Genomic DNA, 72,089 nt, shown 5'->3' on the forward strand with positions numbered 1-72,089 from the left:
CTGGTGGCGAAGAAGGTTATAAGTACTACAAAATGTTGTTTGTGTGGAAACCATGAGGAAAGTTCGGCCCATCTGTTTTTCGATTGTTCCTACTCTAAGTTAGTCTGGGAAAAGTTCAAGAAGGTGATGGGACTACCAGTCACTGTGAGAGCATCCCATGATGAATGGTACTACTTAATGCAATTAAGCAGAGCGAATACCATGGTGTCAGAAGTGATTAGAGCTTTTACATGTGCAAAGCAAAGTCACGCTATATATATGGATCGAGCGAAAATTGAGGTTGAAGAAAAATCGCTTTTAAAGCAAATGATGAGGTAAGTAAAAAGTCCTAAACAAATGATGAAGATTTACATGGGAAAAACACTGGAATCAGTCCAGGAAGATGTGGGAACTAAAGTGTTATTGGCAAAGTTGGGAATCGGGGTAAAAGTTATACATAAAGAGGAAAGGTGGGTGAAATGGGAAAAGCCGGAGGTGGATACAGTGGTCCTTAACACTGATGGGTCGGTGCAAGAGGGGGTGGCGGGCTATGGAGGAGTCTTGAGGGACAACTATGGGGAAGTGATAATGGCGTACAGTGGCAGTTCTAAGAGAGTATCGGTTATCTTTCAGGAGCTTCTCACGGTTCTAAAAGGGCTGGAAGGTGCGATACAGCTGAGCATTAAACGGCTTCAAGTGCAATCGGATTCCATGCAGGGGGTCCAGATCTTAACTAAAAAAGGAAAGCCACCGTGGTACTGTAGGAACTTGGTAGCACAAATCCAAGCTGTGAGTATGGAGTTTGATCACTTATCCTTTGTCCATGTCTTCCGGGAAGGTAACCAAGTAGCTGATTACCTAGCGAAATCGAAGAGAGAAGAGTGTAATGGTTTTTTGCTCTTTATTCCCCCTATGGATCAAAAAATGCATGTATTGACCATGAGGGATAAAGAAGAAATTTTGTACTTGAGAACCTGATATATAAAAAGTTTGAGGACTGAACCCCTAGTTATTTCAAAAAAAAAAAAAAAAAAAAAAAAACATTATGCCCCCCTCCTTCAAACAATCGGTAATTCCTTTCATTTCATATATTATACACTCGCACACACCATGTGATCTCAGAATCTGCTTAGCTTGAGTTTTCCTTGTTGCCCTAAGTAGCCAAAACGTTAAAGTTATTAGAGTTCATTATTGTTGCAATGAGTCCCATGACTCTCTTTATCCCTGACCATGCACACTTCACTACTACAAAAAATCACATTAACCACGGTTGGTCAACTGGTATATACCACCGTTTTCTTAATAACAGTGGTTTATAGTCATTTACTACGGTACAAAACACTTTTCTAGTTTTGGAACAAACAAATACCACTCATTTCGTAAAACAGTGGTATATATCGTATATAATACGACATATACCACGACACTATCAAATATAGCCTAATTTATTTTTTGGTATGCGTATACCCTATCGTTTCATTGCAAACAGTGGTTTATATTTTGGGAAAAATTACACCTACCGTGACCAAAGCAGTTCTCCAAAAAATGATCGGAGAAAAAGTCAGAATAACAAGAAAATAAAAAAGGAAAAACCCTTTTGTCTATAGCAAAACACATCTTCTCTATCTCCCACTTCTCTCTCTCTCCCCAATTTCTGCCACTAGGGTTCGTGAGCTGATGAAATCAGTCGACCAAAAATTGTAAACTTGCCACGCACTAACTCCCCACCTCTACACCAGTACAATATCAACTTCCACCCCTCTTATCGAAAAACCAAAACAAAAAATTCAATTGCTACAAGGAAGAATAAAGAGGATTGCAAACGGTGTTCCAATCTTGGTTTCAAAGAGAAAGATGGAGGATGAGAAATGGGTAAGAACTATCTAGTCGATTACCTTTGCATTTGCATCGGCCAATTGAACTAGGTCAGTTATTCTTTATCTTTATCTTCTTCAAATTGGAAGCATGGTAGTCAAAAATTTCATTTTGCTCTCTCAGCCTCTTAGGATTAGGTGATCTCTTCCCACTTTTTGGGGTGAATGAGATTTGTTCGGGTACTTATCCCTTTAGACAATCTTCACTTTTGAATCACACACCTTCATCCAAATATACCAAACACACATTGTCTGACAATTTAGAGAAAACTAAAAGAATATCAATTTAATTAATTTTATATCAATCAAGCGTTTCTATTTTTCTTCAGTTGAGGAGGAATTCTTTAAACCAAAGGGACGATAGCTTCGGGTATCTCATCAAAGTTTTGTAGTCAACATAGTATAATCCAAATTGAATAGTGTAACCTGCTTCCCATTCAGAATTGTCCAGAAGTGACCAAGCAAAGTACCCTCTCAAATCCACCCCTTCACTGTAAGAAACAATGTTAAACAAAGCTTAATTAGCAAAAGGATGAATGAATGTAGTTTTTTTAAAAATGGAGTACAGCCGTAGAGGGAGGTTTGCCAGATGACACTATCTAGTCGATTACCTTTGCATCGGCCAATTGAACTAGGTAAGTTATTCTTATCTTTATCTTCTTCAAATTGGAACCATGGCTGGTGATTTATGGTAGTTTGAAAGCTCAGACCTATGATTTTATAGATTGTGTAGAATCCTAACCAAAGCCTTCAGCTTCAATTACCAACTCTCGTCCAAATGTGGAAGGTTGATTGACATTAATTAAGAAGATCCTTTTTAGTTATCCAACAATATATGTCTTAGGGTTTAATTTTTGTTTAAAAACCTAAACTCTCATACAAAGGTTGAAAGTTAAAATTGATTGAGAGTGCATTTTGAGTATCGCAGTCTATTAAACGTCTCACATTTCTTATTAATGTAGCTATAACTATCTAATGCAAGAGAGTTACAATTTGTCTTGTACTGCATTCAACAATAAAGATCTCCGCTTGATGAATATAGCAAAACTAAGATTGTGACGGAGGTTGGCTTAGAGATGGCAGGAAGTTGGTTGTTTATGCTAAGTATGTCAATTGTGAGATTGGAGGTTGGCATACTTGTAAGTCTAGCCTACAAGAGATATTCTAGCAAACCAAAGTTTAAAGGTTGCATTACCTTCTACATTTGAGAATGCAGCAAAGTTTATAGGTTCGATCATCTTCTTTTGTTACTGGAGCATATCTCTTGTTGGTGTGTACTTATATAAGCATCATATTTGTAAATAACTAAATATTCTATCATATATCATATTTAACTGTTAAAATCAACAAGTTCAGGAGGATAAAACATTTTCTTCCCCAATCCAGTTTCATTGCATTCTAGGTTATAGGATTGGCCATCATTCTTTTGGTTTCTATGTCTCATTGTGATATTAAGTTATAGGGCTGGGATAGTATTTTTTTGTGTGTCTGTACTTTGTGTTTGTTTTATTAGTTTCTGGCTTTGGGTGGGTTTGTGATTCCTTAGCGTTTTCATTTGTTCACCATTTTTCTTTTCATTCGTAATACTGTTGCTTATCGTTTTAACTTTGCGATGTACCTTTAATTAGGTTGCTACAATGGTAATTCTAGGAAAATAGAATTTGGTTGTTATTTGTTTATTTTTTTTCTTGGTTAAATTGGGTTTTAACTGTAGAAAGATGTGTTGTAATTAATTTGCTTATGCAAACTAGGATATCTTTGTTTTGCTGAACTCTCAATGGCTATAACTTTGGTTGACGATAGAAATTGGGTTTCTTGACTTTCTTCTATTTCCACAATTCAGTTTTGTTTAATTATTTTTTTGAGAATAATCATATCCTTCTAGTGTTCTTGCAGGAAGTGATTTGCAATGTATGTATGAGGTAAAAGTCAGGTTCGTGTGGCTCGTGCCACTGCTGCAGTGGCTGCTGCACAAGCATTTCAAGCTCATAACTAAACGGCAAAAGAGGCATCCGATCTGACTTTTAACATTGCCTTTTATGTTTATTTGACTTGCTGCACTGCTTGTAATTTGTCTTGCCATGTTGGCCACGAGGTATAGTCCCTTTTCCAATTTAGTTAACTTTTTTATGAGAAAGTTTGGATTGATGAATCCATCTTTGTAGCCCCTTTTGTTTATGGATTTTTGTCTACTGTTGGAGACAGATAGAATTATTTAGGAAGTGGTTACTTTTAGTTTATGGTTTGTCTGTAGCATTTATACTAACTTACGTGCACTGGCATGTATTATTAACATTCTTGGATTGACATAATACTTCTATGTAAGTGTGTGTCTTAAGTGTTTTCTTTTGTGTGCACACAGTTAAAGCAAATGCTTTTTGATCGCGGGCTTCTAGAAGGTCCATTGTTTCTACTCTTTTGCTCAGCAGTTTAGATGGTTAGCTTCAATTTTTGCTATGCATACAATCCTTTTATTTTGCCTTTTGATCATCTTAGATTCAATTTTTCTGGCCATGCTATGACTTACCCATAAAGCCCTAGTCCAATTATCACAACTTGTAATTAATGTTTGAAATGGTACATGACTGTATGAAGGATTTTAATAATATAATGTCAATTTGGTTGCAGAAACAACACCTTGATCGCGGAGGTGAGCTTGTTTGTTGTTCAACTCAGTTGGTTTATAGAAGACTTAAATATGGCATTGATATATATATTCAGTAGTATCAAGGCATGTGAATAAGATATTATATAATGTAGTCTACATTTGTTTGGAAGTTTTGTCGGTACTTTCAGTTTTCTTCTTCTGAAACTTGAGCGGATGCAACACTTTTGGTCTTATATTTCTATATGGGTAAAAAGACAAATCATTTGTAGTTATTCGATCTATTTGTTCTTATGCCTCTTCTGAACAACTCTTCTCTTGAATAAATATAGGTTTATGGAAAACTTAAAATTGATTGTGGTATCAGTTATCGATAACTACATAAACTATATATGCTTGGAAGTCTTATGCTCTTATTTTATAACTACATAAACTGCATATGTTTGGAAGCCTCCGGCCTTATCTTACTTTGTTCTTGTTTGAAATTTCATTTTGTGCACTTGGTTGCCTTTATTAAATTGTTTGCTTCGATTGTCTTTGTCTGCAGATGAACTTGTTTTACTTGAGACATTTGCTTGGTAAAATCAAGCCTTGGCTAATTGGCTTAGATGGATATATGTGGGATGTGGCATAGATTGGATATATACACTAGAAATAATTGAAGCTTGTTCAGATAATTCTTTTGAAAATAAGGTATAAGTCGTCATACATTAGTATTCTCTGTTTTGTGTTACTCTTAATTATTTAGTTATTATATTACCTTTTGATTTTTGATCGTGCAGATGACAAATCTAACCCTCAAACACAAGAGGAACTTGATGTTGTTCGACTTGAAATTCTTAGATTCAAGCTAGGTTTTGACCGAGAGTCAAGGTTTGGTGCTTGGTTCCATTATTTTGGTGTTTTAGATGGAACAAGTAGATTGTTCTTTTGATTAATGGAACAAGTTGATCGTTATTATTCTGATGTTTTAGATGAAACAAGTAGATTTTGATGGTTCTTTTATTATTGATGACTCGAAAAAGTTCAAAACTCTTTTAGGAATTCAATGTCTTTGTGTTGGATGTCTAAATTTATTTCTTTTCTTTGTTGCACTATGAATTGTTTATTTGAGCAATGTGTTTTTAAATCCAGTGTGGATATATATGGTGAAAATGGGCAGATTGCAGGTTGAATGAATATGATCAAAATCAAATAATTAGGGGTTTTTATTTTTTTTTTAAATGACTAAAAACCACGGTTTGGTAAGAACTGAGGTATAAGGAGTTTATATTCCCCACAGTTTTTATCTAACCGTCATATTTAACATCACTATTCCCCACGGTTCACATCGAATATTGCATACTGTTCAGACAATTAACCACGGTTTGAAAATCCTAATACCACAGTTTTAGTCAAAATCGTGGTATATAAGAGGTACTTTTCCCCACGGTTTTACTAAAAGTATTTGTCACGGTGGTTGTTACCACGGTATGAAAACAGTGGTTAAAGGCTTTTTACCACTGTAAATAACAGTGGTATATGAGCTTTTCTGTAGTAGTGCTTGTTTAGTAAATCTTAAGACACCCACTATGTTTTTTGGTGTTCAGTTGGTTCTTGCAGCAACGCATTTTCATTAATGACTTAGGTGGTGATCGAGTTCATTGTTGCAACATTAAGTTTTCTATCTTACAATAACTAGGCTATGAACGATTTTTTCTTTGTTCCTATTTTTCGCCTCACTGACATGGTGCTTTCTCAGGATGAGAACCTGCATTATAATGCTTGTGGTCGGTGACTTGCTGAAGGTATATTTTCTTTAACCTTTTCTTAGTCCATTGAAATTATTCGTTGTTTTCTCTATATTTTGAAATTCACACTTGTGAATCTGTTTGATTCAAACGAGAATCTTATAAAATGGTTCAAGGTATTGCCTTGTAATTTCTACACTCTAGAAGTTTTGATTTTTGCTCACTAATTGTTTTATTTACAGGAGGGATTGAATATCATAAGTGAGTTGTAGAGGGAGATATACTAAGGGTAGTCCCCACCTTGTGAGGTACTCCGGAGTATTGTAGTAATTTTAGAAGTGTACTACGATGAGAAGCAAGGATACGAGTTTGTTGGCTTCATCCAAGAACATGTTGAGGACTATGCTCAAAACGAACGATAAGTGTGTTTAAATTCATGTGACGACTCCGGCGGGCTAGGATGATTTATTTTTTAACTATTGGGATGTTTCATTTTGATTTTTATTTAAATACATGTAACAATTATCTAAGTCTAGTTTGGATTTGATTGGTTCAATGGAATTAGTATTTGTGAATGATATTTGGAAATTTAATGGATTATGTTTGTTAAGTTTTTTTTTAAGGTGTATAAGCATTCGGTAGAGATATGGAGTGCAGAACCAATATAGTGTGTGTGTGTGTGTGCATTTTTTTTTTTTTTTTTTTTTAACCATTTGTCACGGTTTTGTGAACACATGTATAAAAGGGTTACTTTTGATGACGGTTATGCATAACGTTTATCACTATTAAGTAAAAACAGTCACTAAAAGGTGGTTATATTATGACTGTTTCTAACTTTTTTTGTGACTGTTCTTTAAAGAGTGTTTGTAACGGTTTTGGGGAAAAAAATGACTCCCACTTGGTCACGGTTTTGGAAAAAAAAAGTGACAAAATATTTTTTTTGTTACTGTTTTTAACAGTGATATAAAACCTTTTTTCTTGTAGTGAAGCTTTGTCTGAAAATTTATAACAAAAATAGGGAAGGTACCCAATAGACAGTATTCAACAAAATCATCACTTAAGTTAATGTCATTAAACTTTCACACAAAAAGACCTGCAAAAAAAACAAAAGACTAAGGTGGTGAATTTTTACTTTTTTTTGTTTTTCTCATATTTGAATTGTTATGTTTACTTTATGACGAAGGGTTTATTGATTTTCTCAAAAGTTTCACATGTTGCGGTTAAGTCTAATTTTGAAAGGGTTGAGGGTGGTTTATAAAAGATTGCTTATGCTTATTTGTTAACATTTTATTTATCGATTGTTAAGAACTTTTAATAATGAGTCATTTCCTTAATGAAATTAATATACGGTTGAAAAGCATATATTAAATACATTTGTATATTTAGCTATTACCTTTGATGATTTGTATATTTTTTTTACATTCGTATTCTCCGATAATCATGATTAAAATATTTTTCATATATATTACATGTATATGCATGTATATCTTTTAAACATACATTAAGTAGCATGTAGTATGCATGTTTATTAAGGAGAGACATTTTTATAATATTAAGTTTCTGGCATAATAGTTATTTTGTTTTAGGTGTTATTTTAGTTAAGCTGGTGAAGGTTATAAAGAGCAAATAGATATGAAAAATAAGTAATATAACTGGATCCAAACGATATGATCTTGATCGCTGAAAAGACTTACTACCAAAACAAATAAACCAAATAATATAAGGTTTGAAACCCATAAGATGAAATCTTTTATATTTCAATAAATTGAAATCAAACTTACTAACGAGCCAAAGATCTAGAGAGTTTCTTCTGATATTCCAATGCGTCAACCTTGAACTTTATGGCGAAACGATGAAACCAGAAATGAAATAGGAACTGACTCAAAATGAGGTTGAGTGTTTATATAAAGGGAGGGAGATGTAAAGGAGTTGGAGGTTTTGGAAATTTCCGAAATAACTTACTGGGTACAATTACTTAAATGACCCTCTAGGTAACTTTTACAGTTTTACTCACATGGTTTTATTAGTTGGAGTAAGTTGAGAAAGTTATGACACGTGTTAAAATAATTGAAAGTTAGGATTTTTTTCGTAAAAGTTTTTTGTTAGTCAATTGCTTTAGTGGTGACCAGAGTCAAACATGCGCTGGTTCCTTTAATTAGGTAGCATAGAGTATACGTTGCTTATTTGCCACACAAATTGAACCATGAATATATGTGAGAAACACATGACATCAATTACCTACCTTTCATCTTCTCCTCTACAACACCTCCATTAACAACATCCAACCAAGAAAACAAAATAATTAAGAGATAATTGGCAACAAATTTATCTAATTAAAGAACTTGACCAAATTATCTCAAACCCATTTCAACTCCTTCGTCATTAAATTGATCTTTGAAAAGATATATTTTGAAATTGGGTTAGTGTTAACGATAGATGCACCCATTGTCTAGCTCCCCTTTCTCTGTTTTCTTTTTCTCAATAGGATGGGGTTTAGATTGTAAATTAATCAAGTTGGTGAATTATTGCAATTATTAAATTGAAAAGTGGGTATCGATAAAAATGGAACTATATATATGTATATTATTGCTTAATTAAAAGAATGAGACGTATAGACCACAATCGAATTGAAAGTGTGAAACATGCAACGTAACTCAATTGAAAATTGAGTGTTCATAAAAATATGTAACGAGGTATTTTATTCATTGATGTGTGCAAGTTTTTCTTAAGTGGAAAGTTCAATCGAGGTATAACTATGTTCATATGAGAAGTATATTGATTTTAATTTATTAGGATCGTGTTTTGGAAGTGGTGGTGGCTAAGGAAGGTGGTGGGGTGGTAGTGGTGGATATGAGATTAGGATGAAGAGGGAGAAGATGAAACTATAATTAAACAATGGCCACTAATAGATTATAATTTTCCTTTTTTTCCCCCTATAATTATAATTAAGATTAGATATTTTGTTTGTTGTAAGATAAGATCTTAACCACTACAACGGATGGTGGAGTTTTATTTTTGTTAAGTGATGATTTGTTTTGAGCTTGTATGGCTCTATACAAACAATGACTCTATGCCACATTAGCAAAGAACATGACACGTGTTGTGATATCCCGATGTGTAGCCTGAAGAGAGTTATGATGGAAAGGCACCTAGTCCTGATATGGATGACGGTTGTGCCATAGTGTGATCTCACTTTGTTTAGGCGGTTGTCCAAAGATTCTGACTATGAGTAATTGATTTTCCAAATTATAACGTCTAGAACTTTTCAAACATAATTGGCTGAGGGGTTAGTGAAAATTCTATAGTTAAGAGTAGGGTTGTCAATGAATCGGTTTGGGTCGGGATTTGGAAAATTTGAATCCGAACCGATAAAAAATTAGGAACCCGAAATCGAACCAAACCGATAATATTATGTTTAATCCGAAACCGAACCGATAAGATATATTGCAAACCGAACCCGAACCAAAAACTATAAAATCAATTAAATTTTAAATTAAATTAATTAATTTTAACAACACAATTGATAAACATATACAAAATTAATCATAACATATTACTAAAATGCTATCTTATCGGTTCTAGTTCATATCGGTTTGGTGGAGGGCAAATCCAAACCAAACTAATATCTTATCGGTTCGGTTCTATTTTGGGTCGGTAAAAAGCAAACTAAATTATCAAAACCTAAACCATTTTTTATCGGTTTGGTTCGGATCGGTTATTGGGTTATCGAAACCATTGGCAGCCCTAGTTAAGAGTGCTCCGGTTTCAGTTGTTTTTCCTAAAACCGCTTGGATCATACGTTTGGTGGAACCAACAAAACCGCACCGTGGATACCCATGGTGATTTCCCATGTGCTCAACAGAAAAAGGCACAATTCTTGAACCAATCGAAATCCAAGAAAAAAATGGAAATATACAACCAAGTGACCAAATACAACCAAGTGACCAACATGTCAAGCCTCATCCGAAGCTGATTCCTCGAGGATATTTTTGCCTGTGGTCTTCCCCTACGCGTGTGGAAGTCACCAAGGTTTCATTTCTCAAGACAACTAGAATTACAGTAATAGAAGTATAGAACTGGTCCCTGTTTATTTATCGTACATGTTTGAAGTGGCGGCTCCTGGTTGGTAAGTAATTCCTAAAAGTGGCCATTTGTGTTTCTGGAGTCTGGACTAGGTGAGTGAGTGTTGTACTGTATCTTCGCCTTCGGACATAAAAGTATTCCCAGTATTTAGCTAAATAATCATGCGCTAGCAAACATCTTCTTGTCTTGTCGTGTCGTATGGTTTAATATTTCTACTTGCAATTGCCACTTGTATTATGCTTTATTTCACTGTTGCCACTAATTTTTACTTTAGGTGGCTATTTTAAAACGATCTGCAATTTTAATTTGAAGTCTTTTGTTGAAATTTCCCAAATCCCATCACTCCAATATAAATTTATATCACTAGGACGGGCAATGGATTAGTTTGAATTGGGTTATGGAAAATCCAAACCCAAACTGATAAGAAAATTAGAAATCTAAAATTAAACCGACCAGAACTGAAAACTATCAAATCAATTAAATTTTAAATTAAATCAATTAATTTCAATTACACAATTGATAAACATGTACAAAATTAATCATAAATATTACTAAAATACCATCTTATCGGTTCGGTAGAGTAGCAAATCCAAAACCAAACCAATATCTTATCGGTTCGGTTTCAGATGACAAAATAAATTATTAAAACCCAAATCATTTTTTGTCAGTTTAGTTTAGATCGATTATCGAAACCCTATATATCACATCTGGGCTATTGTGTAAAATTGTTCATATTAGTTTCTGATGAATAATTGATGTAACCAGAAAATCCGATTAGCAGTGATAACATAGTTGGTAAATATAATATTTAAAGAGTATAATATAGCGAGAGAGTCGAAAAGTATTACGATACTAGAGTGATCACGATATATGGGACAACAAGATTCAGTCAAATTACACAAATAAAATAAAATAAACACTAAATTGGCTTGAGTCTTGCATTGGTTATTGATCTAGTAGTAAACCAGTTCAAAAATTAGAATTAGTTTGGTATATCTACATTGTACTAGTAATCTAATGAACCAAAGGAGTGCGGGTTACTGAGTCAAAGTCAACAAATCCGTTTTATCTAAAATATTCAAAAAAATTCAAAATGGCTGGAATGTCAGTAACGTAAATAAACGAACCCCACCGACCAAAATAGAAACGTCTTGTAGAGAAGAGTAGAGGAACAGCTTCAAGAGAGCTTCTGTTTGGATACCACGACTGGTCCCCACCAACACAAGTTACTTTCTAGTGAGAGAAAAGAAACATAGAGAGAGAAGGTGAAAAGAGTGTTGGTATATAAACTGTATTTTTTTTGTGAAAAGAGAAGAAACAAAAAAAGAAAAAAAAAAATTTTAATCTATTTGTTTGTTTTGTAAAAGCTTTGAATCTATTCTACCCGATCTGCGTTACTGAGTGTCAGCTAGATTGTAGTAGTAGTAGTGTTTGTAAGTTTGTTGTTATTCATTTGATGAGCTATAGTGAAGAAGAAGAAGAAAGAAGAAGAATAAGATAGACGCCGATGGTAACTACTACTTTAAAACCCTAATTCTTTTTTGAGTTTTTTTGGTTGAAGCTTTTTTTTAGTAATATAATTATGATTTCATTTTCATTTTTTTATTATATTAAATTTGAAATTAGATTAGAATTGTCAATTCATAGTATGCAAAAGGGTTTTAGAAAATGTTACAGTATAGTCTTAATATGTCAGAGATATATTTAAGTCACCATGTTTGTGATATGGAATAATGCCTTTGAAACAAATGGTTTTGCAAATTGCGTTTTAATAAGAGAGTAGGAGGTTATGCAGCTTTTTAAATTGAAACTTACTTTGAGGGGAAATACAGAGGATGGAATAGATTGCAAACACCATTACCGTTGGAACGAGAAAAACAGACAAAAAAACAAAAATCAATAAAAAATGGAAACACAGTAGTGCAGTGTAGGCGATGACTACCTCCCAATAAATCTAGAACGAACCGGACGCTGATGACATCTTGATGTGTTGAGTCTTGAGACTTTATTTATTATCTTGAGCTGAGATTTCGGCAATGTGAAAGCAGAATATGTTTAGTTCTATATGGTTTGCATATTGATGGGTGGAAGTAGAAATATTAGGAAAGACAAATTCACAGATCTGAACATCTAGGGGCAGTGTAGGAATCGCCCCAGTAGGATATAGTAGGATTTGGTTAAGATGGTTTGGACATGTATAACAAGAGCAGTAATAACATCAATGAGGAGTGCTATTTATGAGTGAGGGTATTATAAAGGCAAAATTGAGCAGAAAGTTGAAGCAAATTAATAGAACAAATGATAAAAGATACTTGAAGTGGATTCATCTGTATAGGAGAAACACTTGGCATACATGTCGTGGTGCTATGTAGTTGCTTTTGGCATATACATTTCATATGCCTGGATTGTGTAGAGTACTCTTGATTTGTAGTCTGCCCTTTTCGTTTGAATTTCTTGTATTTTGTCATATTGTATATATGAACTATAGTGAAATGGTGAATAAGGGTGCTCACTTTGCAAGCTGCTTCGGATCCATATCGACACCTTTGTATTAATTAATCTTAGTGAATATAAGTACTTTGTTTTCAGGAGTTTATACACAAGTACACATTTTTTATGAGTTACCCTATCTACTATATTCCTTTTATATAACTGTTTTTCACCCGTCTGAAGGTGATGTTTCTACAAGTGATTTGGGTATTGTGTAGAACTTCCTCTTCCCCTATATTTCACTTGTAGTTCGTTTTTATCTTGCGGTTACTTATATTTATTCATCTTTTGGCTATCTGAATTTTGTACTGAATCAGTCAATCTGTTGTTGCTTTTCATGATTCTGACCCATGCTTGCTTTTCAGGCGGCACCAGTTAATATTGTCATAGGTTCTCATGTGTGGGTTGAAGATCCTGTGTTGGCTTGGATCGATGGAGAAGTCTTTCGGGTCAATGGTCAGGAAGCTCACATTCAGACCACAAATGGAAAAAAGGTGTGCACCTCCCTCTTCTGTTTTGCTTCTGATTATTTTCAAGTGCACCTAATTCGTGTGGAGTGATGTAAGTATATTTTTATGGAGATATAGCATATTTTTGTTGAATAAGAATTTAATACTCATGTGAATCATACCGTCTAGATGGTTCGACGTTGATAACTAACAACAGACTGTCTCCACTTGGAAGCTCTGAGCTCATCATTACTAATACTTTCCTACTCTAGTTTTAGTTATATCAATCTACAAAATCTTTGTAATGGCTGAAAACTCTTTTCTTTCTCAATGCAACTTACTTTGGTAGACATTAGTGTATATTGTTATGGAAAGAATGCCAGTTGGCGTAAGAAATCCAATCAACTATATTCCACAAAACTTATGTTGCCATGATCTTGAGGTTTTTCTATTTGATCATCAAAAGAAAATATATGATTCATTGGATGCTTTTAACCCAGGTTGTTGCAAATATGTCGCAAGTGTTTCCAAAAGACACTGAAGCACCACCTGGAGGTGTAGACGACATGACAAAGCTTTCTTATTTGCATGAACCTGGAGTTCTGCAAAACTTGGCTGCAAGATATGAGCTCAATGAAATTTATGTAAGATATATTTCTTTTATTCTCATTGACATGGTACAGTAGAAAAGGAAAAAGATGCAGTAACCACATCATTGTAATGTTTCTCTTATTTTCTTTGTAGACATACACTGGTAATATCCTTATTGCTGTAAATCCATTTCAAAGGTTGCCTCATCTCTATGATAATCACATGATGGGACAATACAAAGGAGCAGCCTTTGGGGAGCTTAGCCCCCATGTTTTTGCAGTTGCAGATGTTGCATACCGGTAATTTCTTGTACCTGTTCACTAGTATGTGATATCTGGTTGTTTATGTCTTGATGTTCTCTTCACTGTCAAATAGGGCAATGATCAATGAAGGGAAGAGCAACTCTATTCTGGTTAGTGGAGAAAGTGGTGCTGGTAAAACAGAAACAACAAAGATGTTGATGAGATATCTTGCATATTTAGGGGGGAGATCTGGTATTGAGGGAAGGACAGTTGAACAACAAGTTCTAGAGGTAAGATTAAGTTTCCTTTGTTCTCTTTGGTTTTTGGATTTATATTATAATTCCCATGTTTTTTTCCTCATTTCTTCTCTCACTATAGCTAAAATGATGACCCGGGTCTAAGTCTGCATTTGCTTTTGTTTTTTTTTTCGTATTCAATTTACAGTCCAATCCAGTTCTTGAAGCATTTGGTAATGCCAAGACGGTTAGAAACAACAACTCAAGGTGGGTTCCCTTCAATGCAGCTTGTTGTAGAAGTTAAATCTTTCTCTATAGCAGTTCTTATCATTTTCTGACACTGTCAGAACATGGGTAATCTATATATCAGTAGATTATATATGTTTATAATTTTCACATCTCCAATGAACTTATAATGCTGTCTCCTAATGTGCATGTGTCTATAAAGTCGTTTTGGTAAATTTGTTGAAATCCAATTCGACAAAAACGGAAGAATATCTGGGGCAGCTGTTAGAACTTATTTGCTCGAGAGGTCTCGCGTTTGCCAAATTTCAGACCCCGAGCGAAATTACCATTGCTTTTATCTTCTCTGTGCAGCACCACCTGAGGTATTTCTGTTGTCATATATATCCTTCTACTTCTCAAGTTCTCATGGTCCTAATATTAACTAGTCATGCCTGAATTGCTCAGGACATTGATAAATATAAGTTGGAGAACCCTAGATCATTCCATTACTTGAACCAATCTAATTGCTACGAGTTGGATGGAGTAAATGATGCTCATGAATATCTCACGACTCGGAGGGCCATGGATGTAGTTGGAATTAGTGAACAAGAACAGGTCTGCCTTCATTATATATCCTAGTTTTATCTGGATCTTTGTGTAAAGTTTGTTATGAGTTTTCTGGGTTAGTCATTTTTTAATCATAAAATCTTCTTCAGGAGGCAATTTTCAGGGTAGTAGCTGCTATTCTTCATCTTGGTAATATTGATTTTGCAAAGGGAAAGGAGATAGACTCATCTGTCATTAAGGATGATAAGTCTCGATTCCATCTTAAAATGACTGCTGAACTTCTTATGTGCGTCCCTGCTTTTGCTTAGATCTGAAAAGTTCGTTCCTTCGTGGTTGCCGATTAGTAATTGTTTTGAACTGTTTATAATGACAGGTGTGATGCTCAAAGCTTGGAGGATGCACTTATTAGACGTGTAATGGTAACACCAGAAGAAGTTATTACACGAACTCTTGACCCTGCTTCTGCAATTGTTAGCCGAGATGGTTTAGCAAAAACTATATACTCTCGTCTATTTGATTGGTAAAACAATCCCTGCAACTGTCTGCACTGTATTTTCCTCCACAAACAAACACATATCTTGGTGCCTACTTGATAAGATCAAAACACCTGGTTTTGGATGTGTCACACACACATATATATATACACACACACACACACACTCCAAGTATAACCTTTGACATTAATCAAGAAGGAGAATATATTAGTGATTTATATCGAGTTGTTTCGGTATCAGATGGACCGAAAACCAATATATCATTGACATTTGGGATATTCCGTCCATTCTTATGAGGTAGTGTATTTGGAGTGGGAAAATATTTATTTAATACAATTTGAGTCTTCCCTTGAATATATGGTTAATAAGTTTAAGGAATTTGTGCATAAATGGGAGTGCGCCTCCACCCCTCTGGTTTGGGGTGGGTAGATTTCATGTCATTTAGTTACCTTAGGAGTAGTTCAATCCTCTTGATAATCCAACATCGAAGAATGCTATTTCTTATTTTGCAGCAATATTTTCCAATCAACCACTACACCATATCAATTTTCTCAGTATTACTGTAAATAATGTCTCCTCAAAATAACGCATACTGAACTATGAATAATAGCATTAGTATGTTTTTTTTTTCTATTAAAACTCAAAGTGACCATAGCTGATGTTTCCATACATATTTAGTTTCCAACAAAAATAGTGGCTACGTGCAACGTGCTTTCTTATTATCTATGTTTGCTCTGCTATAGGCTGGTGGACAAAATCAACATTTCAATCGGACAGGATCCAAACTCAAAATCTATTATTGGGGTTCTTGATATATATGGTTTTGAAAGTTTTAAATGCAATAGGTGAGAGATTCCTTGCTCCAGTGCATTTTTTTAGAGATATACATTAAAAGAACAGGGCTTTGTACTATGCTTACTCATTGTCATATATCAGTTTTGAGCAGTTCTGTATTAATTTTACAAATGAGAAGCTACAACAGCATTTCAACCAGGTTAGATATCTTTGGTTTAAGTTTTATGAATGAGTCCACATGGTTTGTTGCACTCTTAATCTTTAGCTTATAAGGATTTTATTTTGACAGCATGTGTTTAAGATGGAGCAAGACGAATATACAAAAGAAGAAATTGATTGGAGCTACATAGAGTTTGTTGACAACCAAGATGTATTGGATCTTATCGAGAAGGTTATCACTGTCCCTTCTGCAGCAGCAACTGTAGCATTTCCAGACTAGCTTAATATGTGTGATGCAATATTCAATTACATTGACTAACTTTATATTTGTGCAGAAACCTGGAGGAATCATTGCGCTTCTGGATGAAGCTTGGTATGGAGGCGCTAATCTCGAGTTCTTGAATTCATAGCCTAGAAGGATTTTTTAATATTCTACGTTCTTCCAAAAACTGTGTCGGTTGAATTCTTTTATGTGAAATATTACTTTGCGTACTCTGATTTACATTATATTCCTTGCAGCATGTTTCCGAAATCTACACATGAAACTTTTGCGCAAAAATTGTATCAGACATTCAAAAATAACAAGCGCTTTATCAAGCCAAAGCTTTCTCGCACTGATTTTACTATATCTCACTATGCTGGGGAGGTATTCATGGCTTTGTCTCAATATATATGATTATCTTTTTCACTCTTAGTAGTCATATTGATTATATTTTAATCTTTTATACTCTCTATACAGGTGACATATCAAGCTGATCAGTTTCTAGACAAAAACAAAGATTATGTAGTGGCAGAACATCAAGATCTGATGACCGCCTCGAAGTGCTCCTTTGTAGCAGGTTTGATACCCCCAACACCAGACGAATCCTCAAAGTCTTCTAAATTTTCTTCGATTGGAGCACGTTTTAAGGTACTTTTATTCCACTTTTATCCCAACCTTTCTTTATTAACAGCATGGGTTTGATGATAATCTAGGGATTGAATGCTGTGCACATTTTATCCGCTGCTCCTATTTTATCGATCGGGAGAGGGTGGAATAAATTTATGAAATCAACAAGGAAAACTTGGTACGGTGAGCCTTCCTGCAGTCCAGGGGAGCTACTAGAAAAAGATAATAACTAACTGCAAAATAGTTTCAAAGACAATCTAAGAGAATTAGTGAGCATCAGTTGGGTCTTGCAAATTCCCCTCATAACTTCATAAGGTTCTGGAACAAATTGGTTCCTACAAAAGTTTGCTTCTTTGTGTGGGCTCTTCTATGGGGAAGAACTTTAACAATAGACAATCTAAGAAAGAGGGGGCAAATTTTGGTTAATAGGTGTGTGATGTGTGCTCAAGAAGAAGAGAGTATCCAATATCTCTTTTTGGATTGCAGCGTGGCTAAGAAAGTGTGGGAGCTCTTTCTTTCCTCTCTTCACATTCCGCTTGATACTTCTCCTCAGTTGAGAAGTATGTTCCTTAAGAAGCCATCGGTGGTTTTATCCCCTACGGGGATGTTGCTGAGTAAAGCCACTGCTCATGCTCTTATGTGGACCATTTGGCTGGAAAGAAATCAAAGGATATATGTAATTGCAAATACATCATTTGGGGTTGGGTATCTCATCTTCCTAGTGTTAGGAATTTGAGTTTTGATTCTATTGTAACTGATTGGGAAGCTATAGTGCAGCTTTGATGTAACTATTATAAGGGTAGTGTGAACCTCTCACACTGATATTCTAATACAATATGGTTTTATCGACCAAAAAAAAAAAAAGACAATCTATGACACAATTACACCTTGACCATCAGAGAGTGCCATCTAGACAGAAAGCAAAGGTTTATGCTGTGCACCTTTCGAAAGAAGCTTAAATTCTCCCCAGGACGCAGCTAAGCTGATTAGGTGTAAACTAAGTCACAGGCTCACAGCCCACAGAAGGTGCCAAGTTTGGAATCTCTTGGGAAGCCCTTGGTTCCAAACCAGACAGGCATGGATGCCTGGCCTTCAGACTTAAATCAAGTTGCACCCTATTATTATTATTATTATTATTATTATTATTATTATTATTATTATTTATTAAAATTAAAAAAAAAAGCGGCTTCAAGTTATACTTTCTATTGAAGGGTTTCTCACCCTGTACGCTCAAAGTCACCTCAACAAGTTCTATAGCACTCAACAAAAAAAGCTGAAACTGAAAGGAGCTTGTTGTGGTCACCTTGCAGTGGCCTTGAGTCTTTGGAGTGTCTTTGCATGTCATAATGCCATACTGTGATTTGTAATTTAATCTGAAATGTAATTGGGATATCAACCTTGACACTAAGCTAGTAAGCTGTATAAGGTAAATAGGAATTGTCTTTTGGGAAATTTTATCTTGCAGACAGAGAAGTTGGTATGGTTTGGTTGATGACGTTATAGATCTGAACGAGTAATTTTTCAGATGTTCTGTTTGAACTGGTTGACCCTGAGGCTTACGTGATTCAATCTAGAGCAACTTTATATTCTTGTTTGCTGTCTATTCCTGTAGATGCTTTGGTTTTCTGATAGTCTAGATCTTCAACGTTCTATTTATTTCAAATATGCTAGGATTCTTGAGATTCATCGATCACCATGAAGTGACACTTAAATTAGGGTGCAACACGGTAGACACTAAGAACTCTGATAATGCATCCATCTCTTGGTACCATTTATCATGGTGTTGTCCACGTGTGAGCTTTGAGTTTGAAAGTGTTCTTAAGTGCATCAAACTCGTGTTAGTTGCTTTAGTTTAGACTTGCAACATTATTTTGATAAATGTATGTGTTTGATGCAGCTGCAACTTCAATCTTTAATGGAGACCTTAAGTACAACTGAACCTCATTACATTAGATGTGTGAAGCCAAACAATGTTCTCAAACCTGGTATTTTTGAAAACTTCAACATCATACAACAATTGCGCTGTGGTGTAAGTAAACCTTATCTTACAATGGTTGCATTATGATCATACTTTCTGTTGTTTATCGAGTAAATTTTGAGTAAACAAGTTTTCTCATCCCTTCATACTTGTAGGGTGTTCTTGAGGCAATCAGGATTAGCTGTGCTGGTTATCCTACCCGCCGAACATTTTATGAGTTTCTTAATCGTTTCGGACTCCTTGCTCCAGAAGTTTTCGAAGGAAAGTAAGTTGTGATATTCTTTTCATATTTTATGGTAGTAAGGCTTACATACTTATTTATATTATTGGCTATAGAAAAGGAATGCATTGGATAAATTTATGGATGAGAATACCATAGGAGTTGATACCGATGTCAAATGTTGATTAAAGTGAATTTCTTTGTTCATGTATAGTCATGATGAATTGGTTGCATGCCAAATGATTCTGGATAAGAAGGGATTGAAAGGTTATCAGGTAATATACATTTCTGGGATTATGAACTTTTTGGTGCGCTGACCTTAATACCTTGATGAATGTCTTAATCTCTTGTCCTTGTTCCATCCCAAAATGTTCATATAACAGATTGGCAAAACAAAGGTCTTTCTAAGAGCTGGTCAGATGGCAGAGTTGGATGCACGAAGAGCAGAGGTACTAGGGAATGCAGCAAGAACCATTCAAAGACAAATACGCACATATATTGCTCGTAAGGAGTTCATCTCATTACGAGAGGCTGCAATACTTTTGCAATCTCGTTGGAGAGGTACTTTTCATGATTTTCGTCTAAATCTTATATGATTTAACTACCTCATAAACTGCTCCATTCTTGATACAAAGGAAGCTATCTTGTAATGGATTCAATTTATTACTTTTTACTTATTTTGGACAAAAAGGATATATAAATTATGATCGGAAATATACGCAAGTTTTAAAAACAGGTGACTGTATACGCTTTAGCTTCTCCTAGCGTAATGATCACATACATTCAAAGAATGAAATGCTTCAGTATAACATCGATGTAATGTCATAGATAACTAATCTTTCAATGCAACTCTTTGAAGGTTTCTTCAGAGTTTTTATATTGTGTTTTCTTCAGAGTTTGTATAAGATTATTAAATGCGCTACAAATTGCCACTGAGACATGTTTCACTATCTCTTTAGGAATATGAGAGTATATGTTTTCCTTTAGAATAAGAATATGTTTCACTATCTCTGTACTGTAGGTAAAGTGGCCTGCAAACTGTATGAGAAGCTGAGACGAGAAGCAGCAGCTGTGAAAATACAAAAGAATTTCCATCGATATATTGCCAGGAGATCCTACCTAAGATTGCGATCATCTGCAGTCACATTACAAACTGGGTTAAGGGCGATGGTTGCACGCAATCAATTCAGATTTAGGAAGCAAACTAAATACTCAATAGTAATTCAGGTACTGTTGTCTCAGTGGTATTTCTGTTTTATAGATCCTAACGTTCTTCTCTTCAGAAATTGTTCGAACCAATTCTACCATGATATGCTTGACGTAAAACATGTTTTTTTCTTTTCACTTACTCTTATGGTGATAAAAAGTTAGCAATCAATGTTTGGGAATTTATTCAACGAGTTTTCTTCCATACGGTTATTTTCAGGCTCATTGGCGTTGCCACAGAGATTACGCTTACTATAAGAGCCTTCAGAAGGCAGTACTTACATCTCAGTGTGGTTGGAGGCGAAGGGTTGCCAGGAGAGAGCTGAGAAATCTCAAGATGGTCTGATCTAGTTCTCTTCATGATTTTGACATATCATGTAGCTATACATTGTATTGCATGCAATAACATATTTAGGAATATGGCTAAGTAAGTACTATTGTAATTGTATTTAGGCTGCACGGGAAACTGGGGCCCTCAAGGAAGCGAAAGACAAACTTGAAAAGAGAGTAGAGGAGCTTACTTGGCGTTTGCAATTGGAAAAACGATTAAGGGTAATGTGCATCTTATTTGTCTTCTAACTTTTAAAGTCTCTTTACTCAACTGGTTCAGACTCAGACCACTAATCACTCATAAATTTTCACTGAGAGTTCCATAGGAACTTTGGGTTTTCGGTGTGTTAGGATTCTGGTAATTTTGAAAGTTGTCTATGGTATCGGTGTCTGACGTAACTTCAAAAGTGTCCCACACATGGAATCCCAGGAACTGATACATAATTTATGTTAGGAAGTCAAAATGTGTCTGACTTGTGAATTATGTCATCCAACATTCCAAGTCTGAATTATATTTTCATGCCTAAAATGCAGACTGATTTAGAGGAGGCAAAATCCCAAGAAGTTGCCAAGTTACAGGATGCATTGCAAGCCATGCAATTTCAACTACAAGAAGCAAACCTTAGGGTCATCAAGGAAAAAGAGGCAGCTCGAAAAGCTATTGAGGAAGCACCACCAATCATTCAAGAGACCCCTGTTATAGTTCAGGATACGGAGAAGGTTGATGCTTTGACTGTTGAGGTCGAGGACTTGAAGGTAGAGCTATTATTCTAATTTTGTTTATATAGTAAACATTATACTGCTATTTTCTCTTCTTCTCTCCAAATTCCCCTTGTTTTAAAATCAAAAGTTCGAGACCTTATTAATAGTTGCTTGTTATGGGTAGAAAAGCTATTCTACCTTAGCTGCTTGCCTGCTTGATGACCCCATTGTTACATGTGTCTTTTTATAGTCTTCAGTGGTAAAAGCCCATGACTGAAGGACTTTTATGAACAGTAATGATAGCTTTCTTTGTGATCATTGGGAAACCATGTCATTAGCTGAGTTTATACTTCATTGTAATCCCCCAATCAAAGATATTATGCGAGAACAATATAACTTCAACTTTTAAAAATTTTGCAGGCTTTGCTTCAATCAGAAAGAAAGACAGCAGAAGAGGCCAGAAATGCGTATGCTGATTCTCAGGTACAAAATGGGGAATTGGTAAAAAAGCTAGGAGATGCGGACCAAAAGGTGGATCAGCTTCAGGATTCCTTGCAAAGGTTTGTAACTTGTGATAGACAAAAGCCATTTTTATCTTCTCAGAGAAATGGTACATGGGTGACCAGAGAGTCCAACTTTTTTGGCTCAGATTTATGCACTTAAATTCTTATGTTAAAAGTTCTCTTTCAATGAGGTATTTGGAGAGTAATTTCAAGAGTGATTGCAATATTGTACCTTATATTACATTACAAAGGCGACTATTCATCTCATAACAAGGCTGTAGTGTTGTGTTCATCAAAATTTGGTGTACATCAATTTTACTTACCAATACATAGAGAGAACATGGTCTTCCTTGTCCAGAATTGGGGCATGAAGTGTGGAGATCTTCTGCAGGCAGTTCAAAATTTCTGAAGTTGAGATTCTTTTTCTATGACTCAGGCTTGAAGAGAAGCTTTCTAATCTTGAATCTGAGAATCAAGTACTTCGGCAGCAAGCACTGGCCATTTCTCCAACTGGTAGATCTTTGATTGCACGCCCAAAATCAACCATCATTCAGGTATACTGTAGTTTTACAGTTTGTTTGTTTGTTTGTTCTTTCATTTTTTTTTTTTTTTCATCTTAGTTGATCTCTGCATTTGTATCCAGTTCACTGGTCGTGGATTTTTAGTATTGATTTATATGTTTTGTGTATTCACAGAGAACTCCAGAGAATGGGCATATTCAAAATGGAGGAACTCGGGTTATAGCGGTGAGGCCTTACTCTGTTGTTACAGATGATACATTATTCATATAATTCTAGGAAAATATATGATACTACATTACTTTTTCCAACTATGCCAAATGTTTCAGGATCTGAGTCCAGCTATATCGAATCTAAGGGAGCCTGAAAGTGAGGAAAGGCCCCAGAAGTCCCTCAATGAGAAACAGCAGGTAAATAGTAACATATAATCAACCTTTTCCTGTAGTCATTTTATGTCCCAAACTCTTGATTGCTCATTTTCTTGAAGTGATGCATTTTTTGAAAATTATAATGTTTGGTACAGGAAAACCAGGACTTGCTGATAAAATGTATTTCTCAAGACTTGGGGTTTTCTGGGGGAAGACCTGTTGCTGCTTGTCTCATATACAAGTGCCTGCTTCACTGGAGGTCATTTGAAGTCGAAAGAACCACTGTGTTTGACCGTATCATTCAGACAATAGGTTCGGCTATAGAGGTAATGTGTACTGTTTGAAGATATGTAGCATATGTTGCAAATTTTATCAATTTGTTTATAATAACTTGAGGTTTGTCTGAAGATTACAATATTGGATGATGTAGTCATGTAATGTTTTTACTGATTTGAGTGCATGCATGTATGTACTCTACTAGTATCACTCAGTGTTACTGATATATGTAAGTTTACCTTTCTGAAGGTCCACGAGAACAATGACATATTATCCTACTGGCTATCTAACTCATCCACGTTATTGTTACTCCTCCAACGGACATTGAAAGCAAGTGGTGCAGCTAGCTTGACTCCACAACGGCGGAGAACCCCATCAGCTTCTCTGTTTGGTAGAATGTCTCAAGTAATTACTTGTTTTTTTTTCTTTATGATTAGTTGATTACCTCCAGCATAATATCTTGAGGATTTATCCTATGGATTTTCTGTTTACAAAATCTTCTGTAGGGACTCCGAGCTTCTCCACAAAGTGCAGGGATCCCATTTCTTAATGGTCGGATGCTTGCTGGATTGGATGAGTTTCGACAAGTTGAAGCCAAGTATCCAGCTTTACTTTTTAAACAACAACTCACTGCCTTCCTTGAGAAGATATATGGAATGATAAGAGACAATCTGAAAAAAGAAATCTCCCCAATGCTTGGATTATGTATTCAGGTAAGTGAATCTTTGGCTTGTCAATAATTAGAATAAACACAAGATAGTCTTGACCATTCGAGTTATGGTATTGGGTTCTATTAAGCAGATACAGAAGAGAAATAAATAGTTCGTATTCTTTATGGACTTCCCAACATTGCACCCTGTGAAGAAGAGCTCACTGACTACAAGCATTCTTTTGAATGAAATGATCTTGACCTCTTAACTAGCAACCCACTTGTTTTTTCTGTTGACTGCTCACCTTGTATTTGGTTGGGTGTTAATGGTATGTTTAGGCTGATTTATAAGAAAGAAGAAGAAATGGTTCATTTTGTAGACTGTGCCTCGACTTGTCTAAGGTTTTTTAACTAGTCATGTTGAGTTATTACTTGTTTTTTTTCATAATCATCTGTGAGAGCCATTGTTAGGCTATACGTTGTTGAAGATGATCTTATTACGAGATCATTCATAAAAACATTGCCCCTTTTAAAGCAGAATTAAATTTGACCAGTATGGAAGTCTTTCCATGTCTACCAATAGTCCATTTTTATTGTATTTGAAGGTTTTTGGCGTGGTTAAACATTTTCTCCAGAATATGTTCAATAAAGGTCCCTTTTACGGTATATGCGTGATCAACGCTGATCCCAAGGTAAAATATAGGAGTTCATGCATTATTGTTGGTTGACATGGAACACCATTTATGGGACATAAGGGACAGATGTGGTCAGAAATTAAATCTGCCTAATGTCATCCCTAAATTAGTCATGTTGAGTTATTACTTGTTGGTTTTTTAATCAGTCGCGTTGAGTTATTACTTGTTTTTTTTCCTAAAGATGATCTTATTACGAGATCATTCATAAAAACATTGCCCCTTTTAAAGCAGAATTAAATTTAACCAGTGTGGAAGTCTTTCCATGTCTACCAATAGTCCATTTTTATTGTATTTGAAGGTTTTTGGCGTGGTTAAACATTTTCTCCAGAATATGTTCAATAAAGGTCCCTTTTACAATTATATGCGTGATCAATGCTGATCCCAAGGTAAAATATAGGAGTTCATGCATTATTGTTGGTTGACATGGAACACCATTTATGGGACACAAGGGACAGATGTGGTCAGAAATTAAATCTGCCTAATGTCATCCCTAAACCTCTCATCCATCCCCATGTCAGCAGCCCATAGCATCAAAATATTTGGTTACATCAAGATACAAACTCACAAGTTTCGATCGGTACAAAATAGGCAAATATTTGGTTACACCTGACAAATTCTTGTCCTTGATGACGAGGACATTTGCAAAACTTACACAGAAATATAGTTCCTAAAGATTTGTACTGGAGAATAATAAGTTTATCCCACCTCGATTTTTTTTTTTTTTTTGATTGGCAAGCCTGTTTTAAATGAGATCATGAACTCTTTGATGCTGGCGGGGTTCGAGCCCCAGACCTCTAGTATCATTACCCAATGGTTTTACCGACTTTGCTAGTCGGCACCTGCATTAAAAATGTGTGGGCAAGCCTGTTTTTAAAGAGATCAATAACTCAATTGTGTGTAGCGGGTTTGAACCCCAGACCTCTGGTATCATCCCACCTCGAAAATTATTTAGTCACAACTCACAATTGTTTTTTCAAATATTTGTCAGTTGATTAACTCCATCAAATGGTTCACTTTTCTTATGGTGCAGGCACCTCGGACATCCCGTGCAAGTTTGGTGAAAGGATCACGTTCACAAGCAAATGCAGTTGCTCAACAAGCTTTGATTGCTCATTGGCAAAGCATTGTGAAAATCCTAAGCAATTACTTGAAGACATTGAGAGCGAATTATGTGAGTTCTGAATTTAAAAGAATAATGTGAATCACATAAAAGATCATCTTCGCTGAGACCAGTATGACTATCTTCTGTCTTACCTCTTTACAGGTTCCTCCATTCTTAGTCCGCAAGGTGTTCACTCAAATTTTCTCATTTGTCAATGTTCAGCTGTTCAACAGGTTCGTATGTTCTTGATGTTATAGTGGCTAAAATCATAATAAGGTTTTTCCTAATGAAAGAATAATATGGTTGCACCATTGATATTACAATTTTACAGCCTTCTTTTGCGACGTGAGTGCTGCTCATTCAGCAATGGTGAGTTTGTCAAAGCTGGGTTGTCTGAGTTGGAACAGTGGTGTATCAGTGCAACTGAAGAGGTAGATATGTGTCAATGCCACTTTCAGTATTATTTTGAGCTGGCATTTTAATATCTTATAAATGTAAGTTTGTACAGTATGCAGGTTCCGCCTGGGATGAACTGAGACATATAAGACAAGCAGTTGGATTCCTGGTATGATTTCTTTATCTGGTCTTGCAAATTGGATGGTTTTGAAATGTTATAATTGCCTAGCTAACAGTTACTACTTTGATTTTCTGTAATTCAGGTCATACACCAGAAACCCAAAAAGACCTTGAATGAAATTACAAAAGAGCTTTGCCCTGTGAGTGCCGTCTCTTTGTGCTTTTTTCTCCTTAAAACTTGTGCCTTACTTTAGTTCATCTATTCTTCGCTTGTTCTTATTCGGTATTCCCCCTAATATTTTGCAGGTGCTTAGCATACAACAATTATACAGGATCAGTACAATGTACTGGGATGACAAATATGGAACTCACAGTGTCTCCTCAGAGGTAACTGTCATTTAAATTTGTTTTCAGATGTGAAAGTCTGCAAGGTTCTTCACATATTCAATTTCGTTAATGTTCTCTAATACTTGTACAGTTTGCCCATTAGTTTCTTTTATGCCTCAACCATTTAGTAGGTCTTCCAATGGGATTTTTTCTGTACAATCCATTAGTTTTCACCATCTTCTGCGTCTGTTTAGATTAAAAATCCGACTTTGTTCACTGTTTTGTTTTCTGTTGCTAGAATCGTCTCTGTCAAATAAGTCACTTCAAACTCTTATCTTATGGTAGGTCATTTCGAGTATGAGAGTTCAAATGACTGAGGAATCAAACAATGCCGTTAGCAGTTCCTTCTTATTAGACGACGACTCAAGGTATTGCTCTACCATGTTACTCTTAGAGAGGGGATAAATTGTTTTCTTACTCCCTATTGAATATACGATGCTTTTCTCACTTTTGATCACTGCAGCATACCGTTCTCTGTCGATGACATCTCAAAGTCAATGCAACAGATAGACATAGCTGATATCGATCCTCCACCTCTCGTTCGTGAAAACTCAGGGTTTGTCTTCTTATTGCAACGTGCAGAGTGATATCTACCAGCTGGTCTCAGTTTGAACCCTCTTCCTGATTGCTGGGCGTCCATGTTCAGTAATTCATTCTCGGTGTTAACCTGTGCATATTATCACATACTCTGTCCTTTTCTAGGTGTATCTATATTGTATATTATGTTAGTTTTGTGCAAAAGGATGAGGTCTAAAGCCGGTCCTTTATTAGGTATTGCAATTGGTTTATTTTTTTCCCTCAGTTGTCCTCACGACGAATTGGGGTATTCGTTTCGAAGTCATAGCTCGTGTCATGCTGTGCAACCATGGCAATGTTCATAGTCCAGAAAGTTTCTCTGAAGCAAGGGCTTCGTCATTTAGTCATATTCTGGGGTCTTTTTAGTCTCTACATTCTAGTGTAATTCATGACAGCCGCATTTTTGGGCAGTCATTTGTTATGTAAGGAATCATTTGTAAGTACTATAATGTATTATTATTGTGTTATTCACACTTGTGTGTGAACCCTTCCAACAACAGTGTTAATCAAAATTTCTGTTATTATATTGAGGTAATGTACGTTTATTTGGTAACTTGAAGTTCAGAATCTTGACATATTCCGTCTTTTTATTTTGGAAGTTGTAACCGAAATCAAATCTTGTTGGAAAGATTTACTGGGACAGACTGCAAGTAAGTGCATGGCATTTAGATTTACATATGAAAGGATCCCTCTATTAATCTATTCTTATTCTTTCATTTGCTCTCATTTCTTTTTCTAAATCTTTTAACTTTTCTCTCTTAAGACCTAAAGGCACATTTTCTTTTACCAATGGGTTTGTTTTACTTTGACCAATCTTAATTATCACATTGAAAAAGTTAGATAAAACATTAACAAGACTTAAGATCGTCTAATTCGTATTCCCCAGTTCGACCTTTCGTGGAAGTTTAAATCACACAATAATGAATGGGTCAAAGAAGAAACCTTCGAGTCTTTACTAATACTAGCATTTTGGGCACGCTCGTTGAGCGTGAACTGGTAAGGTGGTTTTGAGTTATTGCTTCTATTTGAGTATTTGACGGAAGACATTTGCTCTGGTATTTCGCAATATCAATATGTTGACATGATGACATGTGCTAGAGAACGTAGAGATAACCAAAAATTTGAATATTTAAACAAAATCTTCCTTGTGTATCTCAAATACATGACAGCAAATTAAAGAAAATAGCGATATACATGGTAAGAAAAAAAATGACAAAGATATGTTGGTCAGAAGAGAAGGGAAAAAGCCTAAAAAACTGCATACCACTTCAAGATGGCAAATGCTCCCACCAAGTAATATGGCACTTGGAGTAGCGTTCTACAGTAGAAGCACAAATTTGTATATTTGATCACCACGATCCATTATGTTAACTATTTTACTTGCCAAAGCAATGGCACCAATCCCAAATATAAAAAACACTAAAAGCCTTATAACTGATATACAAATTGTTGTTTTTATTCCGAGTTTACAATCATTTGGTCATTAAGCAAGCATGCTTGCAAGAATTAGGATCACTAAAGGTACGATGCACCACTCAAAATTTCTAGACTACATGTGAAGAAGGATAGAGGAGCATCATATCCCAAAAATAGATCCTTTAGTGGTAACAGAGATGCTATAGTTGGGGGTTGAAGGATATGCTGTATAGTCCAAACATGTTTTACGCTTTATTCAAACCTTCTGAAAGAGCCCACCAATGTTTAACACTATATTTTCTGTACATGTTAAAAAGATAGCGAGTGCCTATTGATGTGAAATAACGAAATGAAAGAAATACAGAAAAATAGGATCCTTAAAAAGCCCTTATTCTAACTTAAGGTATCTCCACAAAACATGGATAACACACAGGCATTGGTACACCGTAAAATGAGTCGTTAGAGTAAACTGGTGGCTTTAGACTGCACCTGCATTGAAGATAGCAGAGGTATATAAAGAGAACAAAACCATAATTAAAGATCAAGGTCGAAGTAATAACAAAAATGAATAAAAATGTTGGGTTATAGACCATGACTAAAAAAGGTTAACATAATCTCCTTAAAATAGCTTTGTTGGAGTCCAAACAGAACACCATCCTCCAATGGGAATGTATATACATAACCTACCCTTCTATATGAACATTTTAAAAACTAATGGATACCATGATCTGCAACTCATGGGCCATGCTCAGGAATGTAGGCAGTCAATATGTACTGAGAACCATTCAATATTTTTATTGCATTGTGATTTGCAAAAAAACAGTGAATAGGCTTCCCTCCCTGTTGAAGTGGATACATGGGTTTGCCTTGGTATAGAGAAGGTAAGAAGATGAAGATAAGAATACTTATTCTAATCGAGCGTATGATCAAAAGTATGAAATAATAAGAAACAATGACTCACTTTGGTAACTCCGCCCCAAGCATCCATAGTCATCAAAGAGGTTAACAATATCCATATCCCATATTCTGAATACGCTTTCATTCCTTCAAAGTGGATAACTATTTCGGTGTATCAAATTGCACAACTCTGCCGTAACATTTGTGAAATATTTGGTCTGTTTCTCCTCACAGCCCCTTCACTTTCATTACATTCAACAATGCAAGACTCCCTTAAACCAAAGCGCCTGAAACCTAATAAAGAAAACTCAAATTATAAATCACTTAAAAAAATAGTAGAATGAACCTCGAAAATGACAGGTCGTGTCAATAAACCTCGAGCCTCCAACAGTGCAAGCTCTTGTTGTGCACCACTTATAGGAGCATCATATCATAATCAACCGTGGATGCCACCATGTAAAAGAGATATTGCAAAAGTGAACCATATGAAGAAAGATGGATTAAATAGTACATACATTTGTAATGGGGCTAGCTGTATCATTAGAAAGGCAAAGTACATCAAAGTATATTTAAACACCTATATTAAAAGACGCTTTAAAACCAAAATCATCTTCTAACTTGGGCTTCAGCTCTTGTCCGTTTCAAATATATTTATCTTTAGTTTTTACCGTTACAAATTATTTTTAGTAGTGGTTATTTACCGTCACTGAAATAAATTACTAACGGTTTTTCAGCATCAAAAGCGTTAATTATTTCCAACAATAGTAACAGGTTTCTAACGGATTTAAAGCGTACGTTCCTTAAACTATTAGTAACGGTTTTTGCACCCATTACTCACGCTTTTTTGGCTACATAAGTGACTCAATGAAACAATTGCGCTGCGTATTTAAAAAAAAATAATGTTCACTCTACCACCCATTCACCACCTTCACCTGCATAAAATGCCTCTATTTTTTTTTTTTCAAGAATTCTACAAAAGTTATCAATAAACAGAAAACCTCATAAGTACATCCGAGATCAAGTACTCCCTTTTATTACTACAAATCACAACCAAAAAGTCATACATAATGAGTATACAAATTCTGAAATTTGATGCACCAAAAGAAAATAAACATTTTATCAAAATCAATCAAAATTGATAGTAAAGTTTGTCCTCATCTCCTTCGACTATCTATGCATTGACCCTCCATGAATCTTGAATCCTAAAAATAACATAAATTAAAATATGGAAGACATAGGCAAAATGAAAGAAACATCCAATCCTGAATCGAGTCATTGCTAATTCAAGTATTAACAAAGTACCTCAAAAACTTTCCAGCCAAATGCTTTTCCATAATGCAGAACCTATATGAGTGCATAATGCCATAACCATAGTAATTACTACATGAAGGTATCGATACCATGTTTTTGCAGCGCTTGCAGTTCATGGACTCCCTACAAAAGTCCAATATAAGTAGTCAAATTTATCAACACAAACACATGATGAACAAAAAGGAATTCGACTTTTTTAGATGGCTCATGGAGAAACCAATTAACAAAGCATGAAAACCCAAGTCATTGTAACCTAACTCATCCATACAATTAACATAGCATTATGGAACCAACTAATAAGCGGTAAAGGGCATCGAATTAAAACCAACTCACTTTCGTAAATACAATGCCTCGAGTTTTTCATAACTTCACCAATGAATATCACAGTAGAAGTTGTACCATATTATTCACTTGTATCATTTTGAGCAGCAGCGGTTCTCTTAATCATGGCGCCTTCAAATTTCGGATTTGCTGAAAACCATGAATTAAATATCAAGTGGCAGATAAACCCAAAACAACTACATTCACAATTCCTCAACAATCATCTAAAACAATATCTAGTAAAATATGGTCAGCTTGTCACGGGGAGAATCACGATGTAACCATGTTTAATAGGCATCAAAAGATGACCCTAACTAAAATAGACAATGGCTATATAAAAGTTCAAAAATGGATATAAACGTGTTGTTCAGGATAATTAGGGGCAACACTGATGACTAATTAAGGAAGCTGATTAGCATTTTTCTTAAGAAAAAAGGAATCTATAAACTTCTTCAATAGTCCCTCTTTCAATGCGTAAGATACTGAATAGTTCCAAGTTCCAACACCACCAACCAGGGCCGGCCCTGGGCCTATGTTGCCTAATGCCTTGCATAGGGCCCCCAAATGTTTGCTAATTTTAAGGGGCCCGTCCACCACTTCAACCCACTACCATGTTAACTTATGATATAGCCCACGCACAGAAACAAAGGTCCACATCAACACAAAAGTCCATTTTAGAGTTCAGCTGTAAGAGAAAACCCAAATCGATTCGTTTTAGCTTTTTTGAGTCACATAACTAAACGAACGAAATCAAGACAAGTAATTGAACAAGACAAAAAAATCATATACCAATGAACCCAAACCGTTTCTCCCACAGAACGAAACAATATCAAGTTCAGAAAACAAGTAAGATTCTTCTCTTAATCTCTTAATGCCTAGGAAGTTGAATTGAACACTTGACTTTATTACTTTTAGTTCATAAAACAAGCTGATTTAGTTACTTTTAGTTGATTTTATTATCAAGTTGTTGTTGTTTTGTCGGATTTTTTCGATGGCACGCACTAGAACATATCCCTCTGGTCATGAAAAAAGGAAAAAGAAACAAAGAATGGAAGCAATGGCTCAATCTCAAGTAGGAGCTATAAAAAAGTTCTTTACGACCACGAAACAAGAAGAGAGTTCAAATGCAAATCCCATTAACGAGGTAGCTGAGAATCACAATGGCACTGGAGAAGAAATAAATGATGAACAAATGCTTGAAGGGCATGAAGAGTTGGTAAATGAGGAACGGATTAATGAAGGGTTTGAAGAGCTGGTAAATGAGGAACGAGTTAATGAAGAATGTGAAGAATTAGATAATGTGGAATCTTGAAATGTGGTGATTGAAGAACATGCACAAGCTAATAATGATTATGAGGGACCAGTGAATTATTATGATCCAGGAAATTGGGATAAGATTGACCAAACTTTTAGAGACTTACTAGTACAAAAGGGTCCAGTAAGAGATCATAGTGGTAATTTTCCTAGAAATTCTGAAGGGAGGCGTTTTTCTTCCACTTATTACACTCGACATTTGGAGAATGGGGAGAAACAAGATAGAAGTTGGCTCGTCTATTCACATGCTTTAGACAAGGTATATTGCTTCTGTTGTAAGTTGTTCAAGCAAAATGCAAATACCTCTCAGTTGACTGATGAAGGATATGACAATTGGAGAAATCTCACGACAAGGCTTAAACAACATGAACAACGTCCTCATCATAAAAGACGTCTAAAATATTGGATTGAATTGGTGGATCGACTTGGCAAGAATGAAACAATTGATAAACATCTTCAGGAACAGATTTCGAAAGAAAGGGAACATTGGAGGGAATTGTTACAGAGGATACTTGTTGTTGTGAAAACTCTTGCTTAGAATAATTTGCCGTTTCGCGGGAAGCATGAAAAGATTTATGAAGATAATAATGGAATTTTTTTGAGTATAATTGAAATGATGGGTAAATTTGATCCGGTTATCCAGAAACATCTCGAACGTATTCAAAAGAGTGAAATTCACTATCATTATCTCGGTCACAAGATTCATAATGAATTGATAGAAATGTTGGTAGGTGAGGTTAAATGTTCGATTGTGAAGAAAATCCAAGATGCAAAGTATTTCTCGATCATCCTTGATTGTACACCTGATATAAGTCACGAAGAACAAATGTCTCTTGTTGTACGGTGTGTGGATGTTTCAACGAGTCCAGCGAAGGTAGAAGAATATTTTCTAGAATTTTGGAAGGTGGATGACACATCAGGTTTGGGACTTTTTAATAAACTGAAAGATATGCTAGATACTCTTGAACTCGACATTGGTAATATAAGAGGCCAAGGTTATGATAATGGATCCAATATGAAAGGGAAACACAAAGGTGTACGAATAGATTGCTTTCGAAGTTAATCCTAGAGCATTCTATACTCCATCTGGTTGTCACACGCTTTAATCTTGCTCTATGTGATATGGCTTAACTCTTGTCCAAAAGCTGTATCTTTTTTCGGAGTGGTACAACGTATATATTCGGTGTTTTCTTCTTCTACAAAGCGATGACAAGTTTTTAAAGATAAGGTTAAAGGTGGTCTTACTCTTAAGACATTGGCACCAGCACGTTGGGAAAGCCGTTTGGATAGTGTTGCAGCGATAAAAGAGCAGGCTCCACATATTCGAGATGCTTTACTTTACTTGGTTGATACTAGTGATGATCCAAAAACAAAGAGTGATGCTGAGTCTCTAGCAACACATGAGCTTGAAAATTTTGAATTTTTGGTTGGTATGATTATTTGGTACAATGTATTGTCACAGGTTAACTATATTAGCAAACTCTTGCAAAAAGAAGACATGCATATGGATGTAGCTATAAAGAAGTTGGAAGGACTCATTTCATATTTTGAAAGGTACAGAGTAACTGGATTTGATGAGGCTATGGTGGAAGCTAAGGAGATTGCGGCTGATATGCAAGTTGAACCTGTTTTTCGTGAAAAACGCATCATTCGTAGAAAAAGACAGTTTGATGATAATGTCACTGAAGAATTGCCACAATCTGCTGAAGAGTTGTTCAGAATCCACTACTTCATTTATATAGTTGACCAAGCTCTTTCCTCATTAAGGAGTCGATTTGAAGAATTTAAAAAATTTGAAGGAATTTTCGGGTTTTTGTATGATTTGGAGAAGTTGAAGTCTGCAAATAATGCTAGTTTAAAAGCTTCTTGTGAGAACCTTGAAAATTATTTGAAGCATGACACAGTATCTGATATTGATGGGAGAGAGTTATTTTCTGAACTAAAGATCTTGAGAGAAGATTTGCCAGAAGGCATAAAGAAGGCAGCTGATGTGTTGGATCATTTGAAGTTAACGGTTAGTTGTTTTCCAAATGCATGAATTTCTTACAGAATATTACTCACTATACCAGTTACAGTTGCATCTGGAGAAAGGAGTTTTTCAAAGTTGAAATTGATAAAATCTTACCTTCGGTCAAGCATGTCACAAGATAGATTAAATGGATTAGCCATGTTATCCATTGAGAAGGGGTTGGTAGAGAAAATTGACTATGCAAGTGTAATCAGTGATTTCGCAAGTAGAAATGGATCAAGATCTATTTTTGGTTAATAGTTTATTAATGTACTTTTCTTTTTAGTTTTATTGTGCTAAGAGAACTATATGATGCTTGATCAATGGGGTTAGGTTCCATGTCCCCCCCCTGGGGTAGTCACAAGTGATTTGGGAAGAAACAAGAAAGAAAAAATATTTTGCGAGTTTTTTTGTTACTTATTTTTTAATTAGTATATAGGCCCTATTTTCAGGAGCTTGCATAGGGCCCCTTGAAACGCAGGGCCGGCCCTGCCACCAACCCACATCAGTCGACACGTGGATAAAAGGAAAATTCAGCATGCTATGCATGATACTAAGTATGGATTTGCTACGTGTCCATAAGATTCTAATATCGTAAGGAAAAAAATGTTAACACAAATAAATTACTACAGCCCTCAATTGTCTTTTTTTTGCTTAAGTAGGTAATCTTATGGCCGGTTTGTAATTTGTTGAGCACCTGAGCCTGTCCATTAGCACAATCAGGTATGCCTAGAAAGTTGCAGATTCAGACCTACTGCCTTAGTGGAACTTGGGCCACTATGACACTATCTACTCATATTTTGGCCCCCACTCAATAGTGGGTATGGTGTTCTGATTTGATTGGCTAGATAGCGAATGGTAATTAATTACCTACAAATATATAAATATATACTATACTTACTTGGTAGGGATGGGGTATTCAAGGAAGAATTTGGCCAGTATCTCCACAACATCACTGCAGTGCAGTACGCTCTTGGCACATAGATACCTTCCAGAAGTAGGAGTCTCGTAATCGAGTATGTGAGCTAAATCCACGTCTCTAACATGAATGCAAGTCTGTACCGAGTTGGCATAGGTTTTAGCAGACCCAGTGAGCTACTTGAGTATGTGAACGATGCTAGCGTTGACGATTGGTTGAAGTAATGGACCCACCACCAACGCAGGGTTCACCACCACCAAATCTACTCCTTTCTCTTTTGCCATCTCCCATGTTGCCTGTTCGGCCACTGCTTTGCCATAACAATACCAATTCTGCACATTCAATTGTACTGAAAGTGTTAGGTAAAAATAATTTCATTTACAAAATGATTAAGTTAATAATACAATTATGATGGAAATGAACCTAGCTTGGTCATCTTGCAAAAATCCAGATCACTCCAGCAAGACTCGTCCACAACGACATCAGGCCCTCTATTAGGATCCATAGTGACTGCACCAATAGAAGACGTACAGACAACGCGAAAAACACCAACTTCTGCAGTTGCGTCAATTACAAACTTGGTACCATTCACAGCTGGCTCCACCATTGTTCAGGATCATCCGTAACAGGAGAAGCTATATGGAAAACTCCCTGACAACCTTTAATAGCTTCGCAAAGGCTCTCGTAATCAAGAAGATCAGCCTTGTTAGATGATTAGATGGAGTCAGGGGAATATACTAATTGGGCATAGAAATACACAAATCACATGAAATCTCCACAAACAATCCATTATGTACTACAAAAACTTACTGAAAGAAAAGTAGACAATATTAAGTTACCAACCAGAGGAGGGATCAGCCACACAGATATCTTGGAGCATGTCAGGATCAGCTAGGGTGCCATAGATGACAGTAAAGAACAAAAGAAGAGGCGCAACAATTGACATGCTCTTGTTTATTTTAGAAGAATCAAAGAGAGATGAATAGTTGTGAATGAATGGAAAACTAAGGAGAACAATGAATGGAAAAATGTACTTATAAAGAAAATAAAACCAAAGTCGTTAGTGATGTTGATGCTATGCCAACAACATTATCAACTAAATGAAACATTGGAAAGGTCCCTCTTCCATTAAAAGTAAATAAAATCTTAATTCATAATTAAAAAAAGCTACCCTGGACATTGTTATCCGACTCACATGGTCTTCATAAAGATTTATTTCACCTTAAAGATTTCTAGTGAATCTAGAATAATGCTGATATACTAACAGCAGTTCAAACTTAAAAAATAAGATAAATCAGAAAGATTGAATACGTTTGGTCTTCATTTATACAGATATGTGGTACTCTCAGATCTAAAAAGAATTTAATTTATTTGTAAGAAAAAGAATTATGTCATCATTACTTGGCAAATTTATGATTGACTGTCCAGAATCCCATTTTGAATGACACTATTGTAATTAAACAGTCCTAACGGCGACCTGTGTTTGACAAAGCCATTACACCCCAAAAACAGCAAAGCAAAAATACAAAAGCCTCAAACCGATTTTGTGAAGCGCAAACTGATTGATATTAAACAATCCTGTTTTGTGAAGGCTTAAAACTCAATTGTAACTAAACATAAAAGTGAGGATGAAAGTTATAAGGCATTTTTTTCAAACAATTAAAAGTTAAAAAGAAAAGGGCGGACAAAAAGCTAACCATGACTGTCTACTATTAACCTTGTGTCTAGGAAACTCTCCCAAAATGAGTTCTTCTAAGAAGATGCACAAACACAACAAATCATATATATATAAATAAAAAAAATAGATTGGTGTCGAAACTATACAATATGTAAAATGGTATAGTGTCTCCCCATTTGGTATATCTAAAAAAAGCACCAAAACTCACCATATAGCAGTGAGGGTTTCTAGATAAAAATACGTAAATGTTCAGAAACATACTTTGTTCAAAAAATCTGTAAGAAAAGAAGACAACTACTTTGTTCCTCTTCACACTTCAACTCGTACCGAAAAATTAAATAAAGATAAGGCATATGATACGCTTCACTATAAATAAAGAGGTAATTTATCAAACAATGGAATTTCCATGAACCAAAACGAAATGGAAAAACAGAAAATAGAGATGAGATTGCAAATGATACGCTTCACTATCTAAAACGATAGTGATACAATCCAGGTTTGATAAATTAGTAGGTTGAATTTATGAACAAGAAGAAAAAAACTTCGTTGAACTCACCTCTTCCATTGAAGTTGCACAGTAGTGATTCCGTTGAACATAATTTCCTGCAACATAATAAAGGTAGATTAAATGAACCAACATAAATAATTGGAGCCTTGATTAAAGCAAAGAATAAAAGGGAATAAAAGGGAAGTTCGATTATGAAAAGTGATTAACGCATTAAAAAAGTAAATGAAAATAAAATCCGACCGAATTAGAAACAAAAAGTAACTTAAACCCATTTCACCATATTATCAGAAACGGTGGAGATTCATTATTTTGGTAGCGAAGAAGATGGACAGTTAGAATAATAAGGCGAAGGTTAAGTGCTTGTTTTTTTTATTTGCGGTTTAAGTGCCTGAAGCGGTGTGTCTGTTTCGGGTTATTATTCGGCGAAATATAAGAGAATTACAAATTTATCCTTTTAAGTTAGAGCAAAAAGGATGTCATCAGCATCTGGTGCCAGAAATCCAAGATGCACAATAGGTAATTCACTGAGGAAAATATTTATTGAACCCTAACCTGAGAATCAGTCGAAACAAATTAAGGTAAATGGGCATACAAACTTCTGTCCTAACAATTCATAATCAAAACTTGATCGAACTTCAAAGCACTGACATCTATAGAGATGGAATTAATAAAATTTAGTTGGGGTAACGTGTATTAGTTTTAACAGATATAAGTCACCAATAAAAAACGTTATTGGAAATCGACACAAACAAAATTTACATTACGAGGTCTGAAAGGAGAGTACAATAACAAAAAAAGTGAAAAAATCATGAAAACTAAGTGTAAGTATTTACTTGCAGCCATATACAAATCACTGGAGGATGGGGGTACACAACCCTGCAGAAAAAAGAGTTTTCCTTGCTATTCCACCTTTGCTCCTATAGTGAGAGTTGTTCTATATTTTGAAAGGCAATCAACTCCAAAATCTGATTTTGTTCATCCTATGTGTTAACTTGTCAGAACACTAGAACTATCACATTATAGGAGTCCCTCCTTGGTCCCTCCCTGATAGTTAGATCCTGTATTGCCGGTTAGAAGTTCATATTCTACCTGCAGATTTATAGACATCAGTTGGCAATGTGACTTCAAAGGATGAACCCTTTTAAGTCTGATGGTAACGTGTATATTCATTCTTTAATCTGTTTATCCAAGTGAATGAAGGCATTTCATATGAATATAAAATTTATAGAACTACAATGAAACAAACATAACTAAAACGAAATAATCATAGCACTGAAGCTATTGTGTAATGCGCACTGGAACTGCATTGTGACTTGGAAACTTAAGTTCTTGTATTGTCACGATGATTTGGCTTATGTATCATTGTAGCTTTAGTTGCTACACTTAGAATGTCCACCGTAAAGAATTGTTACAGTGGTTACCTGTATCACGTGCTCATAATCTAAAAGAATGTCATCCATCAGACGGTAATTTTTCTGAAACTTATGCACCATTGTCCCACCCAACTGACATTCTTGCCGCTAAAATGTGATAATAACTATGAATATAATCAGGAAGCTAGGTACATAAAGACCAACAATAAGATTGGTGCAATTTTGAAAAGATATAGTAATCTTTATGTATCTCGATGAACCAAAGATTTGGTATAGCTTGACATGTGATTTAATTATATAATAACTAATCACCCATAACCTATTTGTTCGAAACCACATTTTATGAATTGATGTCTTGAGTCTTGACAATTTGGAGCTGTGGTGGGGCAGGGGCAGTAAAATTCTAGAGAACACAGCTGCATAGTGTAACTCTTTTCCCTCCTCCTTTATCTAGACTTGGGACCAGCAACATAAAAACAGCAGTTTGCATTAGCGGAGTTAAAAATGTTTTGTAGCAATTCCAATGATCATGGAAATATTAAGGGCGAAAAGTGATATTAGAAAATCTAAACATAAAGAAGTCATATATGAATCAATGTATATCATGAGTAACTGAAATCACTATATGAAGACAGGACCAGTTATTGTATAAGTGAGAATTTAAATATTCTGGCGATACTCAATAATTGAAATACGATATCTAAAAATCACAAAAAGTAATGGAAATCTAATATGAAACGGAAAGAAAGAAGTGAATGGAAACATTATTAGTTGCAACTACCATGTACTGCAACATGATATAATTAAATCTTTGATCAAGCCATCACAGTGTATAAAAAGAGAAACAAAAATATGAATCCCAAATGCTTAGTACAGTCATTGAATATGGATCTAAAATTCAAAGTACTATTCCAGAAACAAAGATCCAACCAAAACAACCAAAACAAATATCCAATCCAGAAACGTAGCACTCATTCAGTCATTCTTGATAGTAATTTCTAAGTAGAATAATATAGTAATCAAAGCATTGGAAACATAGGACTATCCACAAAATCTATAACTAAATTAGAACATGAAAACATGAAGTAGCGGGTCGCAAGTCTACGATAAACAATAGCATAATTCAAATTTAAACAAACCCTCAAGAAATTGTTTCGACCCGTTAATTGTAAATGTACCTTCGAGTATGATACTGCAATACTTCAATGAATTTTTCGTCTGTAACATGCAGGGAGTAGCGATTAGCGAAAACTTAAAAGGGGGAAAAGAAGCAAAAAACCGAGAAGAAAAGAATTTAGAGCAGTAAAATACTTATATGAGAGAAACAAAAAGGGAGAAAAGAGAAGCCAGAAGTAAATACCTGATTGGGAGAGAGAAGAAGAGAAGAAGAAGAGAGATGGTTGGTTTCTTGAATTTAATTTCGGTATAAAAGGTAATTATTTTGCAATTAATGAAGGGTAAGTCGCGCACAATTGAATAAGGGCGTATAGTTGATTTCCGACCTGAATTTACACATACGTCCTTAAATTACTATATAATCCTAAGGGTATAGATGGTAATAAATTTTAAAATGACTAAGTAGTCCTTCTTAAAGGCATTGAATAATTGATTTTAATATTTTATCAAGAGTATTTCATAGTAGAAAAAAGGCTGGTCCAATTTAAATGTCCATGTTAATTATAGTATCCTCTACTAATTGAGATAAATATTTAAAGACCCCAATTTGACAAAGACTTAGGATGATAATCGCCTCAATCTAATAATATTTTCCAAATTAATTTGGAGTATTTCCAATAGGAGCAAAATGATTAAAAATAATAATAATAACACGTTTTTTGGATATTCGTTCTTTTGAAAGAAGAAATCAATAGCACTTTTTTCTTTAGAAAGAAGAAGAAGATGAACTCGTTTTTTTTTTTTCAATTTCAAGTGAAGAATATATAGGATTTAGTATGGGGTCCCACAATATATATTAAATAAATGATTTGTTTTGTTTTGGGTACATCTAATAAAAAACAAGGGTAATTTAGAAATCTAAATGTGTCTAAAATAATTTTATTTATTTATTTTAAAATTGGGGTAAGAGAGTGTTTTTATGGGTGTGTCCAAGATCACCCAAGACTTAATATTGTTAACATTGCAAAATCAAATGAATATGGAATCATTGTTCCCTTCCACCTAATCTCAACTTAAGAATAACTACTTCAAATTTCAGAATATCCTTAGAAAGGTCAACAAATTTTTTCAGTTGCTCGCTCTAATATCAATTTCTAAACAAGTAAACAACCTTCGATTTACATGAGATAAACACTTCCAAAATCGTAAGGGGTGTTTTGACTTAGCCCCAATCCGGGTTGATATTTTATTTATTGACAATATTGTCTTTCTTCTTCATAAACTATGGAAATAAATCTCTACTACTAAACAAAAAAACAAATTGTGATAAATTTCAAAACAGGTTATGTACTATCCGCACTAATCCCAAATCAACTCAAAAATTGAATCCCATCTTGTAAATGGTGCACAAAACCTTTTTCTTAGAGAGAATATACTATTTTATTATTATTATTATTATTATATATATCTTTGTGAAAAACATAAAACATGGAATTATAATGTTTGTTTATATTTATTGTGTGTATAAGTTGGATTTTACCATTAATTGTGTCTTGTTTTGGGGGGTTAAGTAAAAAAAACCCCAAATCATAAATACAACAAATTAAGACCCACAAAATATAGATGTAGATTTTTCAACTCTCCAACTTCTTATGTTAACTCTTAAACAAACCCATCCCTCAATTTACATCACAAAATCATCTCCGACGAATACGTAACAAAAAAGGATATGCACAAGGAAATTTTATGGTAGAAACACTACTTTCATACCATATTTAAATTTTAAAATTTGTATTGTTAATTAGAAGTTCTTTAAGAGAGAAATTCCAATGTTTTATTCAAGATCGTTCTAGCAATCCATAGAAGCAGGAGAAAGAAGAGATATGCATAGAAAAATAAATTGTCTTTAATTATTTAATATATAATATCTAATATTTAATAAATTTTGTTAAAGGACAAGATTTCTTGATCTCAATACAGTAGGAAACTTATGTCTGTTAGGGATAATACATCGTGTTATCTAGATAGTCATGGAATGAACTAATTTGTTTTCATTGTAGGAAAGAAAAATGTTAGGAAAACATAAACTAAATGTTTTACACGAAGGTAATAAGAAAAACCAATTATTAATAAAATTTTCAAATCAAACTAAAATGATAAAAGAAAAAAGATATTATTATACTATTGACACCCTGTCTTTTGAGGGGTTAGATGGGATAATACCGTGACCTTAATATAAAATCATTTATTAGAGCAAAGACTTTAATCTTAAGATCACAGGTATGATCCCAACTTACCCAACAAAAAATATTGAAGAAGATAAAAAAAAAGAGAGAAAGAGATGCATTGTAAAGGAGGAAGTGTTGCTTATTTATAGCATACAACCTATTTAGAACACTCACCACGTGTTTAATAGGCGGAAAATACGAGGTGTATACACTTAAAAGGAAGAAATCTTATGCATTTATCAAAAGATATCATTTCCTCCTTGAGACGAGAACCACTCCACAAATTCATTTTACAAACAAAAGAAGAGTTTTTGCAAGTCTAAAATAATAGTAACGTTAGTCGTTAGGCATGAATAATATATGTGTATCGACATAAGCATCTACATGTAATCATGTATAAGTATGCAAACCGAGCTATACATCGGTTTTTGTTAAGTTTTCAAACCCGTGTCCCTCAAGATCGATAGGTAACATGGTTTTATTGAATTCTAATTGTAATTCAAGAAGTGGTATAAAAACATTTGGGGGTAATTATATAACTTCAGTGATATAAGAGATGCTCTTCTAATTTAAAAAAAATAGAGGATAATTATAATTTCAATGAATTGAGAGAGTTTTTTCTAAATTATTAATAAATGGAGAGCTTGTTTAATTGCTTCTAAATTGGATAAATATGGAAATCAAAATTTGGCTATGGTGAGGGGGATGTTCCTGAAAACTCGTAGAGATTTCAATTCAAATCAACTTAAGTTCTCCAAGTGGAGAGTTAGAGTATATACCGGGTTAGTGAGTCGGAGTGGAGCTGTCGAAGAGCTATTTGAACAAGTATGTTTGTCTTGGTGTGTTCAATACTCAATAGGAGGTTCGTTAAAGAAGAAATGACCCCCATTTCGCATGATTACAAACATTATTTGTAAATATCGACACCACCGGCATGTCAGACTATGCCCTACAGTTGAACGGATATACGAATGATACCACCGAATCGATTTGAAAAGTTAAAAAAAAAAAAAAATGAAAAAACAGCTTTTAGGTCAACCAAACAGACCCCAAAGCCAAAACAAATTTAGAATTAGAAGAAGAAGAAAAACAGCATGAACTTTTGAAGCCAATCCTCAAATCTTCTTGCAAAACAAAGCAGTGATTGTAAATGGGGTTAATTAATAAGAAAGAAAGTTTAAGTTCTTCATCAACAAAACCTTGCGCCCAATTAAGAGCTGCTTATCATGATTGTTTCAACAGGTAAAACTTTTTTAACATTATCTTTGGAATATTTTTAACTCTTGGGGCCGTCTAATAATGATGAAATGCGCAGATGGTATTCAGAGAAATTTGTAAAGGGTCAGTGGGATAAAGAGGAATGTGTTTCTGAATGGAACAAGTATAGAGCTTGTCTTTCTGTATGTGTTTTTTCTTTCTCATTAAAGTTTTGTTCTTTTGCATTTTATGATGTGGGGTTTGATTAGTTTTATTGTTGGATTTTGATTTGCAGAGACATTTGGAAGATAAGCATTTGAGTCGTTTTCTTGAAGCAGAAGCTTCTATTTATCATTCTGATAAAAAAGATTCTAGTGGTTTCAACTAGTGCATTCTTCTTGCATAAGGTGACTATAATCAAACATTACAATTATTTATTTACTTGTATATATATTGAGGGTACAGGGTACTATGGTGACATGGTGCCACAGATGAGATGTTTGATATTTTTGGATAACAATTTTAACATGCTTGAAACAAAATTCGCTTAACTTTGCGTTTTTGCACGTTTTAGAGGATCGTTTCCTATGCATTAAATTATTGTTAGTTTCATCAATTGTCCTAATCCCGGAACCTAAATATAACAGTTAGGCAAAACCGGAAAACAAAAATGTATTGAATATTTCTCTATAGGTGTAGTTACACTCATTTGGCTAGTTCTTGATATCACATCCTCCATTTAGTTGTTTTGTCTTTGTTCATGGAGTAACTTGTAGATTTCTGAACCTAGTATTCGAAGAAATATTATTTAGATATGCTCAAAGTTGCTTTGCCATGGGAATTAGAGAGCTTAGTTAGTTGTCATGGTGGCCTTTAGTGAGCGATTTTAAACACTAAGGGCATTTTCGTCTTTTAACCAAAAAATTAGATGAAAGAAGACAAAACGAGTGAGAATGAGAGCGGGATTCTGAAAACACCAAGCAAGATTTCAAATAGAGATGAGGATGAGGAAGCAGACAAACTAGAATCTGAGTTTGAGAAGGTTAATGGGAAGGGATCTCTTCAGAGGTTGCTGCAAAGAAGAATGATAAGGATTCATGAAGAACTTCTTATACAGCGAGAGGATGAAGATGATACAGAGGGGGCAATATCTATGGAAGGAAACTCAGGTAAGACTGCTGTAGTTGATACAGAGAAGAGAGGAGATGAATGGGAACATGCATGAAAAAAGTTACCTTAGAAACGAAGAATCTTAGATCCATAAATGTCGGATCGGAAAAAACGACTTACATAAGGTCTGAAACACCTCTGGCAATGATCAATTATACTGAAACACCTCTGGTTTCGATGGAGTCAGGGCAACCACAGGAGCATGCTAGGGTCGTGAACAAACAAGGAGAACTCAGGATTCATCATCTGGGATCCACCATCATAGAAGACATAACTCGAGTTAATAAGAATGATGCCACAACTGCTGGAAATGAGTGTGATAAGGACGGGGTTTCAGCAAGTGACAATGGTGGAAAAAAGAGCTCATGGGTGGATATCCTAGGACGTGAGTCTATTGGGAAAGATAAGCTGGAGTACGTGCAACCTACACTAGTGAATGGGAAGCCTGTACTCCATGTTAAATCGTCGCAGTTCATGAATATAAACAAAAAATATGAGAGACTGATTGTGGGGAGTTTTGTGGGAAGGCGGTTGGGTTTTAACTTTGTAAAGGAAACAGTTCAGCGAATATGGAAGGTTAAGAGTTTCACTATGAGGACATATGGGGAATGTATGTTTACATTTGAATTTGGGAAAGAAGAGGATAGAAGCACAGTGCTGGACATAGGATCGTTCCACATTGCCAGCCAGCTGTTTGTAGTAAGGCCGTGGAAGGCTTTTATTGAGGCAGAAGCAGATGAAATCAAGACAATTCCAATATGGGTCATTATGAAGAAATTTCCAATGGAATTATGGAACAAAGATGGGTTTAGTAAAGTGGCAAGTGTCATTGGGACGCCATTGTTTGTTGATAGGTTAACTGAATCAATGACACGGACTTCTTATGCGAGAGTATGCGTAGAGATAGATACGGAGTGTACCTATCCAGAGGGATTACCAGTTATAGTGGATCAGAAACGAACGTTCACCATACCGTTTGAGTATAACTGGAAGCCTCAAAGGTGTGCTAAGTGCAAAGTTTTCGGTCATACAGAGCTGAAATGTCCAAAGCAAGTTAAGCAAGGACAGGAGCAGAAGCAAGGGGTCTGGTTACAGAAAGAAGGCAATAAAACTAAGGAACCTAAAGGGAAAGCAATCCAACAAGAAGAAGTGACAAATGATGAGACAGAAAACACAAGAGCAAATGATACAAGGAGCACATCTTTAATTATCAGAACTGGAAATCAAGAGGGAGTAAAGGGCACTGAGGGCGGAGAATTACGCGGAATAGAGGCGGTGCATGAAAGAGAGGCAGCACAAGTAGTAGAAGAGGGGGAAGAAAAAGATAAAGAGGAGAAATGGCAGACGCCAAAAAAGAGGAACACTTGCAGACCAAAAGTAGTACAAGAGGTGATGACACACAATGTGGTGGTAGTGAGAGAAGGAGACGCAGCTGTAGAGAAGGAGAAGGAAGTGCAGAACAAAGTAAAAAACAGAAATGAGATGAGCACAGATGGCCAGAATAGGGACAGAGGTGAAACAAGTATGAGAAAACAAGGACCAGAAGGGGTATCGAAGATGAGCAAGAAGACTCAGATTCCAAGTTATGGGAAATCTAACATAGTGGTCGCGAAGTACGATCACTCTAATCCTAAAAGGAATATTAAATGATTGGTATAGGATGTTGGAATGTGAGGGGCCTAAACAGAGCTTTTAAGCAGTTTGAGGTGAAAGACATGATAAGACGGAAAGAATTGAGTGTGTTTGGACTGATTGAAACGAAAGTGAAGCAAGCAAAGATGCAAGAAGTCATTAACTGCTGCTGTAATGGATGGATGGTGGAACATAACTATGAGTATAGTGCAAAGGGAAGGATATGGTGCTGCTGGAACCCACAAAAGTGTAACTTGAAAATTATAGAGAAAGGTGAACAGAGTATAACTATGGATGCTGAACTGATGAATGGGAAATCGTTCGTAATAACATTGGTTTATGGTTCTAATGATAGAGATAAGAGAAGAGAGCTATGGAGGAGTTTGATTCAGGTATCGTACACAGTACAGAAACCATGGGTTGTAATAGGAGATTTTAACTCAGTATTGAATGGGCAAGAAAGAGTAGGAGGGACGGAGACAAGACCGTATCACTTCCAAGATTTGCTGAATTGTGTAACAATGGCTGGGTTAGTCGACTTGAAATATTCAGGGAACTTCCTAACATGGAGCAATAAGCAGACAGTGAGGCTATGGAGGAAACTAGACAGAGTCATGGTCAATGCGGAGTGGATAAATGAGTTTGGAGATACAGAAGCAACTTTTAAAAACCCGGGAGCAACATCTGATCATTCATCAATGGTGGTGGAAACGATAAAAACAAAAGGGCAATGTAAAAAGTCATTTCGATTTTTCAACTACTGGATTGATGAGGAGGGGTTTTTTGAAGTGGTTCAGGATGCATGGGGGGTGTCAGTGGTAGGAAATCCGATGTACACCTTCACAAAAAAGCTAAAGAACGTCAAGAATGCTTTAATCAGCTGGAACAGAGAAAAAGGAAAGGCATGCACAAGGAAAATAGAAGCGGAAAAAGAACTAGAAGAAGTACAAAATCAGCTACAGAACCAACCATTGGATCAACAGCTCATCACACATGAGAGAGTGATAACAAGAAAGTACGTCAAAGCTGCTATAGAGGAGGAGAACGAGTGTAAACAAAAATCAAGGGATCAGGTAGTAACTCTTGGAGACGGCAACACAAAGTATTTTTTTAACTCAGTAAAAGTGAGAAGGATGACAAACAAGATTAACTGCCTGAGAGATGGGAATGAGAAGATTCTGGAAGAGATAGAGAGTATAGGGGCAGAATGTGTGAAGTTTTATACTGACCTATACAGCCCGGATCAGATGGAAGAAATGGATTTCAATATGCTAGAGGAAATTCAGGTAGAACAGCTGGATCAAAATACTCAAGAGGAGCTGATAAAGGAGGTCACTAGAGATGAAATTATTGAATGTCTATCAGGTATAGACAGTGACAAAGCACCAGGGAGTGATGGGTTCTCTTCATTATTCTTCAAGGCTACATGGAGGATTATAGGCAATGAGTTTGTGAAAGCTGTGAAGAATTTTTTCAGGTCAGCCATGATGTTGCAGGAGGTGAATACAACATGTATTACCTTGATTCCTAAGATACCAAAGCCTACCTCGTTGGGGGATTACAGGCCCATTGCATGTTGCAATGTGATATACAAATGCATTACAAAGATCATGACACGCAGAATGAAACTATTCATGGCTCAGGTGATATCTCTTAATCAGTCAGCATTCATTTCTGGCAGAAGTATCCATGATAATATACTGCTTTCGCATGAGCTACTACACAATTACCACAGGAATCATGGCCCACCTAGATGTGCTGCTAAGATTGATCTAAGGAAGGCATATGATACTGTAAGATGGGAGGCTGTTACATTTGCTTTAACGAGAATTGGAGTCCCCTTACAGTTTGTACAGTGGATTCAGAAATGCATAGAAACACCGAGATATAGCATTATGATAAATGGAACGCCTTTCGGGTATTTCAAGGGAAAGAGAGGTATCAGGCAAGGGGACCCAATGTCACCTTATTTATTTGTACTAGTCATGGAGTTTTTCACTCAAATGCTAAGACGGAAAGTGGAGGAAGGAGAATATAGGCTTCATTATAAATGCAGGAACCCACTCATCACACATTTATCTTTCGCAGATGATTTAATTGCATTCATGAGTGGAGACTTGGGAACGGTACGAGCTCTGAAGGAAACTCTGAGCAAGTTGAAAAAGTGCTCGGGATTGCAAGTTAACCTACAGAAAAGCAATATGTTCTACTCGGGTATGGATGCGACAAGATGTACACAAGTCGAGAGTATTATTCAGTTCCAAAGAGGAGAGTTGCCGGTGAGATATCTGGGACTACCTTTAATAACGACAAGATTAAAGAATACTGATTGTGTGGCCTTGATAGAAAAGGTAAGGACCAAAATACAAGCATGGAAAGGACGCGCACTGTCGTATGCGGGGAGACTTCAGTTGTTAAAGGCAGTACTGAACAACATGAGTATATACTGGACGTCCTCTTTTGTGTTGCCACAGCAAACAATTGACACCATAAATCAAATGTGCAGAAACTTCTTGTGGTCGGGGCCTGAATGCGCTACATCCCATGCACTTATTAGTTGGGATAGTTTGTGTTTCCCGTATGAAGAAGGGGGTCTTGGGATTCGGAACCTCAGCACATCCAATATGGCAGCGAACCTAAAACACATTTGGAACCTAGTGAGTGGGAAGGAGACGCTATGGGTAAAATGGGTTAAGCTGAACCTAATCAAGGGTAGAAACTTTTGGCAGTTACAGATACCAAATGATTGTTCATGGGTTTGGTGCCATATTTTGAAAAACAGGAAGGATGCGAAACACATTGCTCAGCACCAGATCGGAGATGGAAGGGATACCAAGTTTTGGTTGGATCCATGGCATCCGATGGGCATATTGAAAGAGTTTTTTCCACTATCTCTTCTTTATGATTCAACCTGTAATCTAAACGCACCAGTCGCAAACTTGATTGAAAATGGGCGAGCTGGAATACACCATGGCATATTCGAGTCCACATGCCAGACATTATTAATGAAATGGAACAAGGGGTTAAGGTGGGCAGAGATGAGGACAGAATCATCTGGAATGCATCAGATAAGGGGGAGTACACACTCAGAGACACATATGAGAGTGTAAGAGAGACAAAGAGACCGAATACATGGCATAGCATCATCTGGTTTCCCAACAGAATTCCGAGGCACTCATTTACAGCTTGGCTAACTCTGAGTGAAGGATTAAAGACTCTAGAAAAGATGAAGGAGTGGAATATAGTACAAGATGATAATTGTGTTATCTGTGGGAGAGAAACAGAGACAGTAAGACACTTATTCTTTGATTGTAACTACTCAAAGTTTATATGGCAATATGTACTCAAGTTTGCAGGTTATCAAAGGGCGAGAGCTGCTTCATGGAAACTGGAAATCGCATGGGTACAACAGGTGGCAAAGGGAAAAGGCTATAAGCAAGACGCAGTTCGGTTATTGTTTACTGGCTTCATATACAAAGTGTGGCAAGAGCGAAATCAGAGAATTTTTCAGCAAAAAGAAAAAGTGGCAGAGCATGTGGGGAATGAGATCATAAGGGATGTAAGGACCAAGCTACAGTCACTCAAAACTGAAATGGAGGAGGGCCCCGAGCGGAACAACTTCATGGAGAGATGGAACATTCAAGTGGGAACGAGGAAAAAAAAGGTAAAGCACTGCTGTTGGGAGAGAGCTGGAGCAGGCATATACAACTTGAATACGGATGGCACACTCAAAGGAAGTCAAGGAGGATGGGCAGCAGTGTTTCGAGATGTGAATGGGGTTGTGGTTGCAGCAGCACATGGTAAAGCAGACTATGATTCAATAGACTTGATTGAATTGCAAGGGATTGAACAAGGGCTGAGACTTGGATTGCGAAAAGGTTATCAAAGAATGAGGGCACAAACAGACTCGACTTGTGTAACAGCTTACATGAAGAATGAAGGGCAGCACCCTTGGCGGGCACATCACATGATGAAAGAGATACATGACATGATAGAACAGCTAGAAGATTTTTCCATTATGCATGTATTTAGAGAAACAAATAAACTAGCAGATATACTAGCATCTACCATACCTGCTGTTAGTTATATAGAATTTAATCTTAGTTCTTTTTCAGAGGATGTAAAAAAGATTATATATGATGATGCCATGGGCAAAGAATATGTAAGAATGTAACCGAGCTATGATTTTATTATGAATAAAAAAGGGGTAAGGGACCTCTCAAAAACCCTGCTTGCCGTTCAAAAAAAAAAAGTTGCTTTGCCAATGTTATTGGAACAAATATTTGTGATATCATTCTGCCTGGGCATCTTCTTCAGCTATTCTAGTTTGGGTACATTGACAAGGAAAAAGTTTAAGCTTCTTAGTGTAGGCTGTATCGAACATCATATTAGCGTACATGTCTCTATTTTCTTTGTGGTACAATGTCTCTTGATAGTCTTTGAATGTTCTTTCAATAACTCATATGGTATCTCTAATTGTTAAGGTAGAAGAAATTTTGATTACAAATATTTAACAATAAAGTTGCAAAAGTTTGTAGTTACATGCTAAAGTCATTCATGTCAAATGACAGTTGTAGCATAGTAGCCTAGTTGGTGCTCTAGAGTAATATGGATGGTTTGGGGAGTCTGGTATTGACTGTGGGACTATGTTTTGATGCAGATTTAGTTGGGGATATTGATCTTAGGATATTTAGGGTATTTACGATAGGATGGATATGTCTAATAGGCGGTAGAAATTGAGTTTGAATCCAGACTGAAGCCTGCTCTCACTGAGCTTGAAGTCATACAAGAGTGTCAGACCAAGTTCATATGTTTTGAGTCTTGTTGCAAGTGCAACAGGTCAACAGAGTGACCCAGATCATTCTTCCAAGTGGGTGATTGTAAGGTACCATGATAGTATTAATAGAACCCTTCTTACTTTTTACATGTTTCTTTTGCTAGGTGATTCTGGTTTTGGCTGCTGGGTTGTTTTGGTTGATTTCGAGTAGTTCTGTTACTTTTTCTAGCAACATGAATACAGATCTTCAGATGCTTGAAGGCTAATGTTGATTTTGTGCACCTTTCTAGGGATTCACAAGCATAAAATATGTGGGGAGTTGATAAAGAAGGAGCATATTGCTGTTCAGACTCGGTGACCTAATCATTCAAGTATAATGTACCATGTCCAAGAGTAACTGCATCCTGATTATCTTCAAAACCGTTAATAGTACTTTGAGAAGACTTCACCAGGATTGTGTTGGTGTGGATCTTCAACTTCTTTTCTTCCTGTGGAGTATTGTGTTATCCTCTGCTTAAGCCGCCGAATATTTGGTCATCGCAGTCGGTCATATACAATCAGAGATACAAAGAACTCCACCATTTGTATGCTTTTCAGAATGTTCATTTTAAGGTGGAAGCCCTGTTAGTCATGAACTATAGCTTTGTTTTTAATGGGTGACTTACGCATGCCATCCTTATAAAATATTGCATATGCAAATATTGGGAATCAGAGAGATTTTGCCTTGGCAGTTGTTTGCATTTCAACCTACTAGTCTACAACAAGTCAACAATTCACCATCTGCATCTAGTTTACGTTCTGGATCAATGATATATATATTTCTTTCAGTGAATATTGTGCTGTTAGTTTTGTTGTATGATTTAAAACAAAGAAAAGACTAAACAACATATTAACAAGTTTCTCGCCCACCACTATCTTGCTCCCCTCAGTAGTTAAACAGACACCATCAGCACGAACTTTTCCAGTTGGATGTTCTTTGAATTGCTGTCCAAAGATCATTAACCTCCACTTCCATATCTCTGCAAAGCTCAATGCAAGCCTTTGAATATCTCTCACAGACCTCATTTAAGCGAGCGTGCCTGCTGATTATTTCCTCTTTGATGGAGGGAAAGCAAGAAAAATGATGACCTGCTTAGGTTTCTCATGTTTTCAATGCACTCTGGAAGTGGTACATGAGAACTTAAAATAAAGGGATGGGGCTCTGTGGAGTCATTATCCCCGGAGTATACTACAACCAGATCTGATTGTACAGCTGCAGCCTCTGGAACTTGAAGAGCAGCAATGTACACCTTGAGTTCCAACCGTTGTACCCTCGTAATAATATGTCTGCCTTACGACTGTAGATGTCGGAGAGATGAGCTCCCCTATGAAAGATGTAGGTTTGATGGCTTAGAGATGGTGCGAAAGGAGTGATCCACTACGGAATGGAATAGAAAAGAATGGATGTTTATGTAAGGTAGTGTTGGGCACTTGGGCTTCAACTTCGTCTTTTCTGATATTCTATACTGGTAGCTGGTTAAGCTGTAGAGAACGCGGTCTTTGCAGTGCGTCATGTATGATCAGAGACAAAAGCCAAGGAACCGCACCATTTGGAATTTGATCAGAAATTACATTTAATAGTTGAAGCCTCTTATTGAACTGATATATTCTTTCATTGGCAACTTAAACGTATTTTGAATTTCTTTAGATGTTGCGTATACAATACAAGCATAGTAGACTTTTTCATCTGAACATTATGAGCAAAGAGAATAATAAATTTAATGCCAGTTTTCCCTGTATAAGGTCCATTCATCAGCGTTTATGGCATCCTCTTTGTGAGCAGAAAGAGGATTCTCAGCAAATTCAGACGGCAAGGACTTCCAATATAGGCTCGGCTCCCATTCGGCTTCCTTTAAGACCTTCAGTATCTCATCCACTACTATCTTGCTACCCCCAGAAGATAAATGGACACCATCTATAAAACATGAAGTTTTCCAACTATCTGTTTTCTGGATGGCTGTGTAGAGATCAATAACCTTCACTCCCATATCTCTGCAGAGCTGTATACAAGCTTCTGAATATCTCTGGCAGGCCTCATTGGAGCGAAGGAGCTTAAAATTTGCACGAAATTGTTCCTCGTTGACAGGAAGGCAACTAAGAAAAATTACGCGTGTTTGGTCTGAAAGGCTCCTTAGATGAACTGCAATACTTCTCATGTTCTCAACATATTCTGGAAGTGGTACATGAGGACTTAAGCCAGAGGGATGAGGATCCATTGAGTCGTTTCCGCCAAAATAAACTACAACCAAGTCAGGTTGTATAGTTGCATCCTTTGGAAAAACTTGATGGACAACTTCGAGAGCACGCCGTGAGTTCCAACCATTGTACCCTCGTAATACTATGTCAGCTTTACGGCTGTAGATGTCTGCAAGATGTGCTCCCCATCCACCATTGCTGTAGCTTATCTGAACAATTGAAGATCCAAATAGCACGAATTGAGGCCTTTTTGGTGCTACCATCTTTATCGATTGATCTATCCACTGGAGCTACAATTGTTTGTCTCAGTTTTACATGTTCATAATATGGCAATTGGGCTATTGGCTTACATGATTGAGTTTAATTTCTATTATCGAAAAAAAAAAAAAAAAGATTGAGTTTATTTTCTTTTCTTATTATAAGGTTGGTGAAAATACGTAAACCACTACATTTTCTACGTTTTATCTTTAGCATACACTTTTAAAAGTGTTTCCTTTTCTTTATCAGTAAGTATTTAACTTATTGCACTTGCAATTACTGAACAACCCCTTGCTTGAATAGATTTGCCTTTGACTAATTGTTATTACCCTTACTAGTTTGCTACTTGTTAGGTATTCTTGTAACCCACTCATTATAATTCAATCCAAGCTAAGTTGAATACTTAAATACAAGGCCAAATATTTCGATGTCGGGCGATATATCAGACCCCAAAAACTAATATATGTATCGGATATATTGATATATTGGTGGATATATATTTTTTTGTTGACTGGTCAAAATTTTGTTTTGTATGTTGATATATATAAAAAAATATTGAAAATATCGCCGATTATATCGAAATATCATTGATATATTAATAAAAATATATATAGGGGTATATCAGTCGATATATCGAAAAATCCTATATATATCGGATACAAAATGTGTCAATATATCCATATCGGATATCTAAAAAAACCAAGATATATTGGCGATATTTCAAAAATATCGGCAATATTTTGGTCCTTGGTCTCATCCACCTGCTTTTGTATTAAGCTCTATAAGTGCGAATGTTCAAGAAATTTGTACTGAACGTATTATTAATTTGTAAATAAAAGAAAGTATATGTAGCAAATAACATAGACTTAATGAGATGGCAAACAAGATGTATAGTGGTTCTGAGCCATTGCATCTTCCTACGCCCACTTGAGAAAAATGGTATTTATTGCTTGATAGTTCATTAGGGTTTATTACAAAAATTTATATATGCACAATCGTCTGTAGTTGTTTCTAAAAATGTGGAGTCTCCCTTATATAAACAACTCTGTAAAGAACGTATCGAACTAGGGGGTGCATGCCCTTAGTTCATGCCCAACTGGAGGGCGCACGGCCTTTCTTCTCCCCCAGTATCGTTTATAAAAAACAAAAAACCCCTAGTACACTGCCTTATCTATCACTAATTATACTTTTATAGCTGGATTAGTGTTGATAGATTTGTTATTATACATGATCAATCCAATTAAAAATAGGCTAGGAGGAAGTGCAATGGGTGATTTGACGCAGCCTGCATTTTAATACTTTGTAATTCTACGACGATCCACATATACATTGTCATACGATATCACCTCTGTATATTAAATCAGAGTACATCTTATGTGGACAATCTCTTTCTTAGGTGGTGCATTCTTAAGACATAGGTATGCCATGTGGACACTCTTAATTAATCATAATAAGTTTCTTAATACAACATGAACTCTTAATCTAGAGAAGTTTCATACTACAATACAACTCTAATAAGTCAATCAACATCTGACAAGAAAATTTTATACGACTCTAATAACTCTAATAAGAAAACATTGCTAAATCAACTCCAAAAACTTATGCTAATAATTATCAGTCATTGAATTTTAGAAATGATTCCGAATCCAGCCATATGGCCGGGTCTAAAACCTTGTACAATATTATTGTAAAACAATATAATTTGAAAATATTGAGGAAAAACTTATACCATTTCCAATTGTCAACAGGACCGGCTCAAGCTAAGATGTGGCCTTAGGCGAGGCCTTTATTTGTGAGACCTTTATTTCCTAGGCCATCTATAATCACAAAAAAAAAAAAAACTATATATTCACAATTTTATTATAAATTAAGAGCCGCAAAATCTAGTATCAAGACGCAAATCAAACGAAAACGAACCAAATAAACATCAAAACTATAAATAACTAAAATAATAAATTCATATTGAAATAATAATAATAATAAAAAATCAAGTTTCACAAGACCCGTGAGTATTAGATGATGAATTGATAATTAGCCGTTCAGAACTCAAAGAATGAATTGACAAATGGTTAAACTTGAAATTGGTGAAATTGGAACAAGTGAGAGAGAAAGATTTAATGAGTAAAGTGTAATGACAATTTTTTTTAATTAAGACAGTCTAATTAAGAGAGAAGAATGTGGATTTTTCCATTTGTTTTTATTCTTCTAATGAAACAATTTCATTAAATGAGGACACTCCTACAAAAACTGAAATTACATTACTACGCGCTTGTAGCCATTGAATTCATATTAATACTTTGAGATGTCATTTGTGCGGTGGACTATTGGATTGTATACACTCCAAATTAATTCACTCTGAAATTTAGTGCGAGGATAGAAAACCCATTTGTAAACAAATTGACTATCATATCTTTTTTTTTTTTTTTTTGGTGTTTTTTCTTTATAAAATTAGGTAATAATAAACAAATATGTGGATAAATTAGGAAATATGAGGCTTTCCAAATTTGAGGCCTTAGGCGGCCGCCTAACTCGCTTAAGGGTTGAGCCGGCACTGATTGTCAAGCGTCTCTTTTGTTTCAAAAAGAATTCCAGAAAAGTATCACGTTATCTTTACTACTTAGGTTGGAATTTAAGCTAAGCCGAACTTCACTATGCTCAAGCTCGACTTGTTTATTAAGCAAGCTTGGCTCATATAATATATGAACGAGCCCGAGTTGAGCCTTTAGCGAGCCAAGCCAGAGTAGCTCAGTTATTTTACACTACGATGATGCTATTTGAGCTTATCGAGCTGAGCTTCATCAAACTCGTTTGTTAGACGAGCTATAATATAGGCTCAAGCTTGGCTCAAATTCCACCCTTACTTTTTACACCCATTTACTTTCCATCCCCTCAAATTGACAAATTTGGTGCTAACAACTAAGAGCATCTTCAATGGTGATACCTGGTTTTCAACAACATTTTACAACAGCTGAAACACCAAACATTGAATCATTAACCATTTTTTTTTAAAGAGGGTTAAGGCAGATCCACACCGGTTACATTGAAGGACTCTAGCCTGAAAGCTCATCAACCCCGGAGGGACACTGGCCCGAATGCTCATCAACCCCAAAGGGAACCTAGCTTGAAGGCTCTCGCCGATTCGTCATTTTGAGTAGGCTCAACCGGCTTTACCTTGTCCTTGAAAACTTGTTTTCGCTCCTTGGTCCACCTATCATAGCAACACCCTTGTCATTAGCTCGAAGACTCACCTGGCCCAAAGGCCCATCACATAATTACACAAGAAAGAAATCCCAACCAACACTTGGTAGGATTCGAACTTGCAACCTCTCCCATGAGGTGTAGGGTATACAACCAATTGATCTAGAAACTTTTGTGTACTAAGAGCATTTTTAATGGTGAGACCTCAAAAACACCAAATATTTTGACCAAATCAAACAAACACTAAACATCTTCAACCCATACATAAAAAAGTTGATACCAAACTACCCTGCTTTAGATAAACCGCGCCAAAATAGCCAATGCAACTTTCAAAACACCGCGCCAACAAACCCACAATTTAGCCCAAAGCCCTAAAACACCGCGTGGTTTTTGAAACACCACGTCGTACAATGTAGAGGTGTTATATTTTGGGTCTACGACTTGATGTTGTGGTTGGTAGGGAATGGCTGCACACTTTCTTGGGACAAGAGTTGCCTACGTATCAAGTTTCTTGGGTCAAACTTGAATCAAGCCGTACGTAGTTCATCTCTCTCTACTTATATATGTTTGAGCTGACCTTCCTTATTTGCTCCAGGCCATTGTCAAGTGTAGATCCATATTTTGTGCTATCTTGATGATTCGTCATTACTCCTGATCTTACAAAGTAAATGTGTAACGCCCCAAAATCAATAAAGATTACGAGGCGTTAATAAGATTACTTTCAACATTAAAATTTAAATAAACCCTCATATATTTTTTTTTTCTACAAAAATCCGGCAGAGTTTCCTTTGTATATTCAACATTTCATATACCTAAACCTGTCATAACCTGAAAAATCAAAATAACCTAATATTCATATATTAACCCTTCCAAGTTATATAACTTTACATAGTTTGAAAACCAAAACATATCTATATACAACGCGAACCAAATATATACAACCTCATCAAAACATATACACAACACCTTCCAAAAGATAAAGTATTGACTACACTACAAACATATACATACAGGAAAATAAAAGGTTAACTATAAACAACTTCACTCCAAAGCTTCTACTCCTCGTGCTGCTCTACATACTCCACTAAACTCGTACCGCAATCTTCGACAGTTATATCTAAAAAAGGGGAGATAGAGGGGGGTGAACAAAAGTCCAGTAGGAAGATACAACTGCTATTAATCATCATAAAAACATTTCACGCATATATATAATATTCTAGTATAAGCTTAAACATTTAAATAACCAATTTAACCTTCATAGCAATATCTACCACAACCTGAGTACCTTCCACAAATCAAACCACATTCTAATTAATCTACAGAGATAAATGGATGCCCAGAAAAGTATGTGGGATTTCCCAAATTACGTTAAGAATGTTTTCATCTATTAGAAACCCCATAACCGCTAAGAGATGTATTCCTTAACCATCCAATATAATTCTTTATTGCCGGGCGAATACAAAGAATTATATATAAGGAATCGCAACCAACCCTCTTCCAAACATCCCAGAGTATCGATATACAAGTATTTAGAATAAACTATGGCCCGCGACCTATTTAAACGACAAGCCCGCGACTAATTTAAATGACAAAGCCTGCGGCCAATTTAAATGACAATGGCCCGCGACCTATTTAAACGACAATGGCCCACGACCTATTAAAATGACAAGCCCGCAGCTAATTTAAATGACAAAGCCCGCAGCCAATTTAAAAGACAAGCCCGCGGCTAATTTAAATTACTTACACTCTTAATCAATACTTACCATTCTTCAATCCTGTAATCATAACTGATAACTCAATAATATAGCAAGCTACACTATCAACTAACTTCCATCTCTAAAACCAATACCATACATAGCCAATCATTCTACAACACAACCAAGCAATCACATGCATCACATCAAAATATCATACAATATATATTTTTTTATAAATGACTAAGAGAAGAAATATCCACCTACCTTCTACTCGCAACCGAAACCCAAGCCTCGGTTAACTCGCAACCACTAGTTCTCTTCCATTCCAAACCACTGAAATAAATATTGGTAGCTTATATTAATTATTAAGTCATACTCTAAACTTACAAGAATTCTCTAGTTTCTAACCGTAATACCAAACACTACTACACTCTACATGATTTAAAATTCATCGACGACAATTGAAATACACTCCACTGTTACTGTTCATATCCTCCATTCAATATAATCAACTAACACAATGAAAATTACAACTATTGAGCTTCAAATTCGTGTTTCTACAAATACCTAATAAAAACCCATGAAAAATCATGTCTAAACACTTAAAAACTAAATAATATAGTATGGTTCTCATAGCATAATGATAGGGTAGTGTTTAAATCATACATTTCTACTCAAAATACGATTCTAGATGATAAAAAAAGAGGAAGAAGCAAAGAGGACAGAAAATCAGCAAACTCCACTTAAAAGCTTTAAATTTTGTCACCCAAATCAATACCAAAACCACCCTAATCACCTAGAGAAATCAATTCAATCATTTCTAAACAAAACCCCTCTAATTTTTTTTTGAAAACGCAAGTTTTCTTTGAATATCGAATATGCTTTCTTTTAAAACTAAAAAACTCTGTTTCTGTAAAAGGTTTTATGTTTATCTACTAAAACCCTTAAACAAATAACATATTTATTATAAATCCCTCCCTTTGTTCCAACTTAAGCAAATAAGCCCTCCTTTCTTTCTACTTTATAAAAAAACCCTTTTTCTATACTAACACTTTATTAAAAATAATATATATATATATATATATATAACCAATGCTAACACTCCAAATAAATTAATATTATATTAACAACTAATATCAATAGTAATTAAGATTAATCCACCCATAAACCTTGCATCATTACAAAATGTCTTCTTGATTGGTGCGTTGAGTGAGCTTCAGGATCGCGATATATCATTTACTTCCATATATGGCTGTATCTGATATTTGGGATGACCTAAGTTTGGGTCATTGTTATGTCCTGATGGTTTGGTACGAGCTGGTAAAGTACGACCTGGTGTGTGGACACGTGTGTTGTAGTGATATGAATGTAGAATGGAGGGTATTTACACATCCCCCTTTATTTGATTTATTCTTTGGACAGTTGTGGTGTGAAAAGAAAAGATAAAGTAAAGCTTCCAAACACGTGTCATACAGCTGGTTCGTTTGAATGGTTTTGGAAAATGTGCGGGAACTGTTGGATTTGGTCTATGTGCCCAGATCGCGGCGGTTTGTGGGCGAGGTTATGATTGCTTTTTGTGGGAAGGTGAAATATTTTGTCAGTTTTGGAAATATGTGCAACTGAAGGGTTTTTGCATGTGAAGGCTTCTCATTTCTCATTCTATCAACACAAGTGAAAAAAGCATAGAAAAAGAAAACCAAAAAATTCTCGTCTTTACGTCTTTAGGTGCGTTCTTTCAATCTAAAAAATTTAATATTTTGTTTTCTTTTTGCTTTCGTAATGTCTATTACCAGTGATAGTTTGAATGGGGAAGTTGAGTTGGATCAATGGAGAGAGAGAACTGTAAGTGATGGAGATTATGGTGGTAGGGTTCGTAGTGGAGGTGAGGCATCATCGTCTTCCTTATTGGAGACGATGGTGGTGTTGTGGTTTGTTATGGTCAGTTGAAGCCTGGGCCGAGGTTGTCATTCTCCCAGTTTACTGTGGAGGGTTTGAATTTTTGTGGAAAAGCCCCTTGTCAGTTCGTAGGAAATAGTTGGAGGATTTTCCATGTGTTGGATTTGTTGAATGAGAGAGGTCATAACATCTGTTTATCAAATGTGCTAGGGCATTTCTCTGTGAAGAGGTCGTCTACAATGAACTTTAGTTTGTAGGTGGTGAAGGGAAAATCTACTGTGATTGTGGGGGTGAGTAAGGAAGATTGGGGGTGTAGGCCGTTATTGGTTGTGGGTAATTATAGTCCTTATGACTGGGAGTTGGATAATTGTACTATAAAGTGGGATGGTAGGTCGTTATTTGATAGGTCGTAGTGTATGTAGGGTAGTTGATAATTTGAACATTATGATAAATGTTTATTTTGTTTTTATAGAGATTGCTATTCGTGGGCGTACAAGGACCGGAGTTATCGAAGGTTTTGCTTGTTTGAGTTGGGAGAAGAAATGAGCTGTCTAGGGGGAGGTTGCGCATTAGTTCAAGAAGCACAGAGAGAAGATCAATCGGAAGAAGGTTGAGCAAAAGAAGAGGGCCCAAAAGCTAGTGTTTGATATCTTTGATTCTAGTTCGGACACTGAGATAGAGAGAGAGAGCCAAAGGAGATAACCTGTTTCTGGAGTGAGAACGGTTGGAGGAGGCTCTGGTAGCCGTCCTGTGTCCCGACGAGCTGGGGAGGGAGGTGAGGGTGATAGGGGAGGTCGTGGTGGTGGGAGTTCTAAGGGAGTTGGTGATGCTCCCGCTCCTATTCGCAGGCCTCAACTGAAGAGGCGTTCTGAGGTGGTTGAGTGTCACACCCCGAATTTCGACAGAATTCGGAAAAACATTATTTGTCCCCGACTCTTCGATCTCCGAGGTGTGACGCACTCTCCACTTCCAAAAACCCATAAACAGTTTAAATATGCGGATAATTAAAAATCAATAATATTTACTTTTAAACAAAAGTCCTTTTCCTTACGAAAATTTACAAAATAAGATTAGGATACAAATCTCTTTTCAATAACTCTTTAATTAAATTACAAATGAAAATACGTAAAACATCGCCTAGACTAAAAATCTATATCACCTTAAGGAAAACAAAAACAGATCCCGAGATGCAACGCTAACGCAAAACCACAAGCAAAGAACCACTCTTCTTCAACACTAAATCTGTCAAAACTTATCAACTATGTTTATTGAATGAACACACCCGATAAGCAAACATGCAAATCGGTCAAGATTATAAAAATGCTTTGGTGTGAGTAGCTCTAAAACAACATATACTTATACAAATATATACATAATCCATAATGCGCTTAGTTCCTCCACCGAAGCCTTAACTTTCAACGACTAATATAACATACTCAAATACAATAATTAAAGGCGGTGTAGTTCCTCCACCGAGGCGGTTTAACTTCCCACTAACCACACAACAAACTATAATGCATAATAAATAAGGCATGTAGTTCCTCCATCGAGGCTTTTAGGTTCTAACTAAACAAATAACCAACCAAACATATTACCATAATTAGATTATTTCAGGGCTTTCTTTGTGTGTCCCTAAAACCACGTCGTATCTATGTCTTACCTAGTTTCCACAAAGGCCACAATCGCTACCCAAACCGACATGTACATCCACATGCCTCCCCTTATATAATGTACCCACTCCGTGCATAACCACCCCGAGAAATGATGTCGCGACACCGTAAATCCTCACACCGGAAGCCATTATATAAGTAATGCCCCTATTCGGCATAAAATATTGCGCGTCTCGTTCCAATATTTGCGAACGGAATAATCAAGCCACTATTCGGCTACGATTGCTCAACACATGGGTCAATCAACATCTCATATATATACAACATCTTATATATCAACATCTTATATATCAAGCCACTATTCGGCTACGATTGCCCAACACATGGGTCAATCAACATCTCATATATATGCAACATCTTATATATCAACATCTTATATATCAAGCCACTATTCGGCTACGATTGCCCAAATACACCAACCCATGCCCAAGCCCAAATCGTCAACAGTGCATCTTCTTCCTCAGTTTCTCTCCTCCACCAGCCACCAAGTCGCCGGCCACCACTATTCCAAACTTTATCAAATCGGTTTTACACTAAATCCAAAACCAAACAACATTTGTTAACACAAAAACCCCAAATCCTACAATCCAACCCTCACCCAAAACTAGATCTGAGACAAAATTCGGCCACCATTAAAGCTTGTTTCAAGCTTCCAACCGCCACCATTTTCAGCCCTCACACACACTACCCTAGCCATCACCCACAATCATAGCTAGTAAATTCGTGGACGGCAAAAGTTCGATACGTCAATTATTAAACTAAAGATTCAAATTTTCAACAATAATACTTTTAAATATTCGGTCCAATAAAACGAACGGTAAAAATACGATATCGTGTTTTTTAAACGGGTATAATACTGAATATATTTCTTTAAAATTTGGCTATATATTTTACATTTAAAATTTTGATATATAAGTATATAACGCTTTTATTTTTATTTTTACAATTTTATTCATGAAAAAATAATACAAATGTCATTTTATTCGCCAAACCTTATAATTCGTGAATAATTCGCGAATAATTCGCAATTATAAGCCCGACCCAACCAATTCGCTAATTAAACCAGATCATTCAAAAATTCGCTGAATTATTCGCTTTATTCGCCAAAACCTTATAATTCGCGAATAATTTAAGGAATAATTCGAATTACTAGCTATGCCCACAATCCCTTCCAAGCCGAATTCCAACCAATGAAAACTGCAAAAAGTTCAACTCCAAAGATATCGAACGCCATTAATGGCTTCCCCAACCTTCACTGACAGCCCCACAATCGCAAAGCACTACACTAGCTACTTCAATCATACATCAACAACCAATCAAATACCCACCAAAACCCAAACAATAAACACAAACATCTAAAACCTTCAAGAGGAAGAAAGAATGGCGGATCGCCATTGATTTAAGGAGCTTCCAACAGCCCACCACCACCATCTATAACGCCACCCCACGAAGTTCAAATTAACAACCCATAATAGTTCAACTAAAACCATTATTCGGGGCGGTTTTCTCCAGCCGCCATTAACACCTTTTACAGAGTTCAATAGTTTTTCCCAAATCAACAAGATTTCGGCATATTTAATACAAATCCAAATTTAACAAAATTTAATAAAACCAAATGGCACGAAGTCCAATACAACCGATGATGAACGATTATAAAAACAAAACAAGATAATGGATATATGTAAACTACAAATCCGTGAAATAGCAAAATAGCTACTCACCTCAGAGCAACTTCAAAATCCTCCTAGCCCGATTAAAATCATACTCCACCCTCCGTAAATCCAAATTTTCATCTCCGCCTCCATTTTTAATATTCTATTATTCTCTCAACCCTATTTTCTAGAAAAATATGTTTATATACTTGGGTCCAAACCCAAGCCCAACACCGACTTCGGCCCAAAACCAGGCCCACGTGGTCTCGAGTCCAATCCGGCCAATTTTGAAAATAAATAAATAATTAATTTAATTAATTAAATAGATAAAACGTATTTTTAAAAATACAGGCGTTACAGCTATACACATCTCAAAAGAATCTCGTCCCGAGATTCGGAAGTAAAGCTATACGAACAAAACGTTGGTTATTAACTTAGAACCTATACAAGAATGCACGTTGATTAAACTTAAGCAAGATAACATTGGTATTAATTATTTTAATAATTCTAGAATATATATCCTCATGCCATTACAAAACCTATTATAGTTTAACTGTCTATATTAAAACAAATTATTACTGTCACTTATACGCAAGATAAACATATCATATCTTTTTAGCATGTATTTTCTTGACACGTAGTAAACTCTACGAAAATTAATATTCTACTTAACTAATAAATGATATGGGGTAAGTTCATCCCTGCATAAAGCATTATGGAGTCTTTCATTATCATGCATAAAAGAAAATTAGTGTCCTAACACACTTAAAATAAAAAATCACTCATGTCATTGATACTACAATAAAACTTTATATTTACTTTAGTCATGCTCTCATAAATATTAAATTTAAAACAACCCTTGAATCCTAATTCATACTTGCAACTGGATCAAATATAGCACGGATCCAAAAATAATTTTTCATATCCCGCTATCAAAATCATATAGACTGAAACAAAACAATTAGGAATAAATACTCGAATATGTAAAAAATCATGTGAAACTAATTTAACAATATTAATCAATCATGTCATAATTTATAGGCACGACACACTTATAAGACAAAATAAAAATCCGTTTGTTGTTGAAATACGATCATCATTATATTAAGACATCATCTACATAAATTCCAATCTAGTTTAAAAAAACAATTATCACCATTGTATTAATTAATCATTAATAACGTGACCTTTAGAAAACAACCTACACATGCATGTTTTCTTGGTAAAACAATTTTAATCATCACATACGCACGGTAATAGTTCCTCTATATATACAATAATATATAAACGTGTATAGGGTATACACATCTCAAAAGAATACACGTGTATATGCAAGTATACACACCTCAAAAAGAATACACGTGTATACGCAAGTATACACATCTCAAAAAGAATACACGTATATTTTATTTATTATTTGGTCTATTTCTAATTAATCACCTCTAGCAAATTAATCTCTTATACTTCAAAATACTATTCATCCATTAAAGTGTACGAGTGAGGCGAGATAGTTCCTCCAACACCGAGGCAATTAGTTCCTTACTCAATACGTCACAAAGCCATCAGATAATGCAACTCATTCAATATAGATTAAAATATCTTATTGTTTCTTAAACAATAACATAACACTCAAATACAAAGTTTACAGACAGGTTGTCATACTTAATCCATACTCCATGTGAAAATGATCACCAATCAACAAAACAACATTATAGCAGTACACATCATTTTGATCAAATCCATTAATAATTAACATATTACACATATAACCACTCCTCATATGATAAGGAAAAATAAAAACACTTCATATGCACTCCACCAGAGTAACTAATATAAATATACACATTACATATATAAACAAATCAAGAAAAATATTAACTCTCTTTATTTCTATTTATCTTTTCTTTTCTTTGTAAAAGTAAAACAACTAGCGGAAATAGTTTTGAAAATAATACTTCTTAAACATTACCCATAAACCACGATCCGAGAATCACCTAGACTCACCTAAGTCTAAGCTAACCAAAATGCTCGATACCAAATCATCACACCTCGGCTTTCGGCGAATTGAAAAAACATTATTTGTCCCCGACTCTTCGATCTCAGGGTGTGGACTCTCCACTTCCAAAACCCATAAAAACAGTTTAAATATGCGGATAATTAAAAATCAATAATATTTACTTTTAAACAAAAATCCTTTTCCTTACGAAAATTTACAAAATAAGATTAGGTTACAAATCTCTTTTCAATAACTCTTTAATTAAATTACAAATGAAAATACGTAAAACATCGTCTAGACTAAAAAATCTATATCACCTTAAGGGAAAACAAAACAGATCCTCGAGATGCAACGCTAACGCAAACCACAAGCGGAACCACTCTTCTTCAACACTAAACCTCAAAAAACTTATCAACTATGTTCATTGAATGAACACACCGATAAGCAAACATGCAATCGGGTCAAAGATTATAAAAATGCTGGTGTGAGTAGCTCTAAAACAACATATACTTATACAAATATATACATAATCCATAATGACGCTTAGTTCCTCCACCGAAACCTTTTAACTTTCAACGACTAATATAACATACTCAAATACAATAATTAAGGCAGGTAGTTCCTCCACTGAGGCGCCTTAACTTCCCACTAACCACACAACAAACTATACGCATCATAAATAAGGCATGTAGTTCCTCCATCGAGGCGCCTTAGGTTCTAACTAAACAAATAACCAACCAAACATATTACCATAATTAGATTATTTCAGGCTTTCTTTGTGTGTCCCTAAAACCACGTCGTATCTATGTCTTACCTAGTTTTCCTGGCTACCACAATCGCTACCCAACGCCGAACATGTACATCCACATGCCTCCCCTTATATAATGTACCACTCCGTGCGTAACCACCACGAAATGGTATGCGCGACACCGTAAATCCTCACACGGAAGCCATTATATAAGTAATGCCCCTATTCGCATAAAATATTGCGTCTCGTTCCAATATTTGCGAACGGAATAATCAAGCCACTATTCGGTTTCGATTGCCCAAACACATGGGTCAATCAACATCTCATATATATACAATATCTTATATATCAAGACTGTTATTCGCTTGCGATTGCCCAACACATGGGTCAATCAACATCTCATATATATGCAACATCTTATATATCAACATTTTTATATATCAAGCCACTATTCGCTCACGATTGCCCAACACATGGGTCAATCAACATCTCATATATATACAACATCTTATATATCAACATCTTATATATCACATACCACACATCACATATCACATGAGTTGTGGTAGTCGGTTCTAGAATTTTCGTTAAAAATTTATTCAAAGTCATACATTTATGACTCATAAACATTCCACTATATCACGCGGTCAATTACCCTTATTGCACTAAGCCACAATATTTAAAAATATCTCGATTATATCTAATAACCAATTTCATTCTTTCACGTTGCCAATATATTATTGCACTACACCACACTCCCGTGGGCAAATATTCATCAATACTATACTACCTCATAGTAGCATCTCACATATATAATAATGGAGCGGTGATACATTTATTTCTCCAAAACTATTGCATTTAATATATACATCCCAATATATCATATGATATCACAATATCCACGTCAAATCTTAATTAGATAATGACCAACCAAGTTATACAATTTCCGATAACATTTTATTACTACATGTGTCCATATAATATACCACATAAAACGTAGCACAATTAGACAGTCTACAATCCACAATCAAAGCCCAATATATATGTGCTTTACACACTACTCACGTCAAATCTAAATTAGATAATGACCAACCAAGTTATACAATATACGATAATATTTTATTACTATATTTATCCATATAATCAAATATGTGAAAAAACTGGTCAAAGTCAATGGTCAACGATCAAAGTCAAAGTCAACACGTCATGGTCAAAGTCAACACGCCATGGTCAAAGGTCAAAGTCAACCGTCAATGGTCAACGGTCAAAGTCAAAATCGACACGTCATGGTCAAAGTCAAACTGGCATGGTCAAAGTCAAAAGTCAAAGTCAAAGTCAAACTGTTGTTTCTATGTTCAACAGGTTTATAGTCATAGCCATGGTTCATTGGCTAAGGTCAAAGTGTGCATGGCTCATGCGGACTAAGGTAATGGTTCGACCTAACCCGCCAAGCCCAAACCTTAGAACCCGAAAAGTCTAAAACCAACTTATTAATTCTACTCGACCCAAATGGGATCTATATTAAATTATATGGACTGGCCCAAGCAATATTAGAAACTGGCCCAAAAACTTATACTGAATTGGCCCAAAACATAACTGAGTTTGGCCCGAAAATGTTAAATTGAACTGGTCCACACAAAACAAAGGCTAAAAAGAATTGGTCCACACAAAACTAAAAAAGAGCTGGCCCAACCAAAACTGATGTGGTCCGGCCCAAACTAAAACTTAATCAAACTGATCCAAAATAGTTTAACCTAACATGGACCGGCCCAAGCAAACCACATAACCTCGGGCCCAAATACACCAACCCATGCCCAAGCCCAAATCGTCAACAGTGCATCTTCTTCCTCAGTTTCTCTCCTCCACCAGCCACCAAGTCGCCGGCCACCACTATTCCAAACTTTATCAAATCGGTTTTACATTAAATCCAAAACCAAACAACATTTGTTAACACAAAAACCCCAAATCCTACAATCCAAAATTTCTCACCCAAAACTAGATCCGCGAGACAAAATTCGCCACCATTAAAGCTTGTTTCAAGCTTCCAACCGCCACCATTTTCAGCCCTCACACACACACTACCCTAGCCATCACCCACAATCCCTTCCAAGTTTAATGGTAATTCCAACCAATGAAAACGCAAAGTTCAACTCCAAGATATCAAGAATGCCATTAATGGCTTCCCCAACCTTCACTGACAAATTTCCCCACAATCGCAAAGACTACACTAGCTACTTCAATCATACATCAACAACCAATCAAATACCCACCAAAACCCAAACAACAAACACAAACATCTAAAACCTTCAAGAGCCCAAGACGTATGGCGTTTCGCCATTGACGGGTTGAGAGCTTCCAATTTTACCACCATCTATAACGCCACCCCACGAAGTTCAAATTAACAACCTATAATAGTTCAACTAAAACCATTATCGGCGGTTTTCTCCGGACGCCATTAACACCTTTTACAGAGTTCGAATTTTTTTTCCCCAAATCAACAAGATTTCGACAGGTTTAATACAAATCGAAATTTAACAAAATTTAATAAAACCAAATGGCACGAAGTCCAATACAACCGATGATGAATGATATAAAAACAAAAACAATTATCACGATATATGTAAACTACAAATCCGGTGAAATAGCAAAATAGCTACTCACCAGATGAATGAATTTCTAATCCTCCTAGCCCGATTCGTTGGCTCCACCCTCCGTAAATCCAAATTTCATCTCCTCGCTTCCATTTTTAATATTCTATTATTCTCTCAACCCTATTTTCTAGAAAAATGTGTTTATATACTTGGGTCCAAACCCAAGCCCAACACGTTCGGCCCAAAAACCAGGCCCACGTGGCCCGAGTCCAATCCGGTTTAACTTTGAAAATAAATAAATAATTAATTTAATTAATTAAATAGATAAAACGTATTTTTAAAAATACGGGCGTTACATTAAGCCTGAAGGGTAGAAGAGGACCCAAATTGAGTCTGAGGAACGGCCTGCTATGGTGGAGGGTCGTACTTCATCAGGTCGGGCTCCTATGAAGAGGATGAACTTGAAGGAGCTGGCGGTGGATGTTGGGCTGGCTAATGCCTGGGGCAAGAAGAAGGCTAGTGAGACTGAGCCAGCTGCCCAGAAGTGTAAGGGGTCGGGGAGTGCGGCCCCAAGTGACAAGAGTGGTGATTCTGATGTTCTGGAAAGAACGGTCACCTACTACGACCCCGTGAGTGGGTTGACGAAGCTAGTGAAGAATAGGGAATGCAATTTCAAGTCTTCACTAGTTGTGAATGGGCTGCTGGAGAGTATTGCCCTGGATGGTGATAGGCACCAGCTGGAGACTGGGAAGGATTTGGAGGCGAACCTGAAAGATATGGATCGCTCCAACTACTTTGTAAGTGTCCTTCCGATCTGAGCATTTGTTTTGTGCTATGATTTATTGCTTTTTGACTTATTGTGTTGGTTGTCAGGTCTTGGCCATGTATATAAAGCTGAGGGAGATGACAACTATCTCCGAACTGTACAAGAAAGAGCTGGAAGTTGCCAAGGAGGCCTATGACAAGTCACCGGCCGCATAAGAGGTGGAACGTCTTGGGCTGGGGGCGCTCAGTTGGGGAGTTGGCTGGGAGGGTGGCCTTGTTGTAGCCGTCTCTTGACGCTTCAAGGGTAGAGGTAGGGCATTGGGTTGCTGAGTGCAAAAATGCGCAGGCCGTTGCTAAGTGAGCTCAGAATAAATACAACGACCTGGTGGACTTGGTAGAAAGTGGTAATGTCTACGTTCTGGTGGATGATTACATGGAGTTAGAATGTAAGTATAAAACCCTCAAGAGATTGGTTGAAAGTGGGGCTGCAATAGTAACTGTGGAAAGTACTGTTGCAGATGCTAGTAGACGATCTGATTTACCAGCCGACCTGGGTGCTGCTCTTGCTGCTTAGCCCACTGAAGATGCTGCCACAAAAGTGCTGAATGCAAGTGGTGATCCTGCTAGTAGCTCTGTTGGTGAAGAAGGATGCCAACTGGACCCCTTGAATGTGGAGAATCTTCCTTACATCAACTGATTGTGCTCCTCTTGTAATTGTGATGATGGATGAAGTGTTTGAACAATATTTTCTTTTTGTTGTTGATACCGATACTTTTATTTTTGATGGGGATGTTGATGTCATTTTCTTAGAATAATATGGGGGTTTCTAGCATTTAACCAAATTTGTAAGAAGTAAAGAATATTTAAATTACTTACTTATTTTGAATTGGGATTATATTTGAATTTTGCATAAATGTGATTGCTTCCATTCTTTTTTATTTGTTATTTGACGACCTGTGATGCATAGTAGTAGGCTTGACAACCTGTTGAACTTTGTTAGCTTGTCTGATGCTTGTAGGTTGTGAGTGTCTGTGTACGACCTGATAGATGTGCGTAGTTGGCACCTTGGTTTCCTTGTGTCCTTAGGTGTTTGTATTGATTGAGTGGTTCCTTTTGGGGGAACTTCTTATTGATTCTTGACTTATAATTAGCCTTTGAGTGGTAATTATAGTTAACTCAAACTTAACCCTTTCAAAGGCCTTAAGTTGACTTGGGGGTCCTTTTGGGGGTCCCTGGGTTTGTATTTGACTGATAATTGGCTTTTGCGTGGCAATTACACTTGAATCATGCTTAACCCTGACGTTGGTGTTAAGTTGATTTGTGGTCCTTTTGGGGGACTGTGGATTGGATTTGATTGATAATTAACCACTGTGTGGTAACTATAGTTTACTCGTGTTGAACTCTGGCGTTGGTGTACGATCTGATACATTGATGTCCCAGATCGGGTAACGAGTGTAAGATGCGTGGTTCTCATGTAATGCAAGGATAACATTTATACGGGAAATACTGATGAAATTTTATTTATATTGATTGGTACATCTGGAAACAAATTACTGGTAAAAACATTTTAGTAAAGCTGTATTCCAAGGTCGGGGAAGCATATCACCGAGCTGAGTTTTGATCTAGTAAGCTCCATTTCCAACGACTTTGTGAACTATGTATGTGCCTTTCCAAATTGGGTCAAGCTTAGCTGGTGCTAAGGTCTTTTTGAGGACTAGGTCACCAACTTGGAAAGACCTTGGGACGACCTTCTTGTTGTAATATCATTGGATTGTTTGGTGGTACTGAGCTAGGGATATTGCAGCAATTTTCCTTCGCTTCTCTAGGAGGTCGATTTCTTTGGCTAAGATGTTGTCATTTTCTCTTGATTCAACGATGTCAGAACATGTCATTGTGATTGTAAGTTCTGATGGTATGATTGTTTCTGTTTCGAAGCAAAGTGTGAAAGGAGGCTCGTTGGTACTGGCTCGGGCTATTGTTCTGTATGCCCATAACATGTTCTCGAGTTGTTCTGGCCATTGACTTTTTTTGCTCTCCAATTTCTTTTGGAGATTTTCTTTAATGGATTTGTTTGTGGCCTCTGC

At 36.0% G+C, this 72,089-nt stretch overlaps 3 protein-coding genes and 4 pseudogenes across 11 annotated transcripts; 4 read left to right on the forward strand and 3 right to left on the reverse strand.

The window, feature by feature from the left end:
* Positions 1–11,417: 11,417 nt before the first annotated feature.
* LOC147512321 (myosin-17-like) lies at positions 11,418–27,987 on the forward strand. Of its 3 annotated transcripts, none has more exons than XM_086595302.1 (39): positions 11,418–11,781; positions 13,127–13,255; positions 13,711–13,854; positions 13,999–14,100; positions 14,177–14,333; positions 14,488–14,546; positions 14,728–14,887; positions 14,970–15,119; positions 15,221–15,357; positions 15,445–15,591; positions 16,309–16,410; positions 16,502–16,559; positions 16,650–16,751; positions 16,855–16,892; positions 17,039–17,165; positions 17,259–17,429; positions 19,306–19,437; positions 19,542–19,651; positions 19,821–19,881; positions 19,990–20,167; positions 20,628–20,833; positions 21,033–21,152; positions 21,266–21,364; positions 21,677–21,898; positions 22,265–22,404; positions 22,784–22,901; positions 23,043–23,093; positions 23,195–23,275; positions 23,389–23,559; positions 23,759–23,914; positions 24,016–24,222; positions 25,884–26,024; positions 26,118–26,188; positions 26,287–26,386; positions 26,464–26,520; positions 26,615–26,671; positions 26,778–26,858; positions 27,144–27,226; positions 27,322–27,987. In XM_086595302.1, exons 3-39 carry the CDS (start codon positions 13,799–13,801, stop codon positions 27,443–27,445), a joined length of 4,332 nt encoding a protein of 1,443 aa, XP_086451428.1. In that variant the 5' UTR covers positions 11,418–11,781; positions 13,127–13,255; positions 13,711–13,798; the 3' UTR covers positions 27,446–27,987. The 3 variants fall into 3 exon arrangements, with proteins under 3 accessions (XP_086451428.1, XP_086451427.1, XP_086451426.1); XM_086595301.1 differs by having other exon boundaries at positions 11,428–11,781; positions 13,955–14,100; XM_086595300.1 differs by lacking the exon at positions 11,418–11,781 and having other exon boundaries at positions 13,112–13,255; positions 13,955–14,100.
* A 2,766-nt stretch (positions 27,988–30,753) lies between these two features.
* LOC147512322 (cinnamoyl-CoA reductase 1-like) lies at positions 30,754–39,299 on the reverse strand (annotated as a pseudogene). The gene is made up of 8 exons (XR_015216073.1): positions 39,228–39,299; positions 37,855–37,901; positions 36,464–36,624; positions 36,044–36,333; positions 35,603–35,969; positions 31,392–31,529; positions 31,050–31,181; positions 30,754–30,949 (listed from the first exon to the last, which is right to left on the reverse strand). The product of XR_015216073.1 is annotated as a cinnamoyl-CoA reductase 1-like (transcript).
* Positions 34,162–35,001, forward strand: LOC147512323 (uncharacterized; annotated as a pseudogene).
* Positions 39,300–43,465: 4,166 nt separating the features above from the next.
* LOC147512324 (protein phosphatase) lies at positions 43,466–53,828 on the forward strand. Of its 4 annotated transcripts, XR_015214885.1 has the most exons (5): positions 43,466–43,765; positions 43,839–43,923; positions 44,016–44,127; positions 51,183–51,407; positions 51,590–53,828. XR_015214885.1 is itself a non-coding variant. In XM_086595305.1 (4 exons), the coding sequence occupies exons 1-3, from the start codon at positions 43,674–43,676 to the stop codon at positions 44,106–44,108; spliced, it is 270 nt and encodes an 89-aa protein (XP_086451431.1). In that variant the 5' UTR covers positions 43,466–43,673; the 3' UTR covers positions 44,109–44,127; positions 51,464–53,828. The 4 variants fall into 4 exon arrangements, 3 of the variants coding, with proteins under 3 accessions (XP_086451431.1, XP_086451432.1, XP_086451430.1); XM_086595305.1 differs by lacking the exon at positions 51,183–51,407 and having other exon boundaries at positions 51,464–53,828; XM_086595306.1 differs by lacking the exons at positions 51,183–51,407; positions 51,590–53,828 and adding an exon at positions 49,872–50,990.
* Positions 44,959–47,440, forward strand: LOC147512325 (uncharacterized). Its single transcript, XM_086595303.1, has one exon. It carries the CDS (start codon positions 45,035–45,037, stop codon positions 46,538–46,540), a length of 1,506 nt encoding a protein of 501 aa, XP_086451429.1. The 5' UTR covers positions 44,959–45,034; the 3' UTR covers positions 46,541–47,440.
* Positions 51,610–52,852, reverse strand: LOC147512326 (GDSL esterase/lipase WDL1 pseudogene; annotated as a pseudogene). Its single transcript, XR_015216075.1, has 2 exons — positions 52,832–52,852; positions 51,610–52,716 (listed from the first exon to the last, which is right to left on the reverse strand). The product of XR_015216075.1 is annotated as a GDSL esterase/lipase WDL1 pseudogene (transcript).
* LOC147512327 (GDSL esterase/lipase CPRD49 pseudogene) lies at positions 52,930–53,797 on the reverse strand (annotated as a pseudogene). Its single transcript, XR_015214883.1, has one exon. The product of XR_015214883.1 is annotated as a GDSL esterase/lipase CPRD49 pseudogene (transcript).
* Positions 53,829–72,089: the final 18,261 nt, after the last annotated feature.

This window comes from Coptis chinensis, chromosome 3 (assembly GCF_015680905.1).
Source record: "Coptis chinensis isolate HL-2020 chromosome 3, ASM1568090v1, whole genome shotgun sequence".
NCBI classification, from domain to species: domain Eukaryota; kingdom Viridiplantae; phylum Streptophyta; class Magnoliopsida; order Ranunculales; family Ranunculaceae; genus Coptis; species Coptis chinensis.

Coding starts and splice junctions, on each gene's coding strand:
- LOC147512321 (XM_086595300.1), top strand. CDS start 13,112: ATGCTTGCTTTTCAGGCGGCACCAGTTAATATTGTCATAGGTTCTCAT. Junction 19,438..19,541: donor TACAACAATTGCGCTGTGGT/GTAAGTAAACCT, acceptor TCATACTTGTAG/GGTGTTCTTGAGGCAATCAG. Junction 27,227..27,321: donor TTATTAGACGACGACTCAAG/GTATTGCTCTAC, acceptor TGATCACTGCAG/CATACCGTTCTCTGTCGATG.
- LOC147512324 (XM_086595305.1), top strand. CDS start 43,674: ATGGGGTTAATTAATAAGAAAGAAAGTTTAAGTTCTTCATCAACAAAA. Junction 43,766..43,838: donor TATCATGATTGTTTCAACAG/GTAAAACTTTTT, acceptor TGAAATGCGCAG/ATGGTATTCAGAGAAATTTG. Junction 43,924..44,015: donor AGTATAGAGCTTGTCTTTCT/GTATGTGTTTTT, acceptor TTTGATTTGCAG/AGACATTTGGAAGATAAGCA.
- LOC147512325 (XM_086595303.1), top strand. CDS start 45,035: ATGATCAATTATACTGAAACACCTCTGGTTTCGATGGAGTCAGGGCAA.